The sequence below is a fragment of the Pan troglodytes genome, chromosome 1, assembly GCF_028858775.2.
Source record: "Pan troglodytes isolate AG18354 chromosome 1, NHGRI_mPanTro3-v2.0_pri, whole genome shotgun sequence".
In the NCBI taxonomy this organism is placed as follows: domain Eukaryota; kingdom Metazoa; phylum Chordata; class Mammalia; order Primates; family Hominidae; genus Pan; species Pan troglodytes.
In genome coordinates this window covers 108477066-108549154 of record NC_072398.2, presented here as the reverse complement: position 1 = coordinate 108549154, position 72089 = coordinate 108477066, and the positions used below count along the sequence as shown (strand labels likewise).

General features: G+C 41.4%; 1 protein-coding gene across 1 annotated transcript; it reads left to right on the top strand.

Annotated features, from left to right (window-relative positions):
- Positions 1-14507: 14507 nt before the first annotated feature.
- Positions 14508-38792, top strand: LOC134809772 (uncharacterized). Its single transcript, XM_063808512.1, has 5 exons — positions 14508-14685; positions 16952-17051; positions 17630-17744; positions 19344-20579; positions 31321-38792. Exons 1-4 carry the CDS (start codon positions 14508-14510, stop codon positions 20307-20309), a joined length of 1359 nt encoding a protein of 452 aa, XP_063664582.1. The 3' UTR covers positions 20310-20579; positions 31321-38792.
- The last annotated feature ends 33297 nt before the right edge of the window (positions 38793-72089 follow it).

The following is a 72089-nucleotide window of genomic DNA, read 5'->3' as shown; positions in this document are numbered from 1 at the left end:
CAAGCTTGCAACACTGCACTTCAGCCTGGGTGACAGAGGAATGGGCCTTCACTAGACACTGAACCTGCTGGCAACTTGATCTTAGACTGACCATCCTCCATAACTGTGAGCAATAAATTTTTGTTGTTTATAAGTTACTCACTCTGTGGTATTTTGTTATAGCAGCACAACTGGATTAAGACATTAACCTGACCTTAAGAAATCATCTCAAATCAGTCTTGGCTTTGATGAGAAACAAAGGGCACACTCGGATGTGTGATTTAAAGAGAGTTTTTTTTTTTTGAGATGGAGTCTCGCTCTGTCCCCCAGGCTGGAGTGCAGTGGCATGATCTCGGCTCACTGCAAGCTCCGACTCCTGGGTTCACACCATTCTCCTGCCTCAGCCTCCAGAGTAGCTGGGACTACAGGCACCCGCCACCACACCTGGCTAATTTTTTGTATTTTTAGTAGAGACGGGGTTTCACTGTGTTGGCCAGGATGGTCTCGATCTCTTGACCTCATGATCTGCCCGCCTCGGCCTCCCAAAGTGCTGAGATTGCAGGCATGCGCCACTGCACCCGGCCTACAGAGAGTTTTATGAAGAGAATATTTATAAATATATGGACAGGATCAAAATAACCCAACAAAGGACTGAGAGGCGCTCAGAATCTGGAATCAGCAGAGAAGTTGTATTGCCTCTAGGACTGAATTGTTGTATAAGTCTGTTCAGGTTGCCATAACAAAATACCATATACCAAGTGGCCTAAACTATAGAAATGTGTTTCTCACACTTCTAGAAGTTGGGAAGTCCAAGATAAAGGTGCTAGCAAAGCGGATTTCTTTCTAAGATCTCTTCCTATGGCCTGTAAGTGGCTGTAGTTTCACTGTGTGCCCATGCGACCATTTCTTTGTCCACCATGGGGAAGGGGGATGAGCAAGCTTTCTAGTGTCTCTTCTTATAATGGCATTAATCTCAGCATGAGGACCCCACTCTCACAACCTCTTTTAAACCTGATTACCTCTCAAAGGCCCCAGCTGCATAAACCATCACACTGGGGGTTAGGGCTTCAACATTTAAGTGTGGGAGTTGGTGTTCACAATTCAGTCAATTGGAGTGGAAATTGAAATGGGAAAGGAAAACTATAGTTACTAGAGAGAGCTATTGTCTTGGAGAGGATCACTGGACAGGACTATGGTCTTTGGAGAAATAAGTGAGTGACAACTGACAAAGATTCTTTCTGTGAAAATAAGTAATTTAAAATGTAAGTTGTTGGAATTCCAAATTACTTTGAGCCTTTAAAAAATGTGAGTATGGGCCAGGCACCATGGCTCACACCTGTAATCCCAGTACTTTGGGAGGCCCAAGGCAGGCAGATCACGTGAGATCAGGAGTTTGAGACCAGCCTGACTAACATGGAGAAAGCCCATCCCTACTAAAAATACAAAATTAACCAGGTGTGGTGGTGCAAGCCTGTAATCCCAGCTACTCGGGAGGCTGAGGCAGGAGAATCACTTGAACCTGGGAGGCAGAAGTTGCAGTGAGCTGAGATCGCACCATTGCACTCCAGCCTGGGCAACAAGAGCAAAACTCTGTCTCAAAAAAAAAAAAAAAAAGAAAAAAGAAAATGTGGGTATGGAGCCTAAGTCACATGAGAGGCACCTGTAAACTAGGCAGTTGTAACCTTTGTTTCTCTGATTATAGATTGGCCTTCTTCCTTACATACACTGTTTTTTGTTTTTGTTTTTTTTTTTGAGATGGAGTCTTGCTCTGTGGGCCAGGCTGGAGTGCAGTGGCATGATCTCGGCTCACTGCAACCTTGGCCTCCTGGGTTCATGCCATTCTCTTGCCTCAGCCTCCCGAGTAGCTGGGACTATAGGCGCACACCACCATGCCCAGGTAATTTTTTGTATTTTAGTAGAGACGGGGTTTCACCATGTTAGCCAGGATGGTCTCCATCTCCTGACCTCATGATCCACCTGCCTCAGCCTCCCAAAGTGCTGGGATTACAGGCATCAGCCACTGCACCCAGCCACATGCATTGTTTTCTAACATGTCATATAAATTATTGAAGGGTGCCAGGGAAGATTGCTTCCCTCTTCACTGCTGACTTTCATTATAGATTAACTTCCTTCTTACCTTGCTCTCATAAAGACTTCATGGCTATTGCATTGTCTTAAGATGCAATGTTAAATACACTCCTTTAAATTGGAAAGGAAATGTGAGCCAGCTATAAAGAAAGAAAACAAGTAGTATGGAAAGAGAAAAAGGTTGGGCACAGTGGGGCTCATGCCTGTAATCCCAGCACTTTGGGAGGCTGAGGTGGGTGGATCACTTGAGGTCAGGAGTTTGAGACCAGCCTGGTTCACATGGTAAAATCCCATCTCTAGTAAAAATACAAAAAATTACCTGGGCATGGTGGTGGGCACCTGTAATCCCAGATATTCAGGAGGCTGAGACAGGAGAATCACTTGAAACCAAGAGGCAGAGGTTGCAGTGAGCCAAGATCATGCCATTGCACTCCAGCCTTAGCAACAGAGTGAGACTCCATCTCAGAACAACAACAACAACAACAAAAAACAAAACAAACAAACAAAAAATTCTGCAACTAATTAATTTGTTGTAACTCTTAAAGCAGCCTTATATAGAAAATGTTGTGATCCTATTAATTTTTTTTTCTTTCTATGTAAGCAAGAACTTCACTTTTGACTTTGCAGCACTGACCCCATTTCTCTGGAGTCTGTGTGTCCTGATTGGCTATTCCCAGATTTTTGTTTGAATAAACTCTTTTTTAATTTTTACCATTAGTTCCCACAAGCAGAATGAATAAACATTTTAACACTGAATTCTGAACCTTTCAATTATTTCAGGTTGACATCTCCTTGGCCAAACTCTAATCAGGCTCTTCTGAGTCCTCTTCTCACTAGGCCTCAACTATTGAGCTTCTGTGTTCCTCTCTGCATTGTTCAATCTCAGCAAGAATCCTTCTCAGTCAATTTAGCCAGAATTCCCCATCTTCAATAGCTGATCACTCATAATATCTAACAGGGCTCCTCATCCTTCACCATCTGCTAGGTGATGTCTGATCACCCTGCGTTCAGCAAGAATGCTATATGTTGGCTTAGCCATGTGGGAAGCCCAAAATATGCCACCCCAAAATACACTCCTTTGGTATAATTTGAGATGGCTATTTAGAGGGGCTGCAGATGTTACTGAGGGGTCTCACCCCAAAAAGGGACTCTTTCCTGTTTATTATTGCAAAGCTAATGTATGAAACCAAGAGTGAGCATCAAGCAGTGCAGGCTCTATTCAATGGCATTGGAGAAGTAGGAGCATAGCATGGAATTGGAGAAGTAGTATAGCTTGCAAATCACCTTCTCGGCTACTGAGAACCAGGAAGTTACAAATACAGAGGATCTTTAATGAAGGGAATGAGCAAGGTGAGGAATATTCATGCTTTTCTTAGGAAGGGATGGAGATTTTCCTAGAATCAAGGAGTCACCTCATTTCTGTCCTTTCTTGGTCTCTTCCGTTCATTGTCACAGTGATTGTCAACTGTCATGCACTGATGGGAGTGCTATTTAGCATGGAAATTGGATTATAATAAAGCTAGATGTTTTTCAGAGGTTGCGTAAGCTGCCATCATGGATTTCACCAGCTTCAGCTGGTTTAGTCCCAAGAAGAAACTTCTGACCACAGACATCCTGTTTCTTAAAAATAAGCAGAGTTAAAGGTGAGTAAGAATTCAGCCATGTCACATATGCACTGCAATGGCCAACAACATCTGGGTAGGGGTCCAGGTAAGTCATGTAGGCAGTGCAATAGGTAACACAGTCACAGAAATACCTATGAAAAGCTGTCCTTTTGTCAGGGAGATTAGCATGTGTAGAGGAGGTAAACATCAACTGCAAATGGCTTTCTCTGAGACCTTCTTATCTGCTTTATCTGGATCCAGGTAAGATTAACTCACAGGAAAAGGAAACAAAAGATCTCATGCTTTTAAAGGTCTGACAGAGAAACTTTTTTTTTTTTGAAACGGGGTCTTACTCTGACACCCAGGCTGGAGTGTGCAGTGGTGCAATCTTGGCTCACTGCAACCTCTGCCTCCCAGGTTCAAGCCATTCTCATGCCTCAGCCTCCCGAGCAGCTGGGATTACAGGTGCCCACCACCACACCAGGTTAATTAATTAATTTATTATTTATTTATTTATTTTAGACAGAGTCTTGCTCTTTCGCCCAGGCTGGAGTGCAGTGGTGCCATCTCAGCTCACTGCAAGCTCTGCCTCCCAGGTTCATGCCATTCTCCTGCCTCAGCCTCCCTAGTAGCTGGGACTACAGGTGCCCGCCACCACGCCTGGCTAATTTTTTTGTATTTTTAGTAGAGACGGGGTTTCACTGTGTTAGCCAGGATGGTCTCGATCTCTTGACCTCATGATCCACCTGCCTTGGCCTCCCAAAGTGCTGGGATTACAGGCATGAGCCACCGAGCCCGGCCTGTATTTTTAGTAGAGATGGGGTTTGCCATGTTGGCCAGGCTGGTCTTGAACTCCTGACCTCAAATAATCTGCCCACCTCAGCCTCCCAAAGTGCTGGGATTACAGGCATGAGCCACCACATCTGGTGGAGGGCTGCTTCTTGAGAGACTTCATCTGCATCACATCTGCATCACAACACAGCCTTTGCTCACCATGTCTTTCCTCCCCTCAACCTCCCATAACCTGTGGCCACCACCCCCTAAGAACTCCAAGCCTAGTTAGTCCTTTATGTGCTGCATATAAACTTCAACCATACGGCCTTCTTTGAGGCTTTTTTTTTTTTTTGAGACAAAGTTTTGCTTTTGTTGCCCAGGCTGGAGTGCAATGGCGTGATCTCAGCTCACCGCAACCTCTGCCTCCCAGGTTCAAGTGATTCTCCTGCCTCAGCCTTCCAAGTAGCTGGGATTACAGGCATGTGCCACCACAACTGGTTAATTGTGTATTTTTAGTAGAGATGGGGTTTCTCCATGTTGGTCAGGCTGGTCTCGAACTCCTAACCTCAGGTGATCAGGATCCACCCGCTTTGGCCTCCCAAAGTGCTGGGATTACAGGTGTGACCCACTGTGCCCGGCCTGAGGCTCATATTTTTATGTGACTCTGTATTAGTCAGGGTTCTCTAGAGAGACAGAATTAATAGGATAGATATACAAAGTAGTTTATTCAGTATTACACTTACTTTTTTTTTGTCTTTTTTTTTCTTACTTTTTGTGGAAAACAGGATCTTGTTATATTGCCCAGGCAGGTCTCCAACTCCTGGGCTCAAGCTATCCTCCCGCCTCTGCGTCTCTGAGAGCCGGGATTATAGGTGTGAACCACCACACCCGGCCAGGAGTTTATTAAGTATTAACTTACACAATCACAAGGTCCCGCAATAGGCTGTCTGCAAGCTTAAGGAGCAGGAAAGTCAGTTCAAGTCTCAAAACTGAAGAACTTGGAGTCTGATGTTCCAGGGCAGGAAGCATCCAGCACAGGAGAAAGACGTAGGCTGGCAGGATAGGCCAGTCTTGCCTTTTTATGATTTTCTGCCTGCTTTATATTCATGGGCAGTGGATTATATTATGCCCACCAGATTTAGGGTGGGTCTGCTTTCCCCAGCCCATTGACTCAAATGTTAATCTCCTTTGGCAACACCCTCACACATACACCCAGGATCAACACTTTCATCCTTCAATCCAATCAAATTTGTGAGAAACAAATTCACCCGTCTAAACCCAAACAATGAACTCAGAGACCCAGAGAACAGCGAAAGTGAGACTTTTAATGACGGTCTTGCAAGATCCGGTGTCTGGCATGCAGGCACACCCAGCACAGTTTCAACAAGCAATTTACGCCCTAGTGCACAGGCCCCTCCCTCAGTTCCTCATAGGCTGATTACTAGCCTTCCACAATCTTCCTAGACATCACCTATTGATTGTTCTTCAAGTACATTCTTTAGGGTCTTTCTGCTGCATTTTATTGCAGCACACAATGCATTATGACTCTCAGGATTTTTCAAACATTTGACTTACGGCTCTAGTGGCTGCACTTAGCTGATAAGAAAGGGTACAATTATCTATGTTGCAAGCTAGCTTAAACTAAATTTCTTTGTGGAGTGGGGAAGGGGTAGATGAGGGGGCCCCCACCGATAGATGCCTGGCCACTGGGTGAAAGGGAAAGAAGGAAGGTGGAGGGGGTGGCTCAGTACATTCTGCTTCTTTATGTCTTTATTTCCAGGTAGCCTGCCTAAACCTGTGCCAAGCCACTTAGAATTGAAAATAGGTAATCACATATAGGTTATTTCCTACAATTCCCTCCTTTTTCTTTTTACCCTTTTTGGTTTCATTTTCACTTAAATTGCTTTTTCAAACTGTTCCAGAATTGTTTACTTTTTTTTTTTTTAGATGGAGTTTTGCTCTGTTGCCCAGGCTGCAGTGCAGTGGGGTGATCTCAGCTCACTGCAACCTCTGCCCCCCAGGTTCAAGCGATTCTCCTGCCTCAGCCTCCCGAGTAGCTGGGATTATAGGCGCGCTGTAATTTTTGTATTTTTAATAGAGACGGGATTTCACCATGTTGGCCAGGCTGGTCTTGAACTCCTAAACTCAGGTGATCATGAGCACCCGCTTCAGCCTCCCAAAGTGCTGGGATTACAGGTGTGAGCCACCGCGCCAAGCCAGAAGTTGTTTACTTTCTTCCTCATAGGAGGAGGAGTTTATTTGGTTTCTAATAATAGTAGGTTATTTTGTTGGAGCATCAGGGGCATCTGTTTACTGAGAGTTGTTTTAATAAACCTTAGTGTTTTATATATATATATATATACATATATATATAAAATATATTACATCTATTATTTATAGTAGTAGTGTTAAACCCCTTACACAAGTACTGATGCAACATCGTATATCAATGACAGAATCTGATAAGTTGGAAGAGTATACTGTAGAAGATACATACTTCACTTTTTTTTTTTTTTTTGAGATGGAGTCTTGCTCTGTCACCAGGCTGGAGTGCAGTGGCACAATCTCAGCTCACTGCAGCCTCTGCCTCCTGGGTTCAAGCGATTCTCCTGCCTCAACCTTCCGAGTAACTGAGACTACAGGCACCTGCCACCACACCCAACTAATTTTTGTATTTTTAGTACAGACTGGGTTTCACCATATTGGCCAGGCTGGTCTGGAACTCCTGACCTTGTGATCCACCCCCGCCCCGCTCAGCTTCCCAAAGTGTTGGGATTATAGGCATGAGCCACTGCACCAGGTCATTTTTTTTTTTTTTTTTTTTTTTGAGACAGTCTCTGTTGCCCAGGCTGGAGTGCAGCGGCGTCATCTCAGCTCACTGCAACCTCCGCCTCCTGGGTTCAAGTGATTCTCCTCCCTCAGCCTCTCAAGTAGCTGGGATTACAGGCATGCCCAACCATGCTTGGCTAACTTTTGTATTGACTGTTGATTCTTTACCAATTATGTGTTTAGTCTTGCAACCATTTCTCTCACTTTCTAGATAAAAATATCGAGATTCCCAGGGGAAGAATTGTCCCACAATTTCCCCATAGTGTTTGCTGTCTCCTCTGTTGCAATGAGCCAATATACTCAGGTTTGACTATAGGTTTGTTCCTGATGGTTACACACTGGAGCACATCAGCACCATAGAGAAGATGGATGCTGTTCTGATTCTTTGTTATTTGCCTTAAACTCTTCTCCCATCTCCCCTCCCAAAAGCCTATAGAATCTTCTACCTCTTCCTATTAGTTTGAAACTTCATGATCTATTTCCATCCACCATGCTGGGTACTCAGTGTGCTCTTTCAATATGGGAATTTGTATTTTGGAGGTATCATTCCAAAGATGTTTATGCATATACAATTAAAGGTTTATATTTATTTCCTGCAACTACCATCACCCTTTTGATACACTTCTGCTGTATAATAAACCATCCCAAGCTTATTGACTTAGAATAGCAATAATTGGCTGGGTGCGGTGGCTCACACCTGTAATCCCAGCACTTTGGGAGGCCAAGGCGGGCAGGTCATGAGGTCAGGACATCGAGACGATCCTGGCTAACACGGTGAAACCCCGTCTCTACTAAAAATACAAAAATTAGCCAGGCGTGGTGCCGGGCGCCTGTAGTCCCAGCTACTAGGGAGGCTGAGGCAGGAGAATGGCATGAACCCGGGAGGCCGAGGTTGCAGTGAGCCGAGATCATGCCACTGCACTCCAGCCTGGGCTACAGACTGAGATCTCGTCTCTTAAAAAATAAAAAAAAAAACAATAATTTATTATTTTTAGTGATTCTGTGAGTTGGCTTGGAAATTCTTCTAGTCCAAGCTGATTCATTTGGGGCTGGATGGTCTAGGATGGCCTCACACATCTGGGGTATAGGTGGATTGGTTGGAAAAAGTGGGATGCATGGATCTTTTTCTTCATGTGATCTCTCTAACAGGCTAGCTTTGGGGGATCTTCAGATCATGGCCTCAGGATTTCAAGTGAAGGAAAAAGCAGGTAATCCTCCCATGTGCAAGCCTCTCTTCTGCCAGGTTTGCGAAGGCACCAACATTTGCCCAAAGCAAGTCATATAGCCAATCCAAGATTCAAAGAGAGGAGAAATAGACTCTCTTGATGAGAGAAGCTGCAAAATATAACCACTTTTTTTTTCAATCTATCACAGTATACCATACTGAACTATCAGTAGCTTCCTCATTTTTCTTTCTTTCTTTCTTTCTTTTTTTCTTTCTGAGATGGAGTCTTGCTCTGTCGCCCGGGCTGGAGTGCAATGGCGACATCTCGGCTCACTGCAAGCTCTGCCTCCCGGGTTTAGCCATTGTCCTGCCTCAGCCTCCCTAGTAGCTGGGACTACAGGCACCGGCCACCACGCCCGGCTAATTTTTTGTATTTTTAGTAGAGACAGGGTTTCACCATGTTAGCCAGGATGATCTCGATCTCCTGACCTCATGATCTGCCTGCCTCGGCCTCCCAAAGTGCTGGGATTACAGGCGTGAGCCACCGTGCCCAATGAAAACCTTTATTTTCGTGATGGCTGCTTATTTATTTATTTATTTATTTTTCTTTCCCCGCTCTCCCTCTTTTTAAATTTTTATTATTTACTTATTTATATTTCTGCAGAGATTTATCCAATTCAGAGGTCTTGTCCCCATAATTTGGAACTTTCCTTTGGATTTGATCAAGTCAGATAGAACTGGTCAAACCCAATGGGGAAAAGAAGGAAACAACAATAAAAACACAAACAGAAAACAAAAAACAGTTCAGAAAATTAATGATCGCACAATTTATATGATTGCCTAGCACTCTAACGGTAAGAAGAAATCATGATCAGTTGGTTGTTAATCTTTTTTATTTTTTTATTTTTTATTTTTTTTGAGACAGAGTCTCGCTCTGTTGCCCAGGCTGGAGTGCAGTGGCGCGATCTCGGCTCACAGCAAGCTCCACCTCCCGGGTTCACGCCATTCTCTTGCCTCAGCCTGGTTGTTAATCATAACTTTAATCATTTAGGAGAATTTCCAAGACAAAACACAGGTTCAGTTACTTACCTAGGAATGGGGCCCAGGCTGAAGACTGCTCTGTACCATCCTAGAAGCAGGAAAAAACTCAAACTCTCCTTCCCTCCTTCCCTGTTAGAAGTGAACTGAAACCCCAGGAAGGAATTGCCTGCTCTCCATCATCATGGAAGCAGGAAAAGTTGCCTTCATTGTTGGAAGCACGTAAAACTCCAGAAAATGAGTTGTACAGCAAAATAAACCTTAGATCTCAATCAAATTTTGGGAAATCAGGGATTCTCTGGAGGGGGTGGATCTCTGAGGCCTCAGCAAATTGTCCTATTGGTTTGAGCAATAAAAATAGCTCAAGCTGGTACCAAGTACAGATAGGAGATTTGTCAAAGGTCAGGGCACCTCCACTCAGAATTCCTTCATGGTTATCAATTGTAAACCAAAAAGTATGTGAGACAGGTCTGAATTGATTTAGAAAGCTTATTTTGGACTCTTACTCATAGGTAATTCTAGTCTTCATAGAGGTATAGCAGCCAGGTGCAAATTGTGGGGGCCTGGAAATAATTTTGGTATAACAGAGATTAAATAATTTGTCTAAGCAATAGCTTGGCAACTTTGGGAGCCAAGTTGTAATCCTGGAAAGATTAATGCGTGGCCTGAGATGTAATAGCCACTCCTCCAGGTTATCTTTTAACGTGGGAAGTAAGTTCTAGTGTGTTTCTGTAGTGTGGAACTTTTAGAAATAATATTCTTGTCACATTTGACAATACCATGGCTGATCTAGACAAAATATCATCCAGTCGCTGTTTAGCCCTGATTTGCATATGAGACTTTGTGCTGGTCATCTGGTAACTTTTCACTTGGCAGTGGGGATGAAGTAACTGAAACTCCAGAAAGAAGAGTTATTAGATACCTCAAAAATGATGAAGATATTAGAAGCCCTGGCCTTAGGGGTCCAAGGAAGAGCAAGGCTTGTGGGTAATAATCTGTATAAATCTGATAGGAAGCTATAAGGAGGACTCTTAGGACTTTGAGGTGGGTGAAGATTAGAGCCTGGATTAATCAAGGGCCTGTGGCTTCTAACACCATCAGTTGCCTGTACTCAGCCACCTTCAGCAGTGCTATCTGGCTCTAGAGAGCCATAGCATTCCAGGAAAGGAGAGAAGGCTGCACAAAGCCCTGATGTTTGTGTCCCCCCATCTAGACAGACATAGTAGCATGCAGGGACAAAGCAAAAGAGAAGAGTAGGCAGAGACAATGTGAATCTGTTCACCACATATTGTAAATGCATTTAAAAATATTGTTAGCTCATATTTGCAGGTAGCACTAATTATGAAGTTGTTGGACTGAGGACTTTATTTATTTGTGACTCTCACCATCTTCAAAGTCAGCAATGAAGAGTTTCTTCCTCATTGAATCACTAACACGTTTTGGATCTCTCTGACTTCCTAGTTTGCTGACCTCTGACCTCTAGATCCAGACTTTAAAGGCCCATGTTATTAGATTAGTCAACCTTTATAATCTCCCCATTTTAAGGTTAATTGTATCTGCAAAATCCCTTTGCCATACAATGTAATATAATTATGTAATTAGCAACCATAAGAAAGCTGAAGTGACTTTTAAACCAACCCAATTGTCCCATAGAACTGATGTTTACGGTTTCTTTTGAATAAACATAGAAATTGACCCTTTCAGTCTTGAAATTTGAGAAAGTTACATTTGCATTATCTGAGTTCCTTTCTCAGGAAACCAAGCGTTGGGCCCTCCAGATAGTATCAAAGAACTGAAATTTACCAGAGTACCACATCTGGACAATGAAATGTCAGACCCCTTATCCCATCAAAATTGCCTAAGTGACCACCTGCTTCCTGTTGACCAATTCCTCTTTCTTACCTCTCCCTAATTCCTGTTTTCCTGCATGTAGTTCCATTTCTTCCCTGCTATCTAAACCCTGAATTTTCACTGGTCAGGAAGATGGATTTCAGACTGATCTCCCATCTCCTAAGTTGTAGTACCTGATGAAAGCCTTCTTTCCTAGCAATGCTAGTTGGCTCAGTGATTGGTTTTCTGTGCAGTGAACAGCAAGACTTAAATCAAACCTCTGGTGTTTCAGTAGCAACTATCCTAATACCAGACAAAATAAACAAGAGACTTTAAGACAAAAAAAGTTACTGAAGACAATGAGGGCTATTTTGTAATGATAAAAGGGTTAATCCATCAGGAAGAGAGTACAATCATAAATACACATGCATCTAATAGAGCCTCAAAACACAGGAAGCAAAAATTGACAGAATTGAAGGGAGAAATAGACAATTTAACAATAGTAGATGGAGACTTTAATACCACAACTTTCAATAATGGATACAGCAACTACACAGAAGATCAATAAAGAAATAAAAGATTTAAACAACATAACCTACCAGACATCTATAGAATACTCCACTCAACAAAAACAGAATACACTTCCTCTCAAGTACACACGAGATGTTCTATAGAATAGACCATATGTTAGCCTTTAAAATAAATCTTAATAAATTTAAAAGGACTAAAATCATATAACTTCTGATATATCTCATAAACTAATACTATCACACACTATAGTTTCAGGTTAGCATGTAGGGTATGCAGTTTGTTGGTCCTGCTTCCTTCTGTTTGTCATGAATGTGGAGGTGACCATGATTACACATGTGTAGGCCAGTAGCCCAGGAAAGTCAGGCAGCTGAAGGGAAAGGACACATATTCCATAAGAGTCTCCCTATCTCAGTCTCAAAAAACCAGGGAGGAATTGATACACAGGAAGTGAAGAGTTACATCAGGGGATGACTTCTCTTCTGCCTATCTATTCCTGTCTTTAAAACCTCAGTTTCTATCCCACTAAACCCCATTGCACAGGAAAACTGTTGATCACCGCCAACCACCACAGACTCATTAACTTGATTTTTACCATGCTTTGTCTGAGAATATATCCTCAGGCCAATGCAAATCATTAGTGTTCCATAAAAACTGCTTCAAACACATAAAATAGTAACAGTTTATAAGTCATTCCAAATTAGGTGGCAACTACATGTATTTAAAGAGATATACATAAATTATTTCAGCAATTGTGACAAATTGGAAAGAAAGCATGTGGAGTTAGAATGAAAATCATAAGTGACAAGCACAAAATATGTATACAGAGATTATAACACTAAGCAAACCACACATAGAAGAGGAGAGTGGGGTTAGGAGTTATGAATATCAAGCTTGTCCTCAAGTTAAGTGAAAAGCCAGCATGGGCCAGGTGTGGTGGCTTATGCCTGTAATTCCAATACTTTGGGAGGCCAAAGTGTGAGAATAACTTGGGCCCAGGAGTTTGAGACCCACCTGGGCAACATAGTGAGACCCCATCTACACAAACACACACACACAAACACACACACACACAATAACTGAGTGTGATGACATGTGCCTACAGTCCTGGCTTTCAGGAGACTGAGGCAGGAGGATCACTTAAGCCTCGGAGTTTGAGGCTGCAGTGAGCTGTGATCATGCCATTGCACTCCAGGTTGAGCAGCAGAGCTAGACCCTTTCTATTAAAAAAAAGCAAAAAAACAAAAAACTAACATGCTTCCCCAGTGGGGGAAAAGATGTCAGTATAACATTGGTTTGCAGCAAGAAGTATATTAAGATATTGATCAAAATCCTTTTATTATTTATTTTGTTTTTATTTTTTGAGACAGGGTCTCACTTTGTCATCCAGAATGGAGTGCCGTGGCATGATCTTGGTTCACTACAGCAAAAAACACCTGGACCCAAGCTTGCAGTGAGCAATCATGTCTCACTGCAAGCTCCGCCTCCTGGGTTCACACCATTATCCTGCCTCAGCCTCCCAAGTAGCTGAGACTACAGGCACCTGCCACCACACCTGGCTAATTTTTTGTATTTTTAGTAGAGACGAGGTTTCACCGTGTTAGCCAGGATGGTCTCGATCTCCTGATCTCATGATCTGCCTGCCTCAGCCTCCCAAAGTGCTGGGATTACAGGCATGAGCCACCGTGCCTAGCCCTATGCCTGGCTAATTTTTTAAATGTTTTTGTAGAGGCAGGGTTTCGTCGTGCTGCCCAGGTTGGTCTCAAACTCCTGAGCTTAAGTGATCCAACAACCCTGGTCTCCCAAAGTGGTGGGATTACAGGTGTGAACCACTGCACCTGGCCTCTAAATTGATATAAATCAATTATTCACACACTGAGAGGAATATTCAGGATTTTTTTCTTATAATATAAATGATGTGGAAATCTGGAGAACCAAAGAAGAATGCCAAGACTATCTAAAAGTGTTAAATTTTTCATTAGGAAGAAAATGACTTCATGATAGTAATTAAGACAGCGATAGAACTTGGGAAAATATGTATTCCTTGATGTTTTCTATGCATTTGCAATAATAAACAATGAAAATATGGTTGAATTTTAGAAAGAGATAGGCCTGTGGTATTGTCACAAGGGTATACAAATACTGAGATTGACTTGCTGAGGCAGTGGTCTCCACTGGTGGTGACCTTCAGAAGAGACCTGTGTTTCCACATGGCCTAGACACCTGGAAGGCAGAGATCCTAACATTCCATGACACCCCCACTTCCTAATTCTGATTGTGACTCCAGACCATTACCTGGCACTGGGTCTTACCTCTGGCATTCCTATCAGAGCCTGAACCACAGACAGTACCTTAGAGTCTAAGCTTAGGTACCTTTGTCTTGTTTTTGTGGCTAAGGATTCTCAGAGTTGTGGGATGCTGATGAAATTTATCCCAAAAGTAAGTTATGAATCAGATCTGCTTTCTTTTGACTCATTTAAATCCTTTGTTTAATGTAAAGAAACTTTATTGAGGTATAATTTACAAACTATAAAATTTACCCATTATAATTGTACAGTTGAATAATTTTTAGTAATTTACCCAAGTAGTGCAACCATTACCATAATCCATGCATTTGTTTTTAATTTATTATTTGTCTGGGTTCTGATTCTACTTCCTCCACAAGCTTCAGCATGGCAGTATCTGCCACCACTTGTTTTGGTCCAAGGGCAGAAATCAGCATCCTGGAAACCAATCAGTGCTTGCGCTCTGAACTGGAAAAGTGCAAACAGAACTTCCAAGACCTCACAGAGAAATTCCTGACATCCAAAGCTACTGCCTACTCCCTGGCCAATCACCTGCAGAAATATAGTAGGTCCCAAAGGGGCATGGTCACCAAAGTGATAAATGATTGCCCATCTTTCCTCTGTGAAATGAAACACTGCGGACTTTATTCTCTATCAAAATTAACTTTATGCTAACTACACTCCCAGAAAGGTAGAAGTGGGCATTTTACTCTCAATTTGCCAAGGACAGAAAAACTGAGGCACAAAGGTGTAAAGTTTGCAGGGCGAGTGTAGTGAGGAATAGAGACTAAAACCTTGGTTTAGGCATGAAACTGTCTTTCCCCTCTCAGCAATGAATATCAGATTCTACAAACATGTAACATCACTGTTGGCTAAAACATATCAGGATTCGATTTAAACTTTTTTAAGAGCGCCCATTTGCAAAGCACTGTGCCAACAGCATCAGGGGTGATAGAAGTAATAGTATACCCTATCTGCCTTGAAGGAACTTAAAACTAGCTATTCTCAACTGAGTCACAGATATGTGGAGATGTGAACTTCAATAGCAGACACAGAAAAAAGTCTTTATGATACCTGGATCAAGATTCTCTTCGCACATAAGTTCAGATAAGCCATTCCTCATGCTCTGGTTAGATTGAGGGTATTTCCAGAAAAATCAGAGACTTTGTAACACCCTTTCTGTCTCTCTCTGAGTATCAACTTTACAGACAGCAAGCAACTGCAGGTGGACATCCAGGATCAGAGCTATGAGACATATGGCCAAAATGAGAACAAGGCCAAGTGGAACAGACTGCCATTCTCAATAGAAGGCCAGGCCAGGTTAGGGGCTGGCCCCTTCCTCTCCACAGTTAGCTCTCACATTTTTAAATCCACTGTAAAATCCCAAACCTGTTACTAATAGTCAGGGAAGGGAAGCTGTAATGACAAGGAAACATGGGAACAAGGGCATGAGAGGAACAGGGATATTAGAAGAGGATTCTGGTTAACATAGAAATTGAGTTTGTTTTCCAATTTCTACAATTATTTTAAAATACATCATTGTGTGGGGGGTGGCTAAAAGTTGCTGTCTAACTTACTGTCATAGAAAAGTAAAGCCAAAAGCCCACTTATTAAAGAAGTGAAAAGATGAGCTTTGGTGTGTGGAAAAACTAGTTTAAAAAAAAAAAACCTTCACTCATTATAATTGTAGGAAAAAAATTTCTCAAGCTAGAGAAGAAGAAAGATATTACCTAAGACCCTAGTATAAAGGTATTATTGTGCAGTGATTAAAGAGCATATACCCTAAGGCCAAATTTCCTGGGTTCAAATCTAACTTATCATCACTGTCCCTCAGTTTTCTCATCTGTAATGGCAATAGAGTAGTAACTACCTCTTTGGATGGTGGTGACGATCATATGATGATAATTCTTAAAAACCTACTGCAACAGTACCGTGACAAACACTATGTGTTGGTTTTCCCTTTAAAACACCACCTACTAGCTTTTGGGCATATATCATTTGGATCTTTCTCCTCTATATACAGTTTTACACAGCTGTATACAGATAAATGTTGAAATCTTTGAAATCTTTTGGGATTATTGAAACTCCTGACACAGGAGGACCATCAGTCCTACCATTCTTAGTATCTTCCCAAACACACAGGAAGTCATTATTTCATGCCCTTATGTTCATGTTTTACTTAAGAGGCTGTAAGGCTTGGTAAATTGGCCTTAAGATTTGAAGTAATGGCTGGATGCATTGGCTCACTTACTGTAATCCCAGTACTTTGGGAAGCCAAGGTGGGTGGATCATTTGCAGTCAGGAGTTTGAGAGCAGCCTGGCCAACATGGTGAAGCCCTGTCTCTACTGAAAATACAAAAACTAGCAGGGTGTGGTGGGGCACACTTGTAATCTCAGCTACTTGGGAGGCTGAGGCAGGAGAATAACCCGGGAGTCAGAGGTGCAGTGAGCCGAGATTGTGCCACTGCCCTCCAGCCTGGGCAAAAAAGTGAGATTCCATCTCAAAAAAAAAAAAAAGAAAAAGAAAAAATAAAAAGAAAATAAAAGAAAAAGATGTGGCGTCAGACCTCAGGGGATGTGAATTCTGACTGCCTCATTCCAGTTGAATCATCTTGTCAAGTGACTTTATCAGCCTGTGGGCTTTTCTTTCCTCATCTCTAAAACAGGGAGTAGGTGAGAGACTGAGGAATAAAGATATGGAAATCCCAGTGTAAAGCCTGGTACTGGGGATACTTTTATCCTTGAGATAGACCCTGCCTCCTGCCCTGCAGGCAGTGACCACAGCAGCATGGCCAGCCTTCCATGATGCAGGCATGTCTGTCTTTTCTCAGAGTGTGAAGAGTGCAAAGTTATAGAATCTGTGCTGGAGGAGGAGGTGCAGTTTCAGGAGAGGGAGCTGGCCGAATTGCCGAGGTCAGCTGCAAGGCTCCGGTAAGGAGGTACCTCTGTGGGAAGTGCATAAATACTGTTTGAAGTAGGGCAGCTCAGGCTGGTAGAACAAAGAGCAAATTTGTGCAAGGAGAAGGGCAGAAATGTATGACTCAGGCACAGAACTAGACTAAGACACAATGAGGCTATGGTCTAGTTAGGTCTCTAGGGTTTTCCATTAAATAGCATATTAGTAAAATGGAGACAGCTGCCTGCATTGGAATACTAGCAATGTGGCTTCTATTTGTGTGTCCTTGGTCGAATTTACTTCACTTTTCTGCGAAAACCCAGATTTATAAGTGTTCATTTTTTAAGGAGGGGGCAAGGTATTGAGTATTGAGTGTTCTAATGGTTTAAAGCCAAAACTCTCAAAACAAATATGTCCACTATGCAACCTCATTTATTTGCTAATGTTTACCACTTAGCATGACTGACACAAAGGTATCATTCTGGCTTTTTCTCCAAGGGTGGTCCCCATTGCCACTCACATTCTTGCCATTGGCCATGTTGCCCTACTTTGATGTATAGAACATTCAGCCTCATTATGTGAAACTCATCCTCATTTACATGTCACCACCTAGAAGTCGAGCGCTGGATAGAGTTGACACAGACACATGGTTGCTAGAGCCTTTAATTTCATTAAAAAGTTACATAGGATTGACTTGGGAAAGAGGTTTGTTGACACTCTACTGCCAAGTAGGGAGCAAAAGGTACACTATCTCTTTCCAGCCTCCATTTTGCTGCCTCTTAGCTGAAAGAGAACAGGAGTTAATTGGAAGGAACATTGGCAGCATTGGAGTCACTGGGGAGATTCTTCTGAAAATTGTTCTTTTTCTCTTTCCTCTTGTTATCCCCATTCTTACACTAAAACCAAATGATTCTTAACTAAGATAGCACACAAAGAAACACTTTTGCATCGAATCCACAGAAATAGATGATGATACATGCCATCGTGACCACCATCCCCTGTGAATCAATCCGTTCAAAGTCTTTGGTTGAAAACATTAGAAACTGACACTGGTCATAATCCCAGAACTTTGGGAGGCTGAGGCAGAGGGATTGCTTGAGCCCAGGAGTTCAAGCCCAGCCCAGAAAACATGGTGAGACCCCATCTCCCACCACTCCTCCGCACACACACACACACACACAGACACACACACAATTTTCAGGGATGATAGCACATGCCTATAGTCCTTGCTACTCGGTGGAAGTGGAAAGATTGCTTGAGCCCTGGAAATTGAGGCTGCTGCTCTGTCACTCCAGCTAGGGTGACAGAGCAAGACCCAGTCTCAAAAAAAATAAAAAATAAAAATAAATAAATAAAGACATTTAAAGGAAGATACTGCTTAGATTACACAATTGAAGGAAAAACCAGATAACAAGGTCTCAGAAATTAATAAACTATAGCAGCTTGGGTCATCTCAATCAGAAACTTAGAGACAGTTTCTTTTGAGTGCTATTGACGATTTCAAGACCAACTAAACATTCTATTCAGGTTTCAGATTACCAGGAGAGGGAGAATCTTGGTTATTTGCTATCTGTTAGTTTGGAAGGGGCAGGGTACTGTGATTTACAATCTAATTGCAGTGCGCTGCTAGTAAAAAAAAGGGGAAGGGCTGCTGGAAAGACAACAGCTGATACTCAATTTATCCATGACTAGTTTAGGGAAAGAAATTAAGGAGAATGGGGCAAGATCATTGTCTATTGATTCAGCTGATAGATTCTATCCTTAGCGATATGGTTGAAATGTGAGAAATGTTCAAAGATGACAATCAAAATATACACAGAAGGCTTGAATTTTGTCACAGCATATATGGGAGAAACACTAGCAAAAGTAGTAGAGGGTGCCAATACTTTAAGGAGACTTTGCATTTCAAATAAGAAACCATTAGAGAAAATACCAATCCTTTGAAAATGATACTTCAAAAAATTAATAAATACAGATAAAGAAAATCAGAAAAGTGAAATATGAAGCATTGAAATATATCATTAGAAACTAGATTAGTAATACTATAATAAATTAGAACATTAATTTAATCTAATGAAGTAGAAAATTTCTAAATCATTTGTTGTTGAGACAAGGCAGCCTCATTTGTCTTTTCAACCTAAATATCTCTTTCTCCACCCAAAATTTGCATTATTATTTAACATTGTTCAGGTCAATATAAGAAGACATGCATTTTTCTATTGCTGCTGTAATAAATTATCATGAAACTAGTGGCATAAAACAACATAAATTTATCACAGTTCTGTAGATCAGAAGTCTAACAGGGAACTTAGTGGATTCAAATCAAGGTGGCGGCTTTTTGCCCGCCGCGGCTTTCTGCCCACCCCGCCGCCGCGGCTTATTCCCCCCACCCCGCCGCCGCGGCTTATTCCCCCCACCCCGCCGCCGCGGCTTATTCCCCCCACCCCGCCTCGGCTTTTAGCCCGCCGCGGCTTTTTGACCCCTCGCCTCTGCGAATTTTGTCGCCGCGGCTTTTTGCCCGCTGCGGCTTTTTGCCGCCCCCGGCGCTGCGACTTTTTGCCCCCCGCCGCCTTTTGCACCCCGCCACCTTTTGCACCCCGCCGCTTTTTGCACCCCGCGGCTTTTTGCCCCCTCGCCGCCGCGGCTTTTTCCCCGCCGTGGCTTTTTCCCCCCTGCCCCCGCAACTTTTCACCCGCCGCGGCTTTTTGCCCCCACCCCGCCTCGGCTTTTTGCCCGCCGCGGCTTTGTGCCCCCCGCCGCCGCGGCTTTTTGCCCCCACCCCGCCGCGGCTTGTTGCCCGACCAGGCTTTTTGCCCCACCGCCGACACAGCTTTTTGGACCCTCGCCGCCGTGGCTTTTTGCTGCTGCGGCTTTCTGCCCTCCCGCCGCCGCGGCTTTTTGTCCCCCCGCCACCGCCGCTGCTTTTTGCCCCACCGCCGCCGTGGCTTTTTGCCCGCCGCGGCTTTTTACCCGCCATGGCCTTTTACCCGCCGCGGCTTTTTGCCCCCCGCTGTCACGGCTTTTTGCCCCCTCGCCGCAGCGACTTTTTCCCCGCCGCGCCTTTTTGTCCCCGCCGCCGCGGCTTTTTGCTGCCGCGACTTTTTGCCCCGGTCGCCGCCGCTTTTTACCACCGCGACATTTTGCCCCCGCCGCCGAGGATTTTTGTCCCCGCCGCCGCGGCTCTGAGGGCGGGAGCGGCAGACTCGGCTGCCAGCTCTACTGGCGTCCTGGCAAGGGCAGCGCCGAGGGGTGCTCCTGGTCCAGCTCTCCTGGCTCAGGGATTCCTTGCCTAGGCGCCGGCGCCCCGGGCTCCTTGCCTAGGCCCCTGTGGCCTGCATAGAGCGGCGCTGCCTGCGGAGGCGATGGGAGAGAAGAAGGAGGGCGGTGGTGGGGGTGATGCGGCGGCCACGGAGGGTGGCACAGGGGCTGCGGCCAGCCGGGCGCTGCAGCAGTGCGGGCAGCTCCAGAAGCTCATCGTCATCTTCATTGGCAGCCTGTGCGGGCTGTGCACCAAGTGCGCTGTGTCCAACGACCTCACCCAGCAGGAGATACAGACCCTGGAGGTAAGGGGTTCGGGGACCCGGGCTGGGCTCCAGGAGCGGCCCGGACACCTCCTTCGGGGCCCCAGTTCACTCCTGGCCGAGTTGCATCCTTGAGCCCACGTCACCCCCTTGGAGGCTTCCCCTCCCTCCTGCACTCGCTGATGCGGCAGCCAGAGGACCCGGGACCAGCCCTCACCTTGGGCAGGATTTGTGGAGTGGGTGCGTGGTGGGAACTGGGGTGGAGGCTCCAGGGTCCCGTGGGGGTGGGGGTAGGCTGCGCGAGGACATCCCCTTACCCCTGAATTTCCATCTGGTCCAGCCCTCTCATCTTGTAGGTGAGGAAACCGAAGGCCTGAGGGAGAAATGACTTGCCAGGAACCCCTGTTAAGGAAAATTAACAAAGTGTGGTTATTAAAGAAGAACTGAGTTGGGAGTCAGACCTGGAGGCCCGCACCCTTGGTTAAGACATTATACCACCTTGAGTCTGGCCTGTTGACAGAGGGTGAGCCGCTCCATCCTCATGTGATTGTGGGGTCTTAACCTCAAGGGGTTTCCTGCAGGAAGAAGCAAATGGGTTTGCTTTCCTAGCTCTGTCCAGTACGTTAGGGACCCTGAGGACTGAAGAGATTCTTGGAGAGCCAGCTGGTGTATGTCATGGGTGGGTCTTTTTGGAAGGTCAGTCTGCCCAGTGGGCTGGCTCAGCCCGAATGAACTGTCTTGAATCTTTGGAGTTGTCTGTGTACTTTTAAGGGTTTCTCAGCCTTGCACCAAAAGATCCCCCTGGAAATTAGGTGGGAAAAACCTTAACTTTTGTGGGGCCTTGTGTTTGTCTTAAAAGTTCATGCACATAGCCAGGTGTGGTGGCTCCCACCTGTTATCCTTTCCTGGATCCCTTGAGTCAAGGAGTTTGAGACCAACCTGGACAATATAGTGAGACCCCATCTCTACAAAAAATAAAATATTAGCCAGGGGTGGTTGTGCGCATCTGTAGTCCCAGCTACTACTGTGGCTGAGGCGGGAGGAGCACTTGATCCTGCACTGAGCTCTGATCTCACCAGTGTACTCCAGCCTGGGCCACAGAGCAAGACCGTGACTCAAAAAAAAAAAAAGAAAAATTCTTCAAGATTTTGCATTCTGTCCCACTATCCATTGGTTTTCATGTCAAGATAATGTCAGAAATTCTTTACAATTGCTTCCAGAAGGAGTAGCCTTTTGATCTAGTGCACAGGTGTCCAGTCTTTTGGCTTCTCAGGGCCACATTGGAAGAAGAATGCTCCTGGGCCGCACATAAAATACGCCAATGCTAACAACAGCTGATGAGGTTAAAAAAAAAAAGGTTTGTGCATAATTTTCATGATACCCACCACCACAGATAGGTGGAAAAGTCCTTGTAGTCAAAGGGTTGGACACGGCTGATCTAGTGTCTTGTCGTCCGTTTTGGCTTTCTCCCTGATTCCAGAATGCAGGTAGAGATGTAGAGACATGCTCTCAGGACAGCTGTTGAGATAAAAAAATTCGTTGTCATTTATTCCCAAGCACAGCTGTTTCTCACTGCATTGAAAAAGTCTCCATTCAAACTGCTGTCACATATAAAATCTATTTATGTAAGTCTGTATTTTTCTGTTGTCTTGGCCTTTGGAGGCAGTAGTGTGTTTTAACCGAGCAAACTGTCCTTCCAAATAATGAAGCCGAAGTCAGCCTAACTACTTGCCATTTTTCTTCCCCTTCCATTTTTGTAACCTCAGAATAATTGTAAGAATGAATTAAGATTTGTGTTTAAGGCCAGGCACAGTGTCTCAGGCCTGCAATCTCAGCACTTTGGGAGGCGGAGACGGTTGTATCGCTTGAGCTCAGGAGTTGAAGACCAGCCTGGGCAACATACTGAGACTCCGTCTTGTATAATTTAATTAAAATTGAAAAAAAGAAGAGAAAAAGACCTGTGTTTGAAATTTAAAAAAAGGGGGGGAAAGTGTAATGCAAAATGTGGACCATGCCAGCTATGATTGGGAAAACTAGTTTTTCATACAGCATTATCTGTAGACTTGTATTAGCAGCATACTGGTCATAAGCGTTTTGCTTTCCTCAAATATGATGAGGTAAGCTGATTTAAAGTGTGTTGGGGCTTTCTGCCGCGTGGCTCCTGGAGGTGTTGAGTCCCAATTTAGCCAATTAATTTGAGTTTAGTTTTGACGTGGATAAGGGAGACCAGCTTCATTCATGGTGTACGCACAGTTTTGCCAATAAGGAAACAAAAAGCCACCTGAATGTTCCTACTCATTAGATGCTATCTGGAGAGCTCCTATCCCACCCCCACCAAGGCCTGGGCCATTAAAAAGACTCAATGCAGCCTTTCTGTATCTCATACTGTATTCTGCAAGATACTCCTGTGAAAGAAAGTTGTGCTGCATCAGCCATCTCCCTCCTGAAGATCCCTGCGGATGAGGATTTGTGTTTTGAAAGTTCTGAGAATGCCTGCAACAACAATTCTCAAACTTATTTGTCCATGGGATCTTTTCTTCCACTGAATGTAGTTGGAGAGACACGGCCTTAAGCCTTGAGCAGAGAAAGAGACAAGAAACTGTTGGCTCACTTACAACCAAGTGTTGTGTTTATGTTTTAGGTTTTTATGAAACTGAGGTGCTGTTTGAGGTTCTAAATGAAATTGGGTGGTTGAAGAGAGGCTGGTATCCCTGTAGACTTAGCCAGCCATGAGAAGTTGCCTTTTGTTGAAGGAGGTGTTTTACAAAGGGAAATAGGGTGTCTCCTGAGCATCGCATTAGCAATTAAATACATGTATCACTGAAATGAAAAGAAATGATGAAATGATGAAATGAAATGATGAAATGAAACGAAATGATGAAACGAAGAAATGAAATAATGAGATGAAATGATGATGAAATGAAATGAAATGATGAAATGGAATGATGAAATGAAATGATGACATGAAATGGTGAAATGAAATAATGAAATGAAATAGTGAAGTGAAATGAAATGATGAAATGAAATGAAAAGATGAAATGATGAATTGAGGAAATGATATGAAATGATGAAATGAAATGATGAAATGAAGTGAATGATGAAATGATGAAAAAATGAAATTAAATGATGAATTGAAATGAAATGATGAGATGAAAAGGTGAAATGAAACGAAATAATTAAATGAAATGAGGAGATGAAAAGATGAAATGATGAGATGAGATGAAATGATGAGATGAAGTGAAATGATGAAATGAAATGATGAGATGAAATGAAATGATGAGATGAAATGAAATAACGCAATGAAAGATGATATGAGAAGAAGTGAAATGATGAAATGATGAAATGTAATGAAATGATGAAATGGAATGATGAAATGATGAAATTGTGAAATGAAATGAAATGGAATGATGAAATGAAATGATGAAGTGAAATGATGAAATGATGAAATGATGAAATGAAATGAAAAGATCAAATGATGAAATGAAGAAATGATATGAAATGATGAAATGAAATGATGAAATGAAGTGAAATGATTAAATGATGAAATAATGAAATGATGAATTGATGAAATGATCAAATGAAATGATGAGATGAAAAGATGAAATGAAATGACGAGATGAAAAGATGAAATGAGATGAAATGATGAGATGAAATGAAATCATGAGATGATGAAATGATGAGATGAAGTGAAATGATGAAGTGATGAGATGACGAAATGCAACAGTGAGAAGAAATGATTAAATGAAATAATGAAAGGATGAAATGATGAGATGAAATGAAAGGATGAAATGAGGAAATGAAATGAGGAAATGATGGAATGAAAAGATGAAATGATGAAATGATGTGAAATGACATGAAGTCAAATGATGAAATGATGAAATAAATGAAATGATGAAATGAAAGTAGATGAAATGAAATCATGAGATGAAATGATGAAATGAGATGAAGTGAAGTGACGAAATGAAATATTGAGATGAAGTGATGAAATGAAATGATGAAATGAAATGCAACAAATGAAGTGAAATGAAATGAGATGAAATGATGAGATGAAATGATGAATTGATGAAATGAAATGAGATGAAAAGATGAAATGAAATGAAGAAATGATGAGACGAAAAGATGAAAGGATGGTTTTGCTGAGCCATGGAGGGAGGCGGCGGCGGCGGCAGCGGCTCGGGTGGCTGCGCTGGGAGGCAGCGATGAGAGGCTCGCACGCCTCCAGCCCGGCCCCGGCCCCCCGGGACGGAGAGCCGAGCAGCCCCGGCTCTGGGCTACGGACTATGGGCGAATAGCTCTGACCACCCGGCGAAGCATGCCGCCTGCCTTGGCCTCCCAAAGTGCCGAGATTGCAGCCTCTGCCGGGCCGCCACCCCGTCTGGGAAGTGAGGAGCGTCTCTGCCTGGCCGCCCATCATCTGGGACGTGAGGAGCCCCTCTGCCTGGCTACCCAGTCTGGAAAGTGAGGAGCGTCTCTGCCCGGCCGCCATCCCATCTAGGAAGTGAGGAGCGCCTCTTCCGGGCCACCATCCCATCTAGGAAGTGAGGAGCGTCTCTGCCCAGCCGCCCATCGTCTGAGATGTGGGGAGCGCCTCTGCCCCGCCGCCCCGTCTGGGAAGTGAGGAGCGCCTCTACCCGGCCGCGACCCCGTCTGGGAGGTGAGGAGCGTCTCTGCCCAGCCGCCCCGTCTGAGAAGTGAGGAGACCCTCCGCCTGGCAACCACCCCATATGAGAAGTGAGGAGCCCCTCCGCCCGGCAGCCACCCCGTCTGGGAAGTGAGGAGCGTCTCTGCCCGGCAGCCACCCCATCCAGGAGGGAGGTGGGGGTCAGCCCCCACCAGGCCAGCCGCCCCGTCCGGGAGGGAGGTGGGGGGGGGTCAGCCCCCTGCCCGGCCAGCCGCCCCGTCTGGGAGGTGAGGGGCGCCTCTGCCTGGCTGCCCCTACTGGGAAGTGAGGAGCCCCTCTGCCCAGCCAGCCACCCCGTCCGGGAAGGAGGTGGGGGGGGTCAGCCCCCCGCCCGGCCAGCCACCCCGTCCGGGAGGGAGGTGGGGGGGTCAGCCCCCCGCCTGGCCAGCCGCCCCATCTGGGAGGGAGGTGGGGGAGTCAGCCCCCCGCCCGGCCAGTCGCCCCGTCCGGGAGGGAGGTGGGGGGGTCAGCCCCCCGCCCGGCCAGCCGCCCCGACCGGGAGGGAGGTGGGGGGGTCAGCCCCCCGCCTGGCCCGCCGCCCTGTCCGGGAGGGAGGTGGGGGGGTCAGTCCCCCGCCCGGCCGGCCGCCCCGTCCGGGAGGTGAGGGGCGCCTCTGCCCGGCCGCCCCTACTGGGAAGTGAGGAGCCCCTCTGCCCGGCCAGCCGCCGCGTCCGGGAGGTGAGGGGCGCCTCTGCCCGGCTGCCCCTACTGGGAAGTGAGGAGCCCCTCTGCCCAGCCAGCCGCCCCATCCGGGAGGGAGGTGGGGGGGTCAGCCCCCCTGCCCGGCCAGCCGCCCCGTCCGGGAGGTGAGGGGCGCCTCTGCCCGGCCGTCCCTACTGGGAAGTGAGGAGCCCCTCTGCCCGGCCAGCCGCCCGGTCCGGGAAGGAGGTAGGGGGGTCAGCCCCCCGCCCGGCCAGCCGCCCCATCCGGGAGGGAGGTGGGGGGGTCAGCCTCCCGCCTGGCCAGCTGCCCTGTCCGGGAGGGAGGTGGGGGGATCAGCCCCCCGCCCGGCCAGCCGCCCCGTCCGGGAGGTGAGGGGCGCCTCTGCCTGGCCGCCCCTACTGGGAAGTGAGGAGCCCCTCTGCCCGGCCACCGCCCCGTCTGGGAGGTGTACCCCGCAGCTCATTGGGAATGGGCCATGATGACAATGGCGGTTTTGTGGAATAGAAGCGGGGGAAAGGCGGGGAAGGGATTGAGAGATCGGATGGTTGCCATGTCTGTGTAGAGGGAGGTAGACACGGGAGACTTTTCATTTTGTTCTGTACTAGGAAAAATTCTTCTGCCTTGTGATCCTGTTGATCGGTGACCTTACCCCCAACTCTGTGCTCTCTGAAACATGTGCTGTGTCCACTCAGGGTTAAATGGATTAAGGGCGGTGCAAGATGTGCTTTGTTAAACAGATGCTTGAAGGCAGCATGCTCGTTAAGAGTCATCACCACTCCCTAATCTCAAGTACCCAGGGACACAAACACTACGGAAGGCCACAGGGTCCTCTGCATAGGAAAACCAGAGACCTTTGTTCACTTGTTTATCTGCTGACCCTCCCTCCACTATTGTCCTATGACCCTGCCAAATCCCCATCTGTGAGAAACACCCAAGAATGATCAATAAAAATAAATAAATTTAAAAAAAAAATAAAAAAAATAAAATAAAATAAAAAAAGAAAAGATGAAAGGATGAGATGAAATGAAATGATGAGATGAAATGATGAGATGAAGTGAAAGGATGAAATGAAATGTTGAGATGAAGTGATGAAATGAAATGAAAGAATGAAATGAAATGATAAAATGAGATGAAATGATGAGACGAAATGATGAAATGATGAAAGGATGAAATGAAATGATGAAATGAGGAAATGAAATGATGAAAAGAAATGAAATAATGAAATGAGATGATGTAATAGATGAACCAAAAATACTTATTCACTTTTTTTTTTGGCATCCTTCTAAGAGTATTTTAGTGAGGTTAATTTCTAAAAATAAATTGCTATTCAATGGCTATACAGTTGGCCTTTGCACCACAGGGGTTTGAACTGTGCACGTCCACTTAGCAAAACCAACAATTCTACATCCTTATCCACACCCTGCCCATGAAAAGGATGAGGATGAAGACCTGTTTGATCATCTACTTCCATTTAATAACTAGTAAATCTATTTTCCTTATGATTTTCTTTTTTCTTTTCTCTGGCATGTTTGTTAAGAATACAGTATATAAGCCATATACCATATTAAATATGTGTTAATTGACTGTGTTATTTGTAAGGCTTACAGTAGGCTATTAGTAGTTAAGTTTTGGGGGAGTCAAAGTTATAGTGGATTTTCTACTGTGCAGGGGGGCCAGCACCCCAACCTCCGTGTTGCTTAAGGGTCAACTGTACATGTTATTTCCTTTCCTGTAAGAGAAAAATGATGAGAAGGTCTTTTCTCCAATAAGCGTCTTCAAAATGTAGCAGATTTGAATTGTGTTGGCGCCACCATTTTGCGTCTCACTTTGAAAACTTATTATTTAAAATCGTACTAAAGCCTACCTTACTTTTCCAACCTTAGAAAAAATGTTCCAAAGAAAAGGGGTGAAACCATGCTAGTTTGCCCTGAAATTTGAAATTATCTTTTAAAAATATATTTTGACATTAATTACTTCCAAACTAAAAATATATTTTGACATTAATTACTTCCAAACTAGAGATAAGTTGCATACAAATGGCAGGTCACCCTAATCCACCCTATAACTGCACTTAGATTCATGAGGAATTGTGCCATCTAGAAAGGGCAGAGAGGAGGAATAGAGTGCTCTGCGTCTTGAAATATAAACATGCACATAGCCACATGCTTTGATTCTGTTGTCACTGTGTACTTACTGCTAGGAAGAGGGCATGTTTGTGTATTTTTATGCTAATTATTATCCAAGTTGTTAATGATTTACGCTTTCAGAACCATATAAAGATTTTTTTCCTTTCAGATATAAACTATCTTGCATTGTTCTTCTGATCATATGAGGGATAAATTTGCCTAAATATTCTTCAGACCATAATAGTATGTCCATATAAATGCCAGTAGCAAGAGTAGAATCAACCACAACTGCCTTAGTAATTATTTAAAGCATGTCTGCCTATAAGTAATTGGCATTTTATATAATCAAGAATCTTTGATATAATAATCTCTCAACTATTTGAAACACAGCTCACATGTATTAATTTTTTAAGCAAATATATATATAATATCAGCGTATATGAAACTCAATTTTGGACTTTAGAACAGCTTCTTAGAATCCTGACTTAAATGTCTACAGTAATAGTTGGCTTAAAAAAATTTAGCACACTGTCACCATGATGAAAAATTACTGTAAAATATTTAAAAAATTGTTCCACCGTAACATTTAGAATATTCTCACATTTGTGGTTAAAACCTATTGTGATTTTTCTTAGAATTTAGACAAAAAATGTTCCAGAAAGATTGAAGAGAAGCACTTTAGTCAATTTTTAGTTGTTGCAGCATGAAGAAATGACATTTCATTGACATTTTAAAAATTATTCAGATTCCCTCTTTGAATTCAAGAGTTTCAAAGATATCTTATTTTAAAATACCAAAATAGGTATAGAATATGAAGGGCTGGTTATGAGTAATATGATACAATTTTATGAGAGGATGAGATTACAATAACAATAACCTCCTCTCATAGAATAGCCAGCAAGTCTCCACTAAAGAACAGTGCCTTGATTTTATACATGTTTAATCATGGATATTGAGTTAATGTGAACCATTTGTAGACACAGGAGTTTATTAAAGACTTATATAATATCTTTCAAGTATTTAGAATAGTGTTGAAATTAAGCCTGCATCCCCACGATTTTCAGCGGTGCTGATGCCTAATAAACTCAACCCCTTGCATGCCAAAATTGGCTTAAAGCCCATCTGTTACCCAAGCTACACTTCAAGCATCAGGGTTCAAAAATGTGCTTTTGAATATGCAAGAGTTTGAGGAATTCACTACTCACACTTTCTTGAACAGTCTATCCAAGTGCATCAAGCAAAATGTGAGTAAAGAAATTTTGAGCAAAGGATTGATAGTAATGTAGAATACATTTAATAGTAGATCAAAGATTAAAAGGTGAAAGTGAGGGTGAGAAGAGTGTATGAATGCTTTGTGTTCTGACAAAGAGAATGTAGCACCCAGGTCCTACCTGCTTGGATGCATTGCCAGTGCCCACGGTAGGCCATTTTATCCAGGTTTTTAGGTATTGTCTTATTTTGTTTGGTTTTTTTCTTTTCAGGAGCGTTAGTCCAAGACCAATAACTCCGTAACTGGTAGATTTGGAAGACTTTAATAGTGCTTAACATTTTGTACATAGCTTTATAACAGTTTTCTTTTTCTTTTTTTCTGAGAGATTCTTTTCAATATACCCCACCATGGTTGAACTCAAAAATCATTGCTTATTTAAAATCTACAACTGCTGACGTTTTGTAACGTTCGCATTCCAGGTAATTGTTTTTTTGTGCATTTTCTGTATTTTTCTCCATCAGTCTACCTAGATATTTGTTAGATTTAATATTTTAATATTTTTCTGAAAAAGTGAGCTTTTGCATTTTTAAATATATACCCAGTTGCTTTACTTCTGCTTTTTCGTGTACTATTTCCTCGTTTTTTTATTTTTTGTTTTTTGGTTTTTTTTTTTTTGACACAGAGTCTTGCTCTGTCGCCCAAGCTGGAGTGCAGTCGTGTGATCTCTACTCACTGCAACTTCCACCCACCACGTTCAAGCAATTCTCCCACCTCAGCCTCCCGAGTAGCTGGGATTACAGATGCATGCCACCATGCCAGGCTAATTTTTGTATATTTAGTAGAGAGTGGGTTTCATCATGTTAGACCAGGCTGGTCTCGAACTCCTGACCTCAGGTGATCCACCTGCCTCGGCCTCCCAAAGTGCTGGGATTACAGGCGTGAACAATGGCGCCTGGCTATCTCCTTCATTCTTTATGTTTATTATACTGGTTTTATCTCTCTCTCTCTCACTGTTTTTCTCCTTCTCACGTTCACTTTGTAGTTGTCAAATAGCCCAGGTGATGTTACAGATTTACTCCTTATAAAAGGAGGCATTACACATTACACATGCATCTTAGTGGCCTTACAAAAGTGTTTGGTTTATTTGTATTGACTATTCACCTTTAAAATATTTCAATATTCATTAAAATAGCTTCCAACCAATATTATTACACTTATGTTTCTAACTTTCCTTTTTGTATTGATATCTGCCTTCATTGCTGTTTGTTTAGGAAATATATTCTGTGTCACGTTATTTCCGTGAAAATTGTTTGAATTTGTGGTATGGTCTAGAAAATGTTAATTTTTGTAAGTATTCTGTATGAACATGAAAATAACATGAATTATCATATTCATGTTCCTTATATAATATTTGCCCTTTTTAAAATCCACTAGCTTCTTTTAAAACTTACTCTTTTAATTTTTTCTTTTATCTATTACTGAAAGACGTGTGTTTGAAATGTCTATAATATTTGGGGGCTTATCCATTTCTACTTACCTTCTGATATTTTTGCTTTATATAATTTGACTCTCTCTCTAAATACGTGTGTGTCTGTGTGTGTGAGAGAGAGTGTGTGGTTTGTGTGTATATATATATGTATGTATCAGGCTAATGCACATTTAAGTCATCACATCTTCTTAATAACTTAAAACTTTTATCACACTGGTTAGACTAACTTATTTTAATAAATGTTTCTAACTTACATTCTATTTTGTCTACATAGCAACTTTTTAAAAAATTATATTCATGTAGTATGTTTGCATGTATATCATATATACACAGTATCTGTATTGTTTGAACTTCAAAGTTTCTGTAAATTTATATATTAGTTGTGTCTCTTGTAACCATGATAGAGACGGATGTTTTAAATTTTGCCAATCTTTGTATTTTAACAAGAACATTGTCTACTTAGGTTTAAGTGAATCTTTGATCATTTATACTTAATTTTGTATTATTAATTTGTTGTGTATATATATATATATATATAAAATGTCTCATTTTCTCCTATCACTTTCTGTCTTCTTGTTTTAAAATTATGACTTTGATTTTTATTGTTTTCATAGATACAACAGAGAAATGCATAATGTCCAGTCAATTTTTTAAAGTTCCAAAGTCGGTGGCGCGCAGTGGCTCATGCCTGTAATCTCAACACTTCGGGAGGCCGAGGCCTGTGGATCACGAGGTCAGGAGTTGGAGACTAGCCTGACCAACATGGTGAAACCCCGTCTCTACTAAAAATACAAAAATTAGCCAGGCATGGTGGCACGCGGCTGTAATCCCCGCTACTCAGGAGGCTGAGGCAGGAGAATTGCTTGAACCTGGGAGGCAGAGGTTGCAGTGAGCGGAGATGACGCCACCGCACTCCAGCCTGGGAGAAAGAGTGAATGAGACTCCTTCTCAAAAAAAAAAAAAAAAAAAAGAGTTGCAAAGTCATACCTTTCTGCTCTTGTCAGACAATTAAGGGGTCTTTGAATACTTCAGCCCTAATAATTTGCTTCCTAACATACATATTGCAGTGCTTATCTAATTTTAAATATCCTTTTGATTCAACACCTAATGTTTTATTTAGATCTATCTGTATGTTTACAATATATTTTGCTCTGTGTTCTTTCTATGAGCCCTTGGTATATGTTGCCTGATGAGAGTCTTTGTGTACCTGAAATCGTTGGTCATATCAAATAGTTGATGCTAACAACGTGATTTCTTGTGAGTGCCTGTTTCTGTATGCCTATGACTTTGTGTAATGCCATATTAATATGACCTCTCTTAAGGCATAGGGAGGTTGGGAACTGAGTAGATATGTTCAGTCACAGGACGCTCGATGCATATGTGGTGGAATCCTAATAAAAACCCTGGACTCAAGACTGATTGAGCTTCCCTAGTTGGCAACAAGTTCACACATGTTGTCTCACACCATTGTAAAGAAAATTCGTCAGTGTGAAGTCCCCACTATGAAAGGACACCTGTAAGCTCACATCTGGTTTGTCCTGGACTCAACTTTATGTGCTTTTATGCTTCTGATTATTTTAATCTGGTTTCTTTCACTGTTAGAAACTATAACCACAAAAAAAAAATCAGCTTTCTTGGGTTATGTGAATCATTAAACTGAAGGGGGACTTGGGGACCCCCAATAAAATGTATATATATTCTTAAAAAGAAAAAGAAAAGTGGCTATAGCAGATATTGCTGATGACTTGTCTTCTATGTCCTGGACTCAATGTGTTCACCTGAAATTCACCTGTTTCCAGCTAACTGAGAGCTCCCCACATCATGCCTGTCTTTCTGATTTTTGGGCCTGCCTGTAAGCTTCTTGAGGCTAACCAGTGCTTCTCAACCACACATAGGAAAAAAGAAGGAGTTAGGGGTGGAGAGTTAATGATTCTAAGGCAATCCTTAAGCAATAAGAGATGGGGATTCCAGCAATCCCCATCTCTTTGTAAAGTTATTTTGACACAATCTCCATACCTCCATCATTACTGAGCACATAGCAGTAACTACTCATTGACACTGGCTTCGTGTTCTGCTTCATTTACTCCAGTTCTTTGCTTTCTTACTCAATTTCTGATTAAAGTATCTGACCCCAGATATTTGTTTCATAGTCTATTTTAGAGGGAATCCAGAGCCAAGACAATAACAATGGGAGCTTTGCAATGAGGGAGGGTGAGTATAATCATCAGAAGGTTACCTACCTCACTGGGAACATGAAGGCCTGGAGAGCTTGCTTTTTCAATGAGAGAAACATGTTGAATCTCAGTTCAATACCTATATATATATATATGTGCAATAAGACATGCCCTTTACTTATATCAAAGGAAAGTGCTCTTTACCTCTCTTTGTTGTGTTTTTATCACTATTGCCTACACAAGCAGAATATCATACCCAGGATTTAAAGCCCTCTCTGCAGGATTTTCAAGCTCATGTTTTTATCATAAGTCACTCTGCTTCCATGTGTTTTCAATCTAATCCTCATTCCTCTGCTTTTACACCTGAGAATTTATCACTGACTTATGTTTGACTGACCTCCTTATAGAGCTGTCAAGTACACAATTTCTGCTGTGACCTTTCTCTTAGAGTTCAGTCATATAGCCTCTCACTAGATATCATTTCCTCTTATCTTTCCTAATAATTGTCAGTTAAAACTCAATATTTTTGAGATTGAGCTTACCATCTACACACACACACACACCATTATTGGTGTATTCTCATAGCCTTGAAACACTAATGTCACATTGATGTCTGCCTTTTCTCTCTCTGCTACCTCATTCCTCATCCTTAGATTATTCTAAAAGATTCAATTAGATCAAATTGGCTAATTATATTTTTAAGATCCTCTCTACCCTTCCCAACATTTCGTTTAACAAAATTTAAAAATTTCTGGCAGGAGACTGTTGAAATCCCCATGGATGACTATGGTTTTACTATTTTACCTTTCAGTTTTAATAGGTTTTATATTATGTATTTTGAAGTAATGCTATTGTGTGCATACATATTTCTTATTTACATGACTTCTTGATGTATTTTCCCCTTTGTCATTTTGAAATGTTATTCTTCATCCCCAGTGATATTTCCTGTTTTGATGTCTACTTTGTTCATCACAGTTTTAGGGGGTTTTGGTTTGTTTGATTTTCTATTGTTTGGTTCAAGTAAGTTTCTTATAAATCTGTTCGATTCCATTTGATGATTCCATTTGATTCCATTCAAAGATTCCACTCGATTCCATTCGATGATGATTCCATTCGAGTCCATTCAATGATTCAATTCGAGTCCATTCGATGATTTCATTCGATTCCATTCGATGATGATTCCATTAGAGTCCATTCGATGATTCCATTCGAGTCCATTTGATGATTCCATCCGATTCCATTCAATGATGACACAATTCAAGTCCCTTCATTGATTCCATTCAATTCCATTCTATGATGACTGCATTTGGTTCCATTCGATGATGATTCCAATGGATTCCATTCAATTTCTCCATTCGATTCCATTCCTTGCTGATTCCATTCAATTCCATTAGATGATAACTCCACTAGATTCCATTCGATATTGATTTCATTAGATTCTATTCGATGATGATCAAATTCGATTCTATTCAATGATGATTCTATTCGATTCCGATCAATAATTTCATTCGATTCCATTCGAAGATTCCATTCGTTTACATTCGATGGTGATTCCATTCCTGTCCAATCGATTATTCCATTCGATTCCATTCGATGATGATTCCACTGGAGTCCATTTGACGATGATTCCATTCGAGTCCATTCGATGATGATTCCATATGAGTCCGTTCGATGATGATTCCATTCGATTTCATTCGATGCTTCTATTTGATTCCATTCGATGACGATTCTGTCTGATTCCATTCTATGATTCCATTCGATTCCATTCGATGCTGTTATTGGATTTCATTCCATGATGATTCCTTTCGATTCCATTCGATAATTCCATTTGATTCCATTCGAGTCCATTCGATGATTCCACTCGAGTACATTCGTTGATTCCATCTGATTCCATTTGATGATGATTCCATTCGAGTCCATTCGAAGATTCCATTCGATTCCATTCTATGATTCCATTCGAGTCCATTCGATTAATCCATTTGAGTTCATTCGATGATTCCATTCATTTCCGTTCAGTGATGATTCCATTCGATTCCATCTGATGATGATTTCATTTGATTCCATTCGATGATGATTCCATTCAAGTCCATTCAATGATTCAATTCAATTCCATTCGATGCTGATTCCGTTCGAATCCATTCGATTATTCCATTCAAATCCCTTCGTTGATTCCATCCGATTCCATTTGATGATGACCCCATTCGAGTCCAATCTATGATTCCATTCGCTTCCATTCAATGATTCCATTCGAGTCCATTTGATTATTCCATTCGTGTCCATTTGATGATTCCATTGGATTCCATTCGTTGATGATTCCATTTGATTCCATTTGATGATTCCGTTCGATTCCTTTCAATGATTCCCTATGATTCCTTTCTGTGATGATTCCATTTGATTCCATTCGTTGATGATTCCATTCGATTCCATTCGATGATGATTCCTTCCGATTCCCTTGTTGATGATTCCATTAGATTCCATTTGATGATAATTCCATTCGACTCCATTCGAAGATGATTCCATTCGATTTCATTCGATGGTTCCATGCGATTCCATTAGATGATTAATCGATTCGATGCAATAAAATGCAGCAGAAAGACCCTAAAGAATGTACTTGAAGAACAATCCACCTTCCTTCTTTCCCTTTCACCCAGTGGCCAGGCATCTATCGGTGGGGGCCCCCTCATCTACCCCTTCCCCACTCCACCAAGAAATTTAGTTTAAGCTAGCTTGCAACATAGATAATTGTACCCTTTCTTATCAGCTAAGTGCAGCCACTAGAGCCGTAAGTCAAATGTTTGAAAAATCCTGAGAGTCATAATGCATCGTGTGCTGCAATAAAATGCAGCAGAAAGACCCTAAAGAATGTACTTGAAGAACAATCAATAGGTGATGTCTAGGAAGATTGTGGAAGGCTAGTACTCAGCCTATGAGGAACTGAGGGAGGGGCCTGTGCACTAGGGTGTAAATTGCTTGTTGAAACTGTGCTGGGTGTGCCTGTATGCCAGACACCCGATCTTGCAAGACCGTCATTAAAAGTCTCACTTTCGCTGTTCTCTGGGTCTCTGAGTTCATTGTTTGGGTTTAGACGGGTGAATTTGTTTCTCACAAATTTGATTGGATTGAAGGATGAAAGTATTGATCCTAGGTGTATCTGTGAGGGTGTTGCCAAAGGAGATTAACATTTGAGTCAATGGGCTGGGGAAAGCAGACCCACCCTAAATCTGGTGGGCACAATATAATCCACTGCCCATGAATATAAAGCAGGCAGAAAATCATGAAAAGGCAAGACTGGCCTATCCTGCCAGCCTACGTCTTTCTCCTGTGCTGGATGCTTCCTGCCCTGGAACATCAGACTCCAGGTTCTTCAGTTTTGAGACTTGAACTGGGCCACACATGAAATACACTAACACTAACGATAGCTGATGAGCTTTAAAAAATCGCAAAAAAAGTCTTATAATTTTAAAAGAGTTTATGAATTTGTGTTGGGCCATATTGAAAGTGTCCTGGGCCGCATGCATGGATAAGCTTGCTCTAGGCAAATAAGATGTCTTAGATCTGAGTGGGCTTATAGTAGATTGACATGGAACTGGTTTTATTTTTCTGCAATAACTTACCACCTTGCAGAATTTCTTTTATTTATTTATTTATTTATTTATTTATTTATTTTTGAGATGGAGTCTCACTCTGTTGCCCAGGCTGGAGTGCAGTGGCACGATCATGGCTCACTGCAACCTCCTGAGTTCAAACCTCCCAAGTAGCTGGGACTACAGGCATGCCCCATCATGCCTGGCTAATTTTTGTGTTTTTTAGTAGAGACAGGGTTTTGCCATGTTGGCCAGGCTAGTCTCGAACTCCTGACCTCAAGTGATCTGCCCGCCTTCATTTACAGACATCATATTGTGTATAATGCCTGAGAAAGTACATAATAGTGAAATAAACATCCTAGACACTTACTTTATAGTTGTTTTTGATGACTCGTAAGAGTGATGTAAAAAAAAATAAACGAGTGATTCGGCTGGGTACTATGGCTCGTGCCTGTAATTTCAACACTTTAGGAGGCTGAGGTGGGCAGGTCACTTGAGGTCAGGAGTTTGAGACCAGCCTGGCCAAAAAAGGTGAAACCCCATGTCTCCTAAAAATACAAAAATTAGATCAGCGTGGTGGCACATGCCTGTAGTCCCAGCTACTCCGGAGGCTGTGGCAGGAGAATCGCTTGAACCTGGGAGGCAGAGGTTGCAGTTAGCTGAGATCGTGCTGCTGCACTCCAGCCTGGTTGACAGAGTGAGACTCTGTCTCAAAAAAAAAAAAAAAAAAAAAGTGATTTAGTCTTATAAAGGGGATCATTTCACGACCTCAAAGTCTGAGTCACTTTACGTGGTAATTAAAATGAACCCATTGCACTGAATCTTCCATGGTAGAAAACAGTAATATGGTATCTCCCCTATTGTTGAAAGAGTATCAGCTGTGAGTAAACATATGAGCAATAGGAATCCCCAGGTCCAGGTGGAAAAAAATGATAAAAACTTATGAGCAAATATTTGTTTTCTGGCTGCTACACTATTGTGTTCTTTTAACTAATACAAATAATGTAATTTGGGGAATATTCAACTTATAGAGCCCTTTTCTACCTCAAAAAGAAAGTGCTTCCTATTGCTCTCTTTGCTTACTAAAGCTTGTCATGGATACAGTCTTGGCGAGGGTGATAAAGAGCTCTGGCATTTGGTCTGTTTCACCTGAATTGTAACTAGGGTCCCCTGATGAAATTATCTCCTGCAGGGACTACTTATTTATTGTTTATCTTCTGTTTAACTAGAATGTTTTTAGCAGATACAAGGTGATCTCATTTACATCATGAATATGGTTTCTGGACACCTTATCTTTATAACTATACAAATAATTCATCTAAATTCAAATAAGTAACAGAAACAACGGTTAAAATTTGCCATATATTGTAGCCCTTAAAATACGTTGGAGAAAAAGGAATATGACATTCCATAAAATCAGAAAACATAAATATAGAGTTGGGATAAGGAAATTCAATAGCCTAATCTGGAAGACAAGGATTCACCTATGTATTAACAAAAGGTTCTACCAATGTAATCCAAGACATGAAACAGTATCTGGCAAAGCCTGTGGGAAAAAGCACTGGAGAGGGAGACAGATTACTTGGGTTCTAGTCTGGGCTCTGCCACTAAATGAGTGTGTGCCCTTGAACAGATCAGAACTCTCTATGAATTATTCCATTTGTAAAATGAGAGAATTAGATTAATACATTTTTATAAGATTCCCATTGTTCTAACAGTCTGTCCCTAGGTGTTCCATAAAATATACAAGTAGGTTAAGTTAGAATTACCTGTTTAAGAGTAGCTTTTCAGATTGATGATTATTTCAGTTCATTCTGCATAAGGATACCAGACAAGGCAACTCAAGTCCTGGGAGGGTCAGAAAGTGCAGGAGCTTAAGTCTATCTGTTAATGAGTTACTGTAGGGGAGGCAGAGAAAGGGTAATATATCTGTTTATTTTGCAATTTATACAGTTCAAGGGGACAGTTTCTAAAATATATGCTATTTGTTTCCAAACTATGCTACTTTAGGAAATGCATAATTTTGGTGGTTAATGGTAGTATAATAAAACTTAGTTATGGCATTTAGCCATCTGTCATTTACCCTCTTTACATGTGTTGTTTATGTATTTTCTGTTTTTATGTAATTAGCTCCTTTGGTGTGTTCCTACATGGAAGGATACTGCCTCTTTCTGATCCTACCTGAGCTTCTGAAATAATTAGATTGGGGAGAAAAATGCTGAATTGAAATCTGTCTGACTTTTAAACAATGATGTTGACTCACTTTATGCTAGAATACGACAAGCCAGATATTATTTTCTGTGTAACATTAAAAAATTATTTGCTGTTTTTTTCTTATCTTGCTCAGTTTTATTATTTTTTTTCTTTTATTTTACTTTAAGTTTTGGGCTACATGTGCTGAATGCTCAGGTTTGTTACATAGGTATACATGTACCATGGTGGTTTGTTGCACCTATCAACCCCTCATCTAGGTTTTAAGCCCCGCATGCTCTCCCTCCCCTTTTCCCCCACCCCGTGACAGGCCCCAGTATATGATGTTCACCTCCCTGTGTCCATGTGTTCTCATTGTTCAATTCCCACTTATGAGTGAGACCATGCGGTGTTTGGTTTCCTGTTCCTCTGTTAGTTTGCTGAGGATGATGGTTTCTAGCTTCATCCATGTCCCTGCAAAGGACATGAACTCATTCTTTTTTATGGCTGCATAGTATTCCATGGTGTATATAAACTGATTGTTCATGTAGTGCACTCCCTATAGCACACGGTCTAATTAAATGATCTCTTTACCACCTGTTTACAAGGCAAAAAATTAAAAAGAACAGTAACTCTGACACTAATCATATTGACAAGGAAATAATAAACACAAACCACAGATTTATAAGGTGAACAATTGTGCCAAGGTCTTTTTTTCAGATATCTATTTTCATTTTATTTATTTATTTATTTATTTGAGACGGAGTCTCACTCTGTCACCCAGGCTGGAGTGAAGTGGCATGATCTTGGCTCACTGCAACCTCTGTCTGCCTCCCTGGTTCAAGTGATTCTCCTACCTCAGCCTCCCGAGTAGCTGGGATTACAGGCATGTGCCATCACACCTGGCTAATTTTTGTATTTTTGATACAGATGGGGTTTTGCCACATTGGCCAGGCTGGTCTTGAACTCCTGGCCTCAAGTGATCCGCCCGCCTCAGTCTCCCAAAGTGCTGGGATTACAGGCATGAGCCACCACACCCAGTCTATTTTCATTTTTAGTGTTTTACTATTTTTCCTATTCATTAGCAATGTTAATTGATAGATCTCCTGAAGGCCAAGGACAATATATCACAACATTTAAAGATAAGAATCACATAAATGTCTAATGGGAAAATATTCCCAATTGTAGAATCAATGAAGACTGAAGATAAAAAAAGAATGCATACAGAGGAGAGAAAAGTATCAATGCAACAGCAGTGTGTAATATGCAAGAGATCCAGTGGTTAGTTTTTGTTTGATAATTATGTTCTCGCAAATTTATGTGTAGTTTTAAAATATGTTGGATTCAGGCATTGAGGCTCCTCGAAAAATTATAGGTAGATGATACATTAAATCAGTCTACAGGTTTATACAGTTACAGGGTAAAAATTATTATCTACTGAATTTTAATGTGTTGAATGTCTATTTCAAGTCCATTTGTCAAAATAAAGTATGGTAGCAAATGTCTTTAATCTGAACAGAATGGTTTTTATTGATAAATTGATGATTGAATTTCAGGAGCTAAAAATCTATATTGCTTTCTAATTTTCTTATTGGTTTATTTGCAAGTCAAGTGTAATAGTAGGAAGTTAACTATAGTTTTAACATTGAATTAGAACTGTCACACATGAATTGCTTAATACCTTTTCTGGATTTTAGTAGACTGACCTGTATTTCATTTTCATGTCCTACTTTTTAATTCAATTGAGTCATATAATGGGCTGTAATTGAGTCACAAAACAGGAAATAAGCTTGTGCCAAGTATATGGAACAAACTTGGCATATGTGGTGTCTTTACTCTTATTAGTGGAAAGTCAGTTCTGGTAAATCAATCAGTCAGTTTATCATTAGTATTTCCCTCACCTGGTAAGACAGGACATAGTACAGTTTCACATCCCTTACCTGAAATTATGAAATCCAAAAAGCTATGAAAAGAGGAAGTGTTTTCAAAATTCAAAACCTGACCTGACTTGACCTGAACTCATTTAGCACTGAAACTGTACTGAACTGATATGCACCTTTGTAGTCTTTTTTTTTTTTTTTTTTTTTTTTTTGAGACAGAGTTTCGCTTTTGTCACCCAGGCTGGAGTGCAATGGTGTGATCTCGGCTCACTGCAACCTCTGCCTCCCAGGTTTCAGTGATTCTCCCGCCACAGCCTTCTGAGTAGCTGGGATTACAGGCACCCACCATCATGCCCAGCTAATTTTTGTATTTTAGTAGAGATGGGGTTTCACCATGTTGGCCAGGCTGGTCTTGAACTTCAGGTGATCTGCCTGCCTTGGCCTCCCAAAGTGTTGGGATTACAGGCGTGAGCCACTGTGCCCGGCCTGTAGTCTTTATTTATCTCACTTAGTGTGAATATGCGCATGCTTTACTACAGTGATATTAATATGGTTAAGAGGGTGCTACCCAGATCCTGCTGAAAGTATAATATATGGCATATGTATCCTGCTTTTTTTCTAAAATCTGAAAGATACTGACTTCCAAAACAGTCTTCAAGAGTTACCTTTTCTTTGAATATAAATCTCCTAATGTGCATTTTTCAATACTGAGTTATTTTCTATCTTTTCAGCAACTTCCCAGGTACATTTATGATTATTGCATTATTATTGCAAGTATTAAAGGCAAAATTCTGCTTTTGTCCTCTCTGTTGTTAGTACACTGTGAAGACTGAATGGCTTGCTAGAAAGAACCTTAGCTGTAAAGAGACCTAGAGGTAAATCCTGGTTGGGCTGTGTGACCTTGGACAACCTATTTAACATCTCTGAGCATTACATTTCTTTTTCTGTAAAATACTGACTGATACCTACATTGCCCCCACCCTCTTTTTCAGTCTCAACCTCAAAGAAGGAATTCTGATTAGGTGGACTATGGTTGTTATCCTTTACCTCTGTTGGATTCCATTGCTACTCCTTTGTTTGCCCTGGGGATGTCCAAAATGATAATTTTTTAGTTAATCAATTATAAAATTTATTCTTGCCTTTTCTGCCAGGACCTCAAGATACCTAAACTGTTAGTTTAGGTACAAGTAACAAGAGAAGTAAATACAAGCAAGAGAATTGATGTTATGCTTATTAGGGAAAGTAAAATAGCAATCTAAGATGTGCTCTGGCAGCAATAAAGTTATGCAAAAGGTGGCACAAATATTTTCCATAGTAAAGGGATAGTCTAGAAACCTACCGAGATTTTTTTTTTTTTTTTTTTGAGACAGAGTCTCGCTCTGTTGCCCAGGCTGGAGTGCGATATGGTACTATCTGGGCTCACAGCAACCTCCGCCTCCCGGGTTCAAGCAATTCTCTTGCCTTAGCTTCCTGAGTAGCTGGGATTACAGGCGCCTGCCACCACACCTGGCCAATTTTGTGTTTTTAGTAGAGATGGGGTTTCACTATGCTGGCCAGGCTCGTCTTGAACTCCTGACCTCAGGTGATCCACTTGCCTGGACTCCCAAAGTGTTGGGATTACAGGCGTGAGCCACCATGCTTGGCCCTACTGAGATTTCATGTGTCAATGGATTCTTTTAAAAACTATTGGGTTGCACTAGTAGAGACATTTTTGACATGATTTTGGACATAGTCTGTGTTTGGAAGTAGAGGAAGGCTGCTCCTTAATTTTTAATTCTCCATCAGTGTCTGTGATACATATTGTGGAATTATAGATCATTATTGACAATTTCTGATATAAAAGTCATATATATGTGTGTGTATGTGATTGTGTGTGTGCATGTGTGTGTGTGTTGATAGATAGTGAAGGTCCTTGTTTTGAGTTTTTAGAGTGTATTTCCCTTTACAAAATTGTTTCTTTTGTTCATAGTGCTATTGTTGTTAATTGAGGTTATCATCAGGAGATCTTTCACCATTTAAATGGTTTCACTTTACGGGGCATCATGTGTGCATACCTTTATTTTCCATTTTAAGTTTCTTTTTAAAATTCAGAGTCCTTCAGACTAAGAACATTAGGCAACACTTGGTGTAAGAAAATATGTGGTTACCATGGGGATTAGGAGCTATTCCAGGTCTGTTTGACCTCTTTTCTTTATTGCAGGTAATTTATTCTAATATATCAAAAATTGCTTCTCAGGAGAAACTCTATTCTTTGATAGGCACCCTTATAGTTCTTTAATGCCACTGGTCTGAAAGGTAAGACTTTCCAGATATATTTTATTTTTCTGAATATTTAGACCATAATATTATCCTTGTTTAATAATAATATAATAGTAATAATAAGCATGATGTATTGCACACTTACTATGTAGCGAGCACATAATCTCATTTAATTCTTAAAACCTTTCTTTGTGGTAGTGTTATTAATTAGAATTAGGTTTGGCAGACAGAGAAATAAATATCCCAAAACAATGGCTTCAGTCAATGGTTTATTTCTCTTGCCTATTCAAGAAATCCAGAAGAGTCAGTTCGGGGTTGATATGATACGGTGGCAGAGACTCAATCTCTTTCTGTCTAATACCTCTGGCACATATAGCTTCCAATTCCAAGGTCACCTCATCCACAGGGGAAACTGTTGGAGCTTCTGCCTTCATGTCCATATTCTAGCTGTAGGAAGAAGGAAGAGGAAGTCCTACCCCTTTCTTTAAGAATACTTCCCAGAAGTAGCACATGCCATTGCCACATATATCCCAAAACTCAGATGGCCACACCTAGTTGTAAAAGAGATTTTTTCCACTCACCTGTGTGACCTGCTAAGAACTAAGATTCTGTTGCTTTGAAAGATGAGAAGAATGAGTATTAAGAGACAGCCAGCAGTATGCCATGTTTGAGTGCCCTCATGCCCAACTTACAAATGGAAAAATTGAGTCATAAGAAGTTAAATGGACTTACTAAGAGCTCACAGCTGGTGGAGTCAAGATTCAAAGCTAGATCATTCAAACTTCAGAGCTCTCAAGCACTACTTTGAAGTGCTTCTACCGTAAAACAGTTGTTTGACTTTATTCATCTCTTCTGCTAAATTAGTCTAAAGAAAACATTTCTGGACTAAGTTGCCAGGTCAATCTGTTGAAACAATGGAATCGTTTATTTTCCCAAGCATTCTTGGCAAAGGGCACAGTACTGGTATCAACTTGTGCAATGAAGCCTTTACTTTTGCTGACCTTTTGGATAGGTGGATTCAAAAAATTTAGTGACAGGTTTAGAGAATTGCCTGGTGTACAGATTAAAGTCTTATTTTCAATCTTCTACTTGCTTAGGGTTGCAACAGGTTTTAACTTCATTAAAATATGCTTTGCTGTTCTATTGATGGTTTAGATTTTCAACAAGGTAATAAAGGGACAAAGTTTTCAATAGAGCCAATAAGAATAAATAAAAATAAATGATTTACTGTAGGAAAAATCACAGTAAATTATGATCATTTTTCTACTAAAAATTTTTCAAGATAAATGATAGCACATCTTAGAATAAATCAGACTATGTTACTTCTAAGTTATTTGGAAAGTATTACATTTAGATGGTTAACTTGTAATTCTTTAATATCTTACTTGTGTAAAAATCTAAATCATATAACACATTATGAACTAGGCCTCCCTTCCTTTCCCTTTCCTTTCTTCCTTCCATTTCACAAAGCCTAATTTGTTGTTCTTTTCCTTAGGTTCGTTTTTGTTTAGATTCTTCTCTCTTCCTAGCTCACAAGGGTTTTTAATCATTCTCATGCCTGACTAGCTCTTTGCTTTCTAGCACCAAGGGAGAAAATGAGAATATGAATTAATAAATCAATAAAAAAGTAAATACCATGCTTTATACATGTCAACTCAAGATTGCTATGTTGCTTACAATTTTCAACATTTTAAATAACTTCTGTAAATTTATCAATACTTTTTAGAGGCCAGGTGGGGTGGCTCACGCCTGTAATATCAGCACTTTGGGAGGCTGAGGCAGGCAGGTCTCCTGAGGTCAGAAGTTTGAGACCAATCTGGCCAACATGGTGAAACCCCATCCCTACTAAAAATACAAAATTAGTTGGACATGGTGGCGGGTGCCTGTAATCCCAGCTACATGGGAAGCTGAGGCAGGAGAATTGCTTGAACCTGGGAGGTGGAGGTTGCAGTGAGCTGAGATCTCGCCATTGCACGCTAGCCTGGTTGACAAAGCGAAATTCTGTCTCAAAACAAACAAACAAACAAACAAACAAACTTTTTAGAAAGGTGATTAAGATAAATGATTTATATCAGTTGCTCAAGCCAGGCATGGTGATGCTTGCCTGTAGTCCTGGCTACTCAGGAGGCTGAGGCAGGAGGATGGTTTGAAGCCAGGAGTTCAAGGTTGCAGTAAGCTATGATCATGCCACTGTACTCCAGCCTTGGTGACAGAGTAATACCTTGTCTCAAAAAACAAACAAGCAAGGCTCGGCACAGTGGCTCATGCCTGTAATTCTAGCACTTTGGGAGGTCAAGGTAGGAGGTACCCTTTCATCCAGGAGTTTGAGACCAGCCTGGGCAACATGGTGAGACCCTGTCACTACATAAAATTAAAAAAAAATTAGCTTGGTGTGGTGGCTGGTGCCTGGGGTCCCAGCTACTAGGAAGGCTGAAGTGGGAGGATAACTGGAGCCCAGGAGGTTGAGGCTGTAGTGAGCTGTGATTGCACCACTGTACTCTAGGTGACTGAGCAAGACCCAGACAAACAAACAAACAAAAAGCAGTTGTTCAACAGAAGTTCTTTACTTAACAAACCACAACAACACTGGGGACATAGAGTGGTTAATGACAAGGTTTAATGATTTGAGGGTTTGCTTAGAAGTCAATAGACATTTCATTGTTGTGACAACTTACAGAAAAGTCACTTCCAAATGAAAAAATATATGATAAAACGTCAAGGAGGGCTGGGTGCGGTGGCTCATGCCCGTAATTCCAGCACTTTGGGAGGCCGAGGTGGGCGGTCACTTGGGGTCAGGAGTTCAAGACCAGCCTGACCAACATGGTGAAAGCCCATCTCCACTAAAAATACAAAAATTAGCTTGGCATGGTGGTGCATGGCTGTAGTCCCAGCTGTTCAGGGATCTGAGGCAGGAGGATCATTTGAACCCGGGAGGCAGAGGTTGCAGTGAGCCGAGATTGTGCCACTGTATTCCAGCCTGAGTGACAAAGTGAGTCTGTGTTTCAAAAAAAAACAAAACAAAAAAAAGCCAAAGGGAACAGTGATCACAGAACAGATCAAGGGTCAGAGCACAACAGAGATTTCTACTTATTTGTAGTGTGCCTTTGGTTCTTTGCAAACATTGAGCAAGAACAGGACCAGGGACCAAATGATGTGGGCAGAAGAACACAGATGATTAGTCTTTAACAGATTTTTCACTAATTATTTTATATATTATTCATTTGTATTTATATAAGTAATATCTTAATACATATTCCTTATGAAAAATTCTAAAGCCACATTGGAATAAAGGCAAAATGTCTGTTTTCCAGTGTTCTGTTTTTTGTTTTTTTTTTTTTTGAGATGAAGTCTCGCTCTGTTGCCCAGGCTGGAGTGCAATGGTAGGATCTCAGCTCACGGACACCTCTGCCTCCTAGGTTTAAGCAATTCTCCTGCCTCAGCCCCGCGAGCAGCTGGGATTACAGGCACCCACCTCCACACCCAGCTAATTTTTGTATTTTTAGTAGAGATGGGGTTTCACCATCTTGGTCAGGCTGGTCTCCAATTCCTGACCTCAGATGATCCACCTGCCTTGGCCTCCCAAAGTGCTGGGATTACAGGTGTGAGCTACCACAGCTGGCCAATTGCTTTTCTAGTTGAATGTGCAAAAACATTAAGAACCACTACAAATTCCTCACACATAATTTTAAAACTAGAGTATGAAAAGTACTCCTAATTTATTATTACTTTTCCATGAAGTGGCCAGAGAATTAATTCCAGGAAAAGGGGACTACGGAAAACATTGTAATTGGGTAACCATTATCCATGGCTCCCCTTATAAAAAAAAATCCCGATTTTATCTGGGGCAGCAGTGTGTGCGGCTCCATAACACTTTGTTGGATAATTACCTTCCTAGACTCCTTTGCTTTTGAGAAGACCAGTGTGGCACACAATCCTGCCAATGAGATTTCATGGCAATCTGCATAGGAGGCTTCTGGAGGTTTTAAAATCTTTGCAAAAGGGACGATAATAAGAAAAAAGTGTCCTTTTCCATTTCTTTCTCATTTGAAAGTAGATAAGGTATTTAGAACTATGGAAGCTATGGAACAATGAAGTGAAAAGAATAAAGACAAAAGTCAACACGTTAAGGACCCAGACAAGAAAGAACCTGGACTCTTGGTTATATTTCAGAGGAGATGGACTAGGGATTGCCTCCCTCTAAATTTCTCTGGGCAAACACTGAATGTCCCTATGGTTTGGCTACTTTTAATTTCCTATTCTGTCAGTTGCTGCTGAAAGCATTCCCAATACAAATACGTATCTGTCTTGTTCTCTGCTTTAGTATGGAGAACAGTGCCCAACGTGTAATAAGTGATCAAAGAATGTTTGCTGAAAGAATAGAGTGAGTGGATTTTAGATCAGATTCTAAGCATCATACCAAAACTTGTGGGTAGTAAAGTTGTTGTATTTATTTTACACTGAATTTTTAGTTTGAGTATAATTTCCCTGAAACTATTTGCCTTACACTGCTTTTTCCATACTAACAAAATCTCAGATATGTTTATCCTTCAACATGTTATCTGAGGGAAGATAGACCCCTCTGCAGTCTCATAAAAGCCTATCTTAATTGATCTAAGCTAATCATGGTAGTCTCATACCCTTTGCACAATGAATGACTTATGCCTGGGTATGAGAGGCAACTGTGGCCAACGGGGCTAATTCTGTGGGGACTTCAGGAAAAATATTCCCCATTAAATAAAAAGTGGGGCATGGAAGATAATGATTCTAGGTCTTCATGTGATGTCAGGATATGCCCCAGCCACTTTGCAGCAATGAAGGATAAGTCTTGAGGACTAAGCCACCACGCAAAGAATGAGAGCATGAGGCTGGCGCCATGGCTCATGCCTGTAATCCCAGCACTTTGGGAGGCCGAGGCAGGTAGATCACTTAAGGCCAGGAGTTCCAGACCAGCCTGGTCAACATGGCAAAACCCTGCCTCTAATAAAAATACAAAAACTAGCTGGCAGCTGTGGCACATGCCTGTAATCCCAGCTACTCGGGAGGCTGAGGCAGGAGAATCACTTGAACCCAGGAGGCGGAGGTTGCGGTGAGCCGAGATCACACCACTGCACTCCAGCCTGGGCAACAGAGCAAGACTTTGTCTCAAAAAGAAAAAAAAAAAAAAGAACATGGAGCGAAGGAAAGAACTTGAGTCCTTAATGACGACTGAGCCAGTCCAGGAGCAGAACTACCTCCATACTTCTTGCCATATAGTAAAATAAGTATCCTTACAGTTTCACCACTTTTAATTTTTTCAATCTGCATCTGCTTGCTAGGGAATTATTAATTTTTTTAATTACTTGCAGCCAAGAACATCATAAATAGTATGTGGATTTAAACTGTCTTTCAAATGTGTACACATAAGTAGTAACAAATCCCAATGTGTATTTTTCATCATCTTCAGATTTGGAGAGTCATTTTCTCAGTAAGAAGCATAAGAAAAATTACACAGTAAAAATATTTTCCAATTTTGATTCTGAGGGACAATTCAAAACCATAAAATAATAAGCTCTGTTTCAGAAAAAATTTTAATACGTTAGATTTGGGGGTCTATAATCCGAAACATCTAGGTAAACTATAAACTGTCAAAATTTTAAAAATGCCCAGGTAATGATTTCAAATTCTCAAAGCTACATTTTAAGAATTCACTTGAGGCTGGGTGCGGTGGCTCATGCCTGTAATCCCAGCACTTTGGGAGGCCAAGGCGGGTGGATCACCTGAGGTCAGGAGTTCAAGACCAGCCTAACCAGCATGGTGAAACCCTGTCTCTACTAATGAAGTACAAAAATTAGCTGGGCGTGGTGGTGCATGCCTGTAATCCCAGCTACTTGGGAGGCTGAGGCAGAAGAATCGCTTGAACATGGGAGGCGGAGGTTTCAGTGAGCTGAGATTGCACCACTGCACTTCAGCCTGGGCTACAAGAGTGAAACTCCATCTCAAAAAAAAAAAAAATAAGAAATCTATTTACTTGTATAAGCTTGGCCTGGAGTAGGGATCAGGATTTGTAGGGCTTCCACTGGGCTCATCTTATCATCTTATAGATATAGCGTGTTGCAGGAAGAGGTGGGAATGTAGAACCAGGCACTTGTGTTAAGTGCCCCGATCGTTACTCCTAGAGTAATAGGTGCCATGAGCATAGCACCATTGATCTCCTTATTCTACCAAGCACATTTTATTGCCATCATTAGCTTATCTGTCTAGCTGCTCCTCTAAATAATTCGCATCTTGACCGGGAGCGGTGGCTCATGCCTGTAATCCCAGCACTTTGAGAGGCAGAGGCAGGATGATCACCTGAGGTCAAGAGTTTAAGACCAGCCCTGGCCAACATAGTGAAATCCTGTCTCCACTAAAAATACAAAAATTAGCCAGGTATGGTGATATGCGCCTGTTGTCCCAGCTACTCAGGAGGCTGAGGCAGGAGAATCACTTGAATCCAGGAGGCAGAGGTTACAGTGAGCCGAGATTGTGTCACTGCACTCCAGCCTGGGTGACAGAGCGAGACTCTGTCTCAACAAAAAAAAAAAAAAAAAAAAAAAAAAAAATTCGCTTCTTGAAGGAAGAGAACATGTTTTGCTTATTTCTGTATTCCTGACACTGAAGATGGTGCCTGGCACATAATAGATATTGAACGAAAGTGGGGAGAAGAGATTATCTCTGGGGGAGTAGAATAAGGGGGAAAAAAAATCTAAATATTAAATACTGAGGAGTTATGACTTGAAGTGTTTAAAAAACTAAAAAAAAAAAAAAAAAAAGAAAGGTAGTCAAACCATAGAAAGATTAAGTGGTAACTAGAACTTACAAGGGTTAGTTTAACTTTTATGTTTTTTTTTCCTTCTCCCTGGGAAAGTACCTTTGGGATCATGTGGTGTTTGTGCAAATCGCTTGGGTCTACACAGCACAGAGTGGGGCTAAAGTGCAGATGAGGTGGAACTAAGAAACAGCCTGTCCAAACAAGCATGATTTAGAGCAGTTGCCTCATATACTGGACCACTTTTTTAGTACTGAAGGCGGCAATGACATACTTTATGGCAGTCACAAGCTGCTTTTAGTATGTTAAATGAATGAATACAGGCAGTTCTTCTGGAAACTCAAGGGTTTGTTGTTGTTTCTTTCTATCTTTAAAAAATTCAAAAATAAACTTGCCCCAATATTAATTTTAACCGAAGCTTTATTAGATGGTTACATTTATAAATTTACACTTCATTTGTGATAGTCCTTAATTATAATTATCACATACTCATGTTTTGAAAAGTTAGTGAAACTTTCCCTAAAGAGCAGGGCTTTCTGTTCTACCTCCATACAAGGCACTATCAGTGTGGGAGGAAGGGCAAAACACTGTGCTAAACCTGGCTCCATCCCAGGTCTGCGACTAACCCGGGGCCTTGGCCAAGTCAGCTAGCCTATCTACTGTTTAGTTTCTGCATTTGTAAAACAGAGGCATGTGTGAAGACAATCTCTTATGATTTCCCCTAGCTCTAAAATTTTACTGTTATAACGTATTAAATGCCTATGTTTATAGGAACTGAAACGGTTAAGGGTTAATATTTACTCTATAAGCTAGGTTTATCACTTCATCCTTTATAACGAAATTTTCATCTTACACATTATTATATCATACATTTAAGAAACTATGGCAGCTATATAAAATAATACAAAAACTAACAGGTATAATTAATATTTGATATATTTATTTTAATGTCGATTTCTACAAATATACAACATGCGTACACCTAATTGAGATTATACTGCATTGAGAGCTTTGTATCCTCGATTTCATTGAATTTTGTATTGTGAACATTTTCCCATTTTATTAAAAAAGTCCTTAAAAAATAGTATTTTTGGCCAGGCGTGGTGGCTCATGCCTGTAATCCTAGCACTTTGAGAGGCCAAGGCAGGCAGATCACCTGAGGTCGGGAGTTCGAGACCAGCCTGGCCAACATGGTGAAACCCTGTCTCTACTAAAACTGCAAAAATTAGTCAGAAGTGGTGGTGTGCGCCTGTAATCCCAGCTACTCAGGAGGCTGAACCTCAAGAATCGCTTGAACCTAGGGGGTGGAGGTTGCAGTGAGCTGAGATCGTGCCAGTGTACTCCAGCCTGGGCAACAGAGCGAGACTGCCTCAAAAAAAAAAAAAAGAAAATTTTTTTCCTTTATTACAAAATTTTATATTGTTAAATATAATATGAATACAAATAAACTATATAAATAATTATTATAAGGTGAACACCTGTAACTATCACCTCACTCAGTCACCCCAGAAATACTCTTTTTTTTTTTTCTTTTTTGAGACAGAGTTTTGCTCTTGTTGCCCAGGCTGGAGTGCAATGGCCCAATCTCGGCTCACTGCAACCTCCACCTCCTGGGTTCAAGCGATTCTCCTGCCTCAGCCTCCTGAGTAGCTGGGATTACAGGCATGCACCACCACGCCCGCCTAATTTTTTTGTTTTTTTAGTAGAGGCAGGATTTCGCCAAGTTGGTCAGGCTGGTCTCGAACTCCTGACCTCACATGATCCACCTGCCTCGGCCTCCCAAAATGCTGGGATTATAGGCGTGAGCCACCGTGCCCAGCCAGAAATACTCTTATAACATAACCATCTCCCTCCCTACTGAAGTGAATTGCCCTAATGACTTTTAATCGTTTATTTTTCTTTATAGTTTTGCTATGGTGTGTGCATCCCTATACATTATCATTTAGTGTTTCCTAAGAGTATAATTTTTAATGTATGTTTATTATTCTACTATATAAAGATACAGAAATTCATACAACTTTTTAGCTTATTTTTTGGTGGTTTTTAAAAATTTTATTTTTTGGCTAGGTATCTGTTTACATAATGCAAAATTTTAAATGTTCAAAAGGGAAGGCAATCAAAAGTCTTACTACTACTTTGTTCTTCAGACATCTGGCTATCTCTATAACCAGTTTTTAGGAAGTTGTTTTTGAGGAAAATGAGCCTAAGAATGGTATTGATATTTTTTCAGCTTTAATGTCCTAAACTAACCTCCTAAGTAGGTACAAAAATATAATTCTTAGAAAAGCATTCAAAAAGTTGATTTTTCTTTTATATGAAGTTGGCATAATTTCTGGAGTAAGATACGTGATTTTACTCTTGAACTAGTTAAATGTGTAACATTGAACAGTTACCATGAATTGGTTGTGAAATAACCAAAGAAGGAAAATTAGGATCCAACTAGGTATAAATAGTGTGGTGGTATTTTACTTTGCTTGACTATGGAACTGAGAGACCCAAGTTGCTTTTTTTTGTCTCTTAGGCATGATGGAAAACTCAACAGTTTCTTATGTTTTTGCTCTAGTAGATCAATAATGTCATGAAGATAACATGTTATACAAAAATGCATAATTCAGTTTGCATTAATGACAGAACTACCATCAACCTGTCTGAACAGTATACCATTTTTATGAAGCAGGGTTCTTTGGCTGTAAGAAACAAAAACAGGCTCTGCTTAACCTAAATAAAGGAAATTTACTGGGAGAATTCAGGTACTCATTGTTTGGCAGAAAGGATGAAGAATCAGGCTTTGAAATGAACAGAGCCAATACAACTTATGAGGTCCAGGAACTGCTGATAACAAGAATGGTCTCATATGAAAACTGGCTTTGGATATTTTACTGGATTCTAATAGAAACTGTTCCTGATTGTGGAACACCAGGTGACTATGCAACTAGATCTACTCATCAGGATGTTATCAGATACAGTAAGTGATAAGTTTGGATGGGTGTATCATTAGACTTATGATATAAATGAAACATATGCATCCAGCTTGACCATATTCAGAAGGTATGAATGAATTAAATGCACATGTATCTCAAACTTTCAGGTCAACTGTCTCTGTCGCACCAATAACCCTCCCTTAACTCACACTTGGGCCTCATGAAGGGAGGGGAGTAAGTGCCCCCCTCTGAGTAAGTGATGGAATAAGAAATAACTTGGCCCAGTTTACACATGAATTCTAACAGTACATTAGCGATAGTGGAAAGTAAATTGCCACCACATTATAGCTCCACTCAAGGACGGAGGGACAGTTGTGAAAAGAAATCCTCTCTCCAGGCAGGCAATGTTATGAGTAGTGCGAATGGTCATTCGCTTGGTATGGAGAGAGAAATGTACTTTGTATAGATACATGGGGACCCTGGGGAAGGTGGGAATGTCTTGGCTGGTTTGTCGGGGTAAGTCATCCTCGTATTGGCTCTCCCATCTTCCCTTCCTCATTCTTCTACTCCCTCACTCCTGCTTCCCTGGGATTGCAGGGATACTAGTAAGATAGTGTCACGTGAACTTTTGTCTCAGGTTCTGTTTTGAGGGAAATCAACTTCTCTGAGATGTTCAGTGAGATATTTGTAGGCAAACCAGACTCCCTAACCAAATTACACATGCTTTACCAGAGCAACAATATATGTTCAGTAGTAGCTCAAGCTGTTTTTATGACCATTTTTCTTATTTTGGGAAGAAAATGAAGAGAAGCTTGTTCAAATTATTTTTGATAACTTTCATGTATGCCCTTTCTCTTAAAATCTTTCTACTAGGTTAACCATTTATAAAATAACTGGGTTAGCAATCAGAGATAGAAACCTGTTTGTGAACAGAATGAATAAGGAAATTGTGTCATCAACAAAACAAGAAGAGCTGGGCACAGTGGCTCATGCCTGTAATCCCAGCACTTTGGGAGGCCAAGGAGGGTGGATCGTGAGGTCAGGAGTTCGAGACCAGCCTGGCCAACACAGTGAAACCTCGTCTCTGCTAAAAACACAAAAAATTAGCCGGGCGTGGTGGTGGGCACCTGTAATCCCAGCTACTTGGGAGGCTGAGGCAGGAGAATCACTTGAACCTGGGAGGTGGAGGTTGCAGAGATCCGAGATCCCACCATTGCACTCCAGCCTGGGTGACAGTGCGAGACTTGTCTCAAACAACAACAACAACAACAACAACAACACCAACAACAAGAAGAACTTATCTCCTTTCCATGAGAAAAATCAATATGTAATCAAAATTTTTATTTTATTTAAAACTACCCAAAAGATTGAATTTGACTTTTTCTAGATACCATTCACTATGTCAAAAACCTAAGCAAAGAATGTAAATAACTTTCAAAGTATTTCTTCCACTCTACTCCTGATGAGTCTAAAGTTAAACAACTGAAAACTGCCTCCCTCAGTTTAACATTTGGCACATCTCTTTTTAAGGACTTCGAAGATACCCTGTGTCCCATTACAAATAAAATATGATGGCTGGGCGCAGTGGCTCATGCCTGTAATCCCAGCACTTTGGGAGGATGAGGTGGACAGTCAGGAGTTTGAGACCAGACTGGCCACTATGGTGAAACCCTGTCTTGACTAACAATACAAAAATTAGCCGGGCATGGTGGTGCACACCTATAGTCCCAGCTACTTGGGAGGTTGAGGCAGAAGAATTGCTTGAACTCGGAAGGAAGAGGTTGCAGTGAGCCGAGACTGTGCCATTGCACTTTGGCCTGGGTGACAGAGCGAAACAAAAAACAAAACAAAACAAAACAAAAAACAAAACAAAACAAAACAAAAAAGAATGCCAGAATTTTTCTTTCTTTCTTTCTTTCTTTTTTTTTTAGACAGATTCTTGCTCTGTCCTGCTCTCGGCTCACTGCAACCTCCACCTCCTGGGTTCAAGAAATTTTCCTGCCTCAGCCTCCCGAGTAGCTGGGACTACAGGTATGTGCCGCCACACCTGGCTAATTTTTGTATTTTTAGTAGAGACGGGGTTTCACTATGTTGACCAGGCTGGCCTTGAACTCCTGACCTCAAGGTGATCCACCCACCTCAGCCTCCCTAAGTGCTGGGATACAGATGTGAGACACTACGCCGGGCTTTACTTTAGAATTTCTTAACTAAAGAGATGAGGAAAAGCATATAATTCCTTGGCTTCACTTTATAATGCTTGATAGAAAATGGGGGTGGATGAGGAGATATCAATAACGTTAAAAAAAAAAAAGCAAGTTACTAACAGGAATGAGGAAGCAGAGGGAAGGTCAAAATGTAGGATGAGGTGGGCTTTCTAGCCAATATAGGACAATAAAGAAGAAAAGGAATGCCATGGTCATGGTGATAACCTTACCAGTTCCTGGTGTAGATGAGAAATGAAGCATAGCTAATCTACTAATTTTAGGTGACACCATCATGCCTTTCACTATGACTCAAAAGAATGCGTGACAAACCACTTTCTCATCAGGCCAGCTGATGGTATTGCCACTCAGAAATGGGGAGAAAATTTTTAAAGAACCACTAAGAGCTTTTCACTACTCTGAACTCTCAGCTTGAATAAAATCCACTTAGTCCTTTCTGTATTTCAGTGACTGCAATTATCAAGCATTGATAAGGAGCTTCTTGGTTTTCAGAATGGTCATAAAAAATGATTTTCAGCTGAGTGTGGTGGCTCACACCTGTAATCCCAGCACTTTGGGACACCGAGGTGGGTGGATCACATGAGGACAGGAATTTGAGATCAGCCTCAGCAACGTGGCGAAACCCTGTGTCTATTAAAAATTCAAAAAATTAGACAGGCATGGTGGTGGACGCCTGTCATCCCAGCTACTCGGGAGGCTGAGGCACAAGAATCACTTGAGGCTGGGTGCAGTGGCTCACGCCTGTAATCCCAGCACTTTGGGAGGCCAAGGCTGGTGGATCACTAGGTCAGGAGTTTGAGACCAGCCTGGCTAACACTGTGAAATCCTGTCTCTACTAAAATACAAAAAATTAGCTGGGCGTGGTGGTGGGCACCTGTAGTCTCAGTTACTCGGGAGGCTGAGGCAGGAGAATGGTGTGAACGTGGGAGGCGGAGCTTGCAGTCAGCCGAGATTGCACCACTGCACTCCAGCCTGGGCAACAGAGCGAGACTCTGTCTCAAAAAAAAAAAAGAATCGCTTGAACCAGGGAGGAAGAGGCTTCAGTGAGCCGAGATCACCACTGCACTCCAGCCTGAGTGACGAGCAAAATTCTGTTTCAAAAAAAAAAAAAAGATTTTTATTTTATTAAATATGGGTTGAAAATAGGTGAGGTATTTATAAAAAAAATGGTTAAGGATGGTGTATTGAGCATCTTTAATGTGTGACTGTTCAGCATTCATTTCTCTTTCCTAATAACATCACATTTCTTTTAGAGGGAATTATAATTTTATTATTGTTGTTACTATTTGCATATATATTTTTATATATTTGTCATTGTTGTTGTTGTTTTGGTTTTTTTGAGACAGGGTCTCACTCTGGTTGTCCAGGCTGGAGTGCAGTGGGGTGATCTCGGCTCACTGCAGCCTTGACCCCTCAGGCTCTGGTGATTCTCCCACCTCAGCCTCCTGAGTAGCTGAGACTAGAGGCAGGTGCCACTGTCCCCGGCTAATTTTTTGTATTTTTAGTAGAGGCGGGATTTCACCGTGTTGCCCAGGCTGGTCTCAAACTCCTGGGCTCAAGCAATCCACCAGCCTCGCCCTCCCAGAGTGCTGGGATTACAGGCATGAGCCGCTGTGCCTGGCCTTGTTACCATTTTGGATTCAGCCTGGTGGACTTTTACTCAGCAGACCTATACTTTCTTAGCCAAAGTCTGAATATATGGTTGAAACCAGGCCAATCAGACACCTACTCTCTGGAATGTAAATCTTGGGTAGAGGATTAAAGAGAGGATTAATCTATTCCGGGGCGAGTCCTGGATTTTGTCAACGTGAAGCCATTCTTGTGATCTCCAGATCCTGGACCACTGCGAATACCTTGGATCAGCACATTTCAAAGTCTGGTTCTCTAGCCTTACTTCCAGGCGATGAAGTCTGATATATTTCAGTAAGTTTCCTTTCCATAAATGAACTAGAGCCTCTTTCTGTTGTCTGTATCTATAGAACTCTGACTCATTCATAAGTTATATCTTACAAATTAGGCAGTTTAAAGAAAAATGGACTTTATAGCTACAAGGTAAACAGTATGAGACCATAGCTAGAAGTAATGTCATAGTTGATTATTTAAACATTTTTTTAAAGCCTGCAGAAAAAAATTTACTCATGATGAATACAATAATTTTATAGAGAAGAAAAGTGGAAACTGGAAAAAAGAAGATAACATTGAACAAAAAAAATTAGAAAATATATTTTTGAGAATTTTCTTATGGCAAAAAATATAAATTAGGTGATAGGTATTTAAAAAAATATCTGACATCGATTGATTAATTAATTCATAGATTCTTACTGACGAGCGTAGAGCATAGATCGTCTTCTAGCTGGAATTATTTTCTAATTACTACTTGCTCCTTATTATTCAGATCTCACAACTTTTCTGGCTAAGTCTGTAGTATTGCATGCAGAGGGATGAAATTTCAAAGCTACGAAACTTGATTTGACTCGAATCCTCCCAGAAGTGAGAATTGTACAGAGAGCTTAGTCAGATGAGATTTAATAGGATCCAAATTTCAGGATTTACTCGTTTTTCTCTTTTAGAAGGTTCAGCAACATTGATGACTTTTATGTGGGAAGAGTATCTTGATAAATCATATTAAAGAAAAAGTGAAGACCTAATTGCTTGTCACATTCCATCTGTATCATTATCCTGAACGATCATCAGGTATAACCCTCTATCAACAGACTTAATATATTATATTAACTTTCTTTTTAATGCATTTTTTTGGTGGTGAAAATGAAGGCTCATTTTTTTCCCTACCATTTTTTCCCTGTTCATTCTCACAGAAATTATGTAAAATAGAATGAGTCATAGTATATCAGGTATCTTAACCTTTATTACAGAAGCACTTTGAGAATTATTGCCCTAGCAGGTAAGCAGTTGGCATAAGGAAAAGACTGAATGGATTATGATGTGTTGATTATCCTAGACTTCACCCTCTGCTTTTTCTCAGAAGAGACAACACTTCTCTAATAGATAGTTAACTCAATCTAAGGAGAAAAGGTTCTGAAGTATTTCCAAAGTATTTCCTCTTATCTTGAGGTGGTTAAGGCTCCCTCTGAATCTGATGTCTGTGTGATTATGAATTTGCAACCCAAACTGTACTCATCATAGAAAACTTACACTGGGCCAGGCACAGGGACTCATGCCTGTAATCCCAACATTTTGGGAGGCCAAAGTGGGAAAATCACTTGAGCCCAGGAGTTCAAGACCAGCCTGGGCAACACAGCAAGACCCTGTCTTCTATACAAAATTGAAAAGAAAATAGCTGGATGTGGTGGTGTGTGCCTATAGTCCCAGCGACTTGGGAGGCTGAGGTAGGAGGATTGCTTAAACTGGGAGTTTGAGGATGCAGTTACCTGTGATCATGCCACTGCACTCTAGCCTGGGCAACAGAATGAGACCCCATCTCTATAAAAGAAAGAACATTTACAGTAATGTTCTACATATAGCCCTAGGATCTTCTTAAAAGATCCAAGAACAGCAGGATCTCCCTTAAGAAGCATGTTCTTGAAAAATATGGTCATGTCACTACTTTGTTATATTTGTTAGGAGTGCTTTTAGCTGCAAATAATGGAAAAAATCCAACAATTACTTAAACAACAAGCGCTTTTTTTTTTTCCACATTAGACAGCAGCTGGTTTCAAGGCTGTTGTCTAATGACTCCATAAGTTCATCAAGGATGCAGTTTGTTTTTATTTTTATATTCAGCCATACATAGCATATTTATTTGTTGCTTTATAGTCTCAAAATAGATGTCATAGCTCTATGCATCACTTCTATAATGAAGACAAGAAAAGGCAAGGGGTAGTGACAATGGCTTCTCCTCTAATTTTTTTTTTTCTTTTGAGACGAAGTTTTGTTCTTGTCGCCCAGGCTAGAGTGCAATGGTACAATCTCAGCTCACTGCAACCTCCGCCTCCTGGGTTCAAGCAATTCCCCTGCCTCAACATCCCCAGTAGCTGGGACTACACTACGCCTGGCTAATTTTTTGTATTTTTAATAGAGAAGGGGTTTCACCATTTTGGCCAGGGTAGTCTCGAACTCCTGATCTCAGGTGATCCACCCGCCTCAGCCTCCCAAAGTGCTGGGACTATAGGCATGAGCCACCAGGCCCGGTCTTCCTCTCATTTTTTCCTTTTTTAAAAAAGCAAAGCCCTCACAGATTTGAAATAACCTGTCAGTCAGGCACAGTGGCTAACGCCTGTAATCCCAACACTTTGGGAGGCTGAGCCGGGCCAGATCACTTGGGGTCGGGAGTTTGAGACCAGCCTGGCCAACATGGCAAAATCCCTTCTCTACTAAAAATACAAAAATTAGCCAGGCCTGGTGGCACGTGCCTCTAATCCCAGTTGCTCAATAGGCTAAGGCAGGAGAATCACTTGAGCCCAGGAAGCAGAGGTTGCAGTGAGTGGAGATTGCATCACTGCACTCCAGCCTGGGTGACAGAGTGAGACTCTGTCTCAAAAAAGAAAAAAAAAAATAACTAATTGCCAGGTGTGATGGCTCACGCCTGTAATCCCAGCATTTTGGGAGGCCGAGGCGGGTGGATCACCTGAGGTCGGGAGTTTGAAACCAGCCTGACCAACATGGAGCAACCCTATCTCTACTAAAAATACAAAATTAGCCAGGCGTGGTGGTGCATGCCTGCAATCCCAGCTACCTGGGAGGCTGAGGCAGGAGAATCACTTGAACCCAGGAAGCAGAGGTTGCAGTGAGCTGAGATCACACCATTGCACTCCAGCCTGGGCAACAAGAGTGAAACTCTGTCTCAAAAAAAAAAAAATTAATTAAAAATAAAAATAAAATAACCTGTCAGAGATCACTCAGACATGAAGCAGAGAAGCAAGGATTCTCACCCCAGCAGTCCACTTCTTAAGCCAGTGCTCTTGACCATTGCCTTCTTTGGAGCAGTGATGGCTACTCTATGAGATTATAATCTTTTTTTTTTCCATTATAATTCTCCTTCATAACCTCAAGTTTTCAGTAAGTTCTGTTAAATGCTGTAGCTTGGCTTTAGCTCTGCTTTGTGAGTTAAGGGAGGGGCCTCTGTTAACACTTATGAGAAAAATTTGGGCAGACAATACTGGCCAGGAGAATCTTATTAAAGTGAGCTGAGGGGATTGGAGCAGGATGGCTACCTGAGGGGATGATAACAGCAGTGTGAGCTTGAGGAATATGCCTCTTTCAGACAGAGAGATGTCTAAGAACTTGAAGCACCCTCAGAAATGTATGGAATTATGGAAACTTGAGTTGTCATTACCTGGAATTTTAAATAAGGAGCTCAGAAAGCTGGGGAATTTGACATATGGTTGCATGAGTCTCTGATATTTGGTTTCTACTCCTAGACTTAATGTAAATTGGACATATAGACCTAACCAAATCCCACCTTGCTGCTAATTCCAAATACAACCTTGCACTCTGTTCACCTCTTGAGCTCAAGAGGGGTTGGATTGTTCAGGCTGCATAGAGCCTAAAGGTATCCTACAGCAGAAGGCTTTTAACGACATAAAAGACATTATCAGGTGTTCCATAGGTGATGTACAGAGAAAAACCCATATTTGGAGATTGCGCTGAACTGGAAATTGTTGCTGCAGTTATGAAGATTTTTATGCACCTGAAGCAGGAAAGAACTATCTCTTATTCAAATGCTACAAAAAGAGAGATTTTCTTCTCTATTATCCAAAGAACCTACTATAAGGAAATAAAAGGGATTGAAAAACTCTTAAAGCCCCACCCATAGCAACTGGACAACTTTTCAGGAATCTAATATATAACAATCTATGGATTAGGGATTACTCTTCCCATTTTACAGAGTTGAGCACAGTGTTGCTTATTTGAGGTAACACAGCTGCTCACTAGTAGAACTAGCAGAGCTGGCACAGAAACCACTGACTGTACTATACTTTTTCTTGCACTCTGTTCAGCTTTTATCAAAATTTCCAAGGTTCTCTTCCAATGGGAGGCCATGTATGTCCACACATTAATGTAAAAATGATTAGGTTTGAGTGTTTAATGAAAAATTCTGTATATTGTAGATGTTATACAAGGCTTAAACAGGTCACTAACCAAGCAAGCAAACCAGAACTGATTTACTTTGGAATTGGTAAAAATCATCACATAAACAATGTATACACAAAGCAGATTCACTTGACTTTTATACATTTTTCTAAATTCCTAAAGAATGTAGGATTTGGGAAACCATCAATATGATAATTTAATGTAGAGTTTTAAAAAGTACGCGCTTTAGGTGGGTGCTAATAATACATTAATAAATTCCATGTAAGCTCAGGTAAGTACCAAATGGCCTTTTGGTATACTTCCACCATCGGGTTTGCTTTCTACATCTCTTTGGTTACCCTATAGTCTTCCCTGCGTTAATCAACCCAATACCACTTTTCATTGTTGGGAAGAGTTTCCCATAAAGTTCCTCAATTAATTCCTGTTCTCTTTCATTCCCTACCCACATGAACACTTGTCTCACCGACAGAACAATGTAACAGGGAGAAACCACATGAAAACATTGCTTCACTGTCCTGTCCTTGTTCAAGCATTGTGTCCACTATCTTTGATAACATGACAAGTTTTGGGTTTTGGGTTTCTGTCATGACTACAGCAAACCTTGACTGCCTACTACTTGCCAGACATTGTGTAGGTGAAGATCGGAGAACAAGACTGATCCCAGATTCTGCTTTCATAAAGCTTATGTTCCAATGGGAGCCAATAGAAAATGGAAGGTAGAGATAAGCTCCTGGCATGAGTGCTCTGTTACAAATGACAATAGAGATGAGATAGGGAATAATGGGTTGGGGCAGGCAAGGTTGCTCTGACCAGGTTTTTTTAAAACTGAAATCTGCCTCACAAGAAGGAGCCAGAAAATCAGGCTTCGACATGTTTGAACATCTGATCAGGTGAGATACTTTTGGCAAGTCATTAAAACTTTCAGTCTGTGTTTTCCTCTTCAAATAAGAAACATGACAAGGTGGGATGCGGTGGCTCACGTCTGTAATCCCAGCAATTTGGGAGGCCGAGACGGGTGGATCACCTGAGGTCAGGAGTTCGAGACCAGCCTGGCCAGCATAGAGAAACCCTGTCTCTACTAAAAATACAAAATTAGCCAGGTGTAGTGGTGCATGCCTGTAATCCCAGCTACTCGGGAGGCTGAGGCAAGAGAATCGCTTGAACCCGGGAGGCAGAGATTGCAGTGAGCTGAGGTTGTGTCATTGCACTCCAGCCTTGGCAACAAGAGCAAAACTCTGTCTCAAGAAAAAAAAAAAAAAAGAAAGAAACATGACAAATCTATAGAACTGTGAAGAACAAGGAAATAATTTCTCAGATAACTTCGTATGTGGGAAGAGAATTAACTATGCTAGGTCAGTCATTGAACATAGAATTTATGTCAACTATCTCACTAATCATAATTCCCATAAAATATAAAGGGCTATAAAATGATTGTTGTTGTCATTCAACTCTCCCCAGGTCAGTTTTCTGTAGTCCTCCTTTCCTAAAATGACTCCTGTGGCCACTCAAGCTGAATGTGGAAAAAATAGCGCAACAGCTTATTTTCCCTCTATGCCTTTCCTATGCCAACTTTCTCTTAGTGTTGGGCAATGTTATAACTTTCTAATATTATTTTCTTTTATTTTATGTGAGACGGAGTCTCGCTCTGCCACCCAGGCTGGAGTGCAGTGGCATGATCTCGGCTCACTGCAACCTCCACCTCGCGGGTTCAAGTGATTCTCCTGCCTCACTCAGCCTCCTGAATAGCTGGGATTACAGGTGACTGCCACCCAGCCTGGCTAATTTTTGTATTTTTAGTAGAGACGGGCTTTCACCATGTTGGTCAGGCTGGTCTCGAACTCCTGGCCTCAGGTGATCCGCCCGCCTTGGCCTCCCAAAGTGCAGGGATTACAGGAATGAGCTACTGCACCCGGCCCTAATATTTTAATCATGCCTGTAATCCCACCACTTTGGGAGGCTGAGGCCTCGCTTGAGGCCAGGAGTTTGAGACCATTCTGTGCAATATAACAATACCCCATCTCGACAAAAAATGTTTTAAAAAAATTAGCCAGGTGCGGAGATGTGTGCCTGTAGTCCTAGTTACTTGGGAGGCTGAGGCAGGAGGATTGCTTGAGCCCAGGAGTTTGAGATTAAATAGTGAGGACAATGGAGTGAGACCCTATCACTAAAAAATAAAAATAAAAACATATTTCAATCAAGGATTTTTGTTGTAACCTTCAAATCTTTGTTGTCTTGTACTCTTAACATCCATGTGGTTGCTCAGACTATCTTTGGATCCTATACAGGCAAGGGCAGAACAAAACTGCATGAGCTTTTGACACAACCACTTCCTGGCTGGGTGATGTTAAATTATTTATCTATTTGCATTTCATCTATAAAGTAGGGATGATAGTAGTATCTACCTCATAGGATTGTTGTTGTAAAGAGTAGGCTGGGCATGGTGACTCATGCTTGTAATCTCAGCACTTTGGGAGGCTGAGATGGGAGGATGGCTGAGCTCAGAAGTTCAAGGTTATAGTAATCTATAATTGCACCACTGCACTGTCTCAAAAAAAAAAAGGAGCAAATACCTCTAAAGTTACTTCAAATAATAAACACTTTATAACTGTTGCCTATTTTATAACCCACTTCCTGAATCTATTTCTTTTTTATCTTATCCAGGCCTTTGCTATCTCACTTAAGTTATTGCCACTCCCTTGTGTATAGCGATGCCACACAGCTATATGCAACCTTGTCTTAATTGCCTATAATTCCGTCATTCATGCACTCCACAAATATTTATAAAGCACTTATTATGTGTGTGTCATTGTCCTAGTGGCTATGGCAAACTCTTAAAATAGAAAATACAGTCTGCCATCAGTAAGGTCAAAATCTAGCTGAGGAAGGGACTAATATACATGGAAAATGCTACAGAACAATATGAGTTAAATAGCCTTATAAATTAACACAAGAGGGCTGGACACTGTGGCTCACGCCTGTAATCCCAGCACTTTGCGAGGCCAAGGCGGGCGGATCACCTGAGGTAAGGAGTTCGAGACCAGCCTGGCCAACATGTGAAATCCCATCTTTACTAAAAATACAAAATTAGCCAGGTGTGGTGGCAGTCACCTGTCATCTCAGCTACTAGGGAGGCTGAGGCAGGAGAATTGCTTGAACCTGGGAGGCAGAGGTTGCAGTAAGCCAAGATCACACCACTGCACTCCAGCCCGAGTGATAGAGCGAGACTCCGTCTTTTTTTAAAAAAAAAAATTAATTAATTAATACAAGAGGAGTCTAAGACATTACATGTGAGTGTTCCATTTACAAACATTCATGTCATCCTTTATTGCTATAAGAATTAGTATGCATTTTTTCCAGGCTTATGCAGTATTTATTAAATTTTCTCTTGATCCTTATACTAATCCCCTCATTAGATTTAAGTATCTTTGAGACCAGGCATTGTGGCTCACGCCTATAATCCCGGCACTTTGGTAGGCTAAGACGGGCAGATCTCTTGAGGCCAGGAGTTCAAGACCAGCCTGGTCAACATGGTAAAATCCTGTCTCCACTAAAAATACAAAAATTAGCAAAGCATGGTGGTGCATGCCTGTAATCTCAGGTACTAGGGAGGCTGAGGCAGGAGAATTGCTTGAAACAGGGAGGCAGAGCGCTGAGATCTCACCACTGCACTCCAGCCTGTGCTACAGACTGAGACTCCATCTCAAAAAAAAAAAAAAAAAGGAAAAGAAAAAAAAAAAAGGAAAAGAAAAAAAGAAAGAAGATTTAAGTATCTTTGAGAAGAGGGACTGGATCTACAGCAGAGTATTAGTGCATAGGCTCCGGGGGCAGAAGGATCTCTTCTCTGCTACTTGCTAACTGTGAGAGGAAAAGTTGCTCAGCTTCTCTCAGCCTCATTTCCTCATCTAGAAAATGAGGAAAAAATAATACTTTTTTGGGTTAATGTGGGATTGAATGATATAATTCATGTGAACCCTTATGCAAAATCTGGCATTTGTAAGTGCTCAATAAACATAAATTATAAAAATAACTGTGTTTTATAGAACTTCTGGTATGTGAAAAATCTATAATAATCTATAAAATCTATAATTTATAGAGTATCTAGTACAGTGCTGTGTCAATAGTGGACAGTGAATTAAATGTGTTATTATATAGGTTAATAGACAATGAAAACTTTCTACCCTCACCCTCAAAGGCATAAAACGCATGGTATTTTAATATTTACTAAAGCAAGAGATTTAAACTTATAAATATAGGAATTAACACTGAAAATATTAGCCAATGTCTTTCCAGTAAGTATCTTGTTTCAGAACATTGTTCTACTGATATTATCTAATTTAGTGGAACGTCAAGTATTTGTCATCACACTCTAAATGAAATAATAAAACTTAGAATCTACGGACTGTAAAAATACAACAGAGATATAGCGAGGTAAAAGTTTTGCCTATGGCACACCGTTTCTTTAGAAACAGAACAGCTGGGTTCATGGGGGAGGATTGGTTCATGGGGGAGAATTGTGTGAGCTCAAGAGTTTGAATCCAGCCTGGGCAACAGAGTAAGTCCCTGTGTCTAAAAGAATAAAAAGAAGTAGAATAGAGTGCTTTAAAATTTTCAAATGCTATTCTTCTTTAGAAATTAGATAATGTGCCTTTCAGTAATTGGTACAATGACAATTCTCAAAGACCTTCAAATATGAATCTGTAATTAAAATCAGAAATTTGAGCCACAAAATTATAGAGACACATATTCTTCTCATGTTTCATTATTTATCTTTATTTCTTGGCACTCTTACTCCTCTATTGCATATGTGTATATATACATATTACACGTTACATATGTATCTATTCTGCTTATATATTTTATATTAAGAGTGAACACATAAGACTTATAATGATAAGCTGCTATAGGCTGCTGCTTTGGAGTAAATATGGGGATCCGAGGAGCCATAGAAATAATTTCTTCTGGCTGGGCGCGGTGGTTCATGCCTGTAATCTCAGCACTTTAGGAGGCTGAGGCGGGCGGATCACCTGAGGTCAGAAATTTGAGACCAGCTTCGCCAACATGGTGAAACCTCATCTCTACTAAAAATACAAAAATTAGCCAGACACGGTAGTACATGCCTGTAATCCCAGCTACTTGGGAGGCTGAGGCAGGAGAATCATTGAACCCAGGAGGCAGAGGTTGCAGTGAGCCAAGATTGAGCCACTGCACTCCAGCCTGGGCGACAGAGCAAGACTCCGTCTCAAAAAAAAAGAAAAGAAATGATTTCTTCTTTCTTTCTGTTCCAAGGGCACCTGAGATACAATGATTCACCTCCTTGATTGTTGAAAATTGAATCAACTTTTGAAAAGCAATTTTGGTTTTATAAAGTCATAGTTTATAAAGCTTCAGAAGTCATTCCCAGGGGATGCTTGAGGATGAATCATCAAAGAACTGATACCTGAATCAGAGAGTGATCATTCATGGGGCTTAGAAGTGTCAGACAAATAGGCTCATGATTTGGCTTTACATAAATGGGCCAAGAAGAGATGGTTGAGGAGTCTATAGTCATGGTACTGGGAAGGTCAAGGGAGGAATATCTCCTCTCCACGCAGGTTTTGCCTTTTGTCAACAAGAGAGACCCAAGATCTGATGGACACAATAACTCAGTGTTTCCTAGGATAGCCTCAAAGTTTCCACACCTGAATTAAATTCTAGAAAATTAAATTCTTTAAACTGAACATCTGGACAGTCCTGCTGAGATGCCAACCTCAAACTGTTGGAGTTGAAATCTAAGGAACATTCTTCCATCTGACCTGAAGAGTTTGGGGAAAGGGAAATAAAATGGACTTTTGTCACCTATAAGCTGAGTCAGATGGCTGATTACATTTCATTAAATTTTGTTAAGAAATCTGTGCTCTGCAAATTCATTGCTTTTAACACATTTGCATTTCCTTTGCTTCCTTGTAGTTTTACAATGAAAGCACTTTTCATTTTGTTTTAAACCCACCCGGGGTCTTTGTGACCTAATTCTCCTAACAGATAGAGTCCTTCATGTTGAAGCAGCTAACCAAAGCAGACATTCAGGAAAAAATAATGGGGTGACAAAATATATTTTGTCTTATCAGACCTGGAAGGGTTGAGGAAGAGATCCGGGGAGAGGAAAGAGGGGGCAATAAGACATTGGAGAAATGTTAATAAAGAGTACCAATGGTGTTCACATCTACAAACATAACCCAAAGCAGAATAGTCTGTAAAATGTGAAGTTCAAAGCCAAATCAGCACTTCAGGCAAAAATGACATTTCTTTCTCAGCTTTATGAGACAGAATCCTGTAAGCCATATAACTTCGAATATCTTTAAAAGTGCAATCATTTCTCAAAAGTACTCAGCCTGAAGTGTGATTTTAAAGTTGGATTTAGATGTAAAAGTTAAGCCATTACACCTACACCTGTGTGTTTACTGAACTTTATATAGATGTGTATTTACTGGGCAACCATTGATATTGTCTTCCTCGAGTACATGCTGTTCTGTGCCTGGAAAAGCTTTGCTGCCTTTGTGTGGTTGCCTTAAATGTCAAGGCTGCTGCTGCAGTCCCTCCTACCTCAGCAGGGCCGTGTGCACACCCACTAGCCTTAATAAAGAGGTAAGGTCTTAGGAACGAGAGTTAAGATAGAAAAGTGTCCTTTTATGCATGAACCCAGTCAGAACTCTGCCTTGATGTTTAATTCACTCATAGCTTTAAACATGTAACAACAGTTAGGTGCACAAGTGTTGTGAAGTCACTGTATAATTACGGATGTTTTCAAAGGAATTAGCATATAGTTACTATGAACAACATGTCCTATTTTGTGGAAACCATGCAATTAACTTGTCCTAGACTAATAAATTGAAGGTAGTATAAGCTTATATAACAGCTGCAGGAAGGACAGGATGGCTGGCAACACATTTATTGAGATCACTTTGAACTTATTAGTCTTTCTACTCAGTGCATAGATAGGTGTGTCCTGATTTAAGGAAGTTATGCACATGCCTGCATTTACAAAATAGATGTTTTAGGAAGTTTGAACATATTTGGTTAGGAGAAAGAACATAAAGTAGAATGAAGAAGAAGGAAAAAGTTGTGAAAATGATGCTCGTATAATTTGAAGTAGAACCAGAATGACAGTAAAACATACGTTAATTTTTTTTTTTTTTTTTTGAGACGGAGTTTCACTCTTGTTGCCCAGGCTGGAGTGCAATGGCGTCATCTTGGCTCACTGCAACTTCCGCCTCCTGGGTTCAAGCGATTCTCCTGCCTCAGCCTCCCGAGTAGATGGGATTACAGGCACACACCACCATGCCCGGCTAATTTTTTGTATTTTTAGTAGAGACGGGGTTTCACCATGGCCAGGCTGGTCTTGAACTTCCAACCTCAGGTGATCCGCTCACCTCGGCCTCTCAGAATGCTGGGATTACAGGCGTGAGCCACCATGCCCGGCCACATATGTGAATTTATAGTGAATCCACACTAGCACATGGCACTTGCAGAAATTCAGTTTATAGGCAATTTATCAGAAACTCATCTATTGCAATTAGAAAGACATCCCTGTACCATACCCAGGAAGTTATTGATTATTTATTATATGTTAAAAGACTCTTTAATCTTCTTTTGTGTCTTCTGCCCATTCATATTTCATTATAACTGGCCTAAATTTGATTGAAAAAGAGAAACAGTTCTCCAGTTTATTTTTCCATGGAGGCTTTGGGAGGATTCTCAAGGATTTTACCGATCACCTTTGGATCTCCTTTAGAATTTGGCTTTGGTGTGTTTTGAGGAAAAGACCTAGGGTCTCCCAGCTTACGCAGGAATTGCTAGAAGTGGATGGCTGACCTCATAAGTGCCCAGCCCTGAAGTGGTGATTAATGCCAATTTTGGCATGTTTAGATGTCTTCCAAGCAAAAAGCATTGCTGTAGGGCAGGGAGCACACTGACTTACACTCCAGGTTAAAGTGCTGGAAGATCTGGGGTCTTGGTGACCTCTCAGCTTTCAGTCAGGGGCACCCCATCAGCATGGTCACCATAGAGAAGAGAAAGGTGCTGGTTAACCCCACCCTGGGAAAGGGCCAGATAGTTGGTAAAACATTATTTCTGAATGTGTGTATGAGGGTAGTTTCAGAAGAGCTTAGCATTGGAATCAGTAGACTGAGTAAAGAAGATCCACCCTCACCACAGTGGGCAGGCATCATCCAACCCATTGAGGGCCCTAATCAAAAAAAAAAAAAGGTTGAGGAAGGATGAATTCACTGTCTCTTCTTGAGTGGGGTGTCTGTCTTTTCCTGCCCTTGGATATCTGCACTTTTTCATACTTGAACTGGGACTTATACCATTGGCTCCCATTGGTCCCAGGCCTTTGGGCTTGGAATGGGACTTAAGCACCAGCTTTCCTGTGCATCCAGCTTGCAGACAGATCATGAGACTTCTCAGCCTCCATAGGCATGATACCCTTTTGGTAGCCGGGCGTGGTGACACATGCCTGTAATCCCAGCTACTTGGGAGACTGCAGGAGAATCGCTACAGCCTGGGAGACAGAGGTTGCAGTGAGCTGAAATTGCGCCACTACACTCCAGCCTGGGAAACAGAATGAGACTCTGTCTCAAAAATAATAATAATAATAAATAATAAATAAAAATAAAATAAAATAAAATAGATTCCTTTTGGATCTGTTTCTTTGGAGAACTCTGGCTAATGCACTCCATGTCATGTGGCAAAATTCCTAATTCTGGTTAGGGTAAGGTTAAGTTTAGGCTCAATGACTGGAGGAAGAAATTTATTTCTTTGTGTTTTTTGCTTGATTGGTCATCATAAGGTTGGCATCATCTGTTGGCAATCTCTCCAAGAGAGGATCCACTCACTTATGGAGGTAGGTATCATACATTCTTATTTAGAAACTAATCCTCTTAATGTTTCTGCTGTTACCCATCTATTCTCAACCTTACACGGATGACCTGAAAACAGGCAGGAAGAGATACAATTGTCATCTAACTCGAAGAAGGACAGAGGCAGTGTACTCTTCTGGCAGCAGTGTAAAGACTTCAAACCAAATAGTTTACTTTTAACTGAATCTTTTGCACATGTATTTGAGTATTTTCTTTTCCTATGTAATAGAGTAAATTCAATGAAATGTTATTTTATTTAAAATAGATAGCATTTTCTCAATTATTTCTATATTTTAAAAATAAAATACAGGTGCCAGGTGCAGTAGCTTACATCTGTAATCAGCACTTTGGGAGGCCGAGACGGATGGATCACCTGAGGTCAGGAGTTCAAGACCATCCTGGCCAACGTGGTAAAACCCCATCTCTACTAAAAATACAAAAATTAGCTGAGCATGGTGGCATGCACCTGTAATCCCAGCTACTTGGGAGGCTGAGGCACGAGAATTGCTTGAACCGTGGAGGTGGAGGTTGCAGTGAACCAAGATTGCACCATTGCACTCCAGCCTGGGCGACAGAGCGAGACTCCGTCTCAAAAAAAAAGACAAGGGAAAATAATGATTAGGTTGATGAACAGAAAGGCCCTTAGGCAAAATTATGCTTTTCCTATGTAGTTCTGGAAGTAATGTCCTCCTCTTAGTTTAGCAGAAAGGATTACCTCTCACTGGCAGAATTTCTTGCTAGGTAGAAAGGGAAGGTAGAAGCAAGCCAGTGGAGATGTATTTTTACAACGCATTGGATCTTTCCACACTTCTTAGATCACACTATGTAAAGAGTACCCTCTTCCAATACATAGAACACTCTTTATTTAGGCCAAATCAAGATTTCTGGATACTCTATAATGGTCAGGCTGGATAAACGGTTAGGGAGGGAAGGAAAGGGACTTTTCACATCATATCTGTTATATCTTTTAAATTTTGTATTATGATCATGTGTCATTTATTGAAACAGTAAGTTGTTACTTTAAAGACTCAATTAAGGCTGAGTAGTGAAATTTAAGATTTAGTTTTTTGGTCAGCATAGCCTCCAGTATTTATTTATTTCCTTGCCCAACTTGTTCATCCGCTTTGTGATTTTGTACTGTGGAGTTTTAGTTTAGAGACCTCTCCCTGCAAGTGATACCCCCAACCAAAGTTATCAAATCTAATCTAAACAGATCAATTTATGCGTGACATTTCATTTTCTTCCATAAGCTCTGTTTCCCACCAGCAAACAAAACATCTTGTTAAAACAGAGACTGTCCACTTCAAGCTTCAGATGAGAATTACAGTCAGATTCCAGCCCTGCTATTTACTAGCTACGTGACCTTCTGCAGGGCATGTTACCGCTCTGGGATTGGGTTTCCTCATGTGGGGCTGTAGAAGGTGCACTCAATTTACTAGATAGAGGTCAAAGGATGTACTTCAACTTCTGGCTCTGCCACTTTGTTGCTGTGCGACCTTGGACATGCTGCTTGGCCTATAAGCTTCCGTTTCTATAAAATAGGGATAACGCTTCCTTCCAGGGAGGTTTTGAAAGTGGGATGAGGGATCTAAGATGCCTAGGACACATGAGTGCTTAAGCCATGTTAGTGTCTTCTCCTTTCTCTTCACCTGTTTCTTTCTGGGCTGTTTTTGTTTGTTTGCTTTTACTTTATAAAATAAGAACAGTGAACTACCTATTATGCAGATCTCCTGCCTTTCATAGTGCTTTATAAACTGTGAAGCAGAAAGCAGAATGTATGGTTCTTTGGGCACCAGGAGGACAAAGGGCCCCAGGCTTTGAATTTCTCTGACCTCTCTAAATTGTGTTTGAATTCCAGAGAAGAGCTCTGTTTTTCTAGGTGAGAATTAGGCAAGCTTTTCCTGGAGCTCACCCCAGTCAGCACCCTGAGGGCTGAGGGCTGAGGGCTTCCCTTCCACAAGACCTCCCTGTCTTTGTGAGGCTCAGCATCACAAAGCCACCTGGGGAGTCAAGGGTAGGTATTGTTCTTCAGAGACACCTGGATGCTGGCTCACTCCCTGAGGAGGCGGGAAAGCTGCACTGGCCTTTGAAACATTGTATTGAAAACTCACACACAGAAGCCAAAACTGACAAGGATGATAAGCTGCTAATATGCTAATAATAATAATAATGAACTATGCCTGTTCTTCACATACTGTGCTCTGAGAGAGGTTAAAATGCCTTTAGGCCAGTACTTTGATTTTTTTTTTTTTTTTTTTTTTTTTTGAGATGAAGTTTCAAAAAAGCTCCGTCACCCAGGCTGGAGTGCAATGGCATGATTTCGGCTCACTGCAACCTCCGCCTCCCAGGTTCAAGCGATTCTCCCATGTCAGCCTCCCAAGTAGCTGGGACTACAAGCACACGCCACCATGCCTGGCTAAT

What these genes read in the sequence shown, in the direction of transcription:
- LOC134809772 (XM_063808512.1), top strand. Translation starts at nt 14,508, where the DNA reads ATGGCAGTATCTGCCACCACTTGTTTTGGTCCAAGGGCAGAAATCAGC. An exon ending in CAATCACCTGCAGAAATATA is followed by an intron (nt 14,686 to 16,951) that starts GTAGGTCCCAAA and finishes GTCTTTTCTCAG; the next exon opens with AGTGTGAAGAGTGCAAAGTT. An exon ending in TGTTGACACTCTACTGCCAA is followed by an intron (nt 17,745 to 19,343) that starts GTAGGGAGCAAA and finishes ATTCAAATCAAG; the next exon opens with GTGGCGGCTTTTTGCCCGCC.